Consider the following 72,089-nt stretch of genomic DNA (forward strand, 5'->3'; position numbering starts at 1 on the left):
TTTGTGTGCATTCAATTGTGAAACTTCCATTCACCATACTCATGCATGCCATACATACCGACCCATTTGGTCTCTATGCATGCATTTGTTTAGTAGGGTCCTATTTAGAGCTCCATGAGGGTAAGGAGGCAAGTGGACCTTGTAGTCAACCTTTGATCAAAGGATTCTTCCCGGTCATAGACTTATTTGGTTCCTTTTTCCCCTCCACATCTTCCCCCTAGATGAGGACTCTTGGATAAAGAATGCCACTTGGAATCCCAGTGAGTGAGATTCCGTATAACACCATAGGGTGATCCCCTTAGACAGGTACACAGAGATAGGTTAAGCACAGAAGGGTTTCCCAGCATAGCTGAACATGCCAAACGGCTGTGCAATATCTTTAAAAAAGCAGGAGGTGAAGAAAGCAACATGGGGGAGGGGGGAGTAGCAATAACGAGAGCGGTAGGAGGCGGCTAAAGGAAGAACAAAATGAGAGAGGTGTAGGGGAGAAAATAGAGAGTACCAGACAAGGGGAGTTGGATGGGGTGGGTTAATAAATAGTACCTCAATCAAAGGGAGAACAGCGAACAAACACTAATTGAGTTGAATCATTCTATGCTCCACAGAAAGGAACGGATGGGATGGTCGGCCTGCACCAGCCAATTAGGTGGCTACAAAGAATAGTGACGCTGAAGCCAACAAATGGTATGCAATGGGTGTGCTCCAAGCCCTTTCTTGTAAACAACAATGAATGGAAACAAGAGTATATGCAGTGTATGCACTGTCACAGAAGGCAACTAAAAATCACCCATCTTTGTGAGAAAGAGCATGGATAAACACTGATTATTTCATAATAAAGACTTGCCATCATTTTCAGTTCATAATTTGTAGAAATATGGTAATTCCAAGAGACATCAACATCCATTAAAACATGAGAATTAAATAAATTGACACTTATCAGTCTGAAACAATGAAAAGTATTCCAAGAATTATACCACACTATCCCCTGATGTAGATGGAAGAGATGGGGAAAGCACCACATTGTGGATCAAAAGGAAGGCTGATGAAAGATTCAGCAGGTATGGCAAACAAATCTAACAGACATGCAAGCCCATATTCCAGCACATGCAAGGTGGCCAATGAAAAGTGCAGCCACTATACAACATCTCAACCCAAATCAAGTTTGATCACTCCAAAGAAAACTGTTACAGTCGATGCATTAAAGAAGGCATTAACAGTAAACTTTATTTGAGATGGCAAAAAGTCATGTCTCAGCTACTTTAAAAAAATAAATTGAAGGATGAAATAATCCCCTCATTTAAGTTTGAAGAGATGCAACCTTGTCCTGAAGAAAAAGGGCAAGTATTAAGAGATAAGAGCCATCATTATAAACAAAGATTGCGAAGGATGTGAGACAAAATGAAATAATTTTAGAAAGTAGTGAATTTCATAAAAACAAAAACTATAAGAAAGAAAAAACAGGTTGATCAACATATGCCATCATGAAAAGGAATACAGAATTCTTGTATTGCTCTAAACTTTACCATGATGTGCATTAATGCACTTCTGATCACAGTGTTTGCATCCACACAATAGTGCTAGATACTTGATGACAAGAAGAGGTGAATGGGGGTTGACTCAGAATAGTGAGATGCTTCACTCACAGTTTTGAACTCTAAAGTGGCACAAAGCAATACTGATGCAAATGAAAGTAAATACATTTGGGTACGGGTCACATAACATTTTTTGAATGGGGCAGTTACATGTAAATGGCTATAAATAGTGCTGTGCTAGGAGCAAACAGCTTCTATCGCTCTGTCATTAAAGTGGATTTCTGGTGGTGGTGGTAATCTGTGACAAGGATGTTTGTACATATAAAAACAAGCAAGCTGACTGCAGTGGCAGCACACAGCCACCACAGTAAATGAATACTTTATTTCAATCCCAATAGCACAACAACAATGCAACCCAACAGTGCAAAAACAAGGTACAACACAGTAGCAACAAAATACACCAACAAAATGCAACAACAGAATAGCATAGTATCACCCCAAGAATACAACACACTTCAACACAATAATCCATCTAAAACAACAACAGGAAACACCATGACACAATCTAAGGAGCAGGGTATTCTATATCTTAATCTTCGGGAATAATCATTATATAACCCCCACCACTGGACATATGAACCTTGGAGAAGTGAAAAGGAGCAATCATCTACATCAAACACATAGCAATAAAATCAAACGACTTTTAGTGCAGTCAATAAAGAGAACTTGTGTGAGTTAAAGGATTTTATTTTCAATTCTTTAAGATTACTATTTATTCAATAATCATTAGTCTTTTAAGAATTCAGTGTTAGAAATAAATATAATCAAATAATCAATATTTTAATATAAGAAAGAATACAACATTTGTCAAAATAATAGATATCATTGAAATAATAAAGCAATCCTGTTCCATAAAGGACGTTTCCTAATATAAAATAAATTGCATTGAAAATAGAATAAGGTGTAATTTCAAAATCCCAGTAAAGAGTTCTGATGAGAGATATAAATGAGTAGGGATAAAGCCTTTGCATGCTAATTAAAAGAACATTTCAAGCTGGAAAGTATTCTCAGCTATAAATCAGCAGACATCAAAAAATGGGCTAAGCATCCGACCATGTAGAAAGGGATAGTATTAAAAAGCCTAGAGATGGATCTCCAGGAACATGCTCTGATATAAAGACACCATATTCTAGATGGTAACATGTTTCCTTTTATTCTTTCACAATGTCCAGTAGGATTTCAGTAAACCCTTGGGAATAGGTAAACTCTACAGAGATTGGTCCTTTAAAGGATTCATCATCCACTTCCTGTTGGCTCTTCTCCTCCAGGCGAGAACCTCAATACAAGTTGTCTAATACAAAACAAATTACTATTTACTAACTAACAGAAGGCTTCTGGAAAGTTATAGCATCTGCAGCAAAAGAGAAAAATCTTCTTGTGCAAAACAGTTCAACATGGAAAACAGGCATTTCAACGCTAATGTATTAGTTTATCATTAATATGGCATTGTCAGCTGAGCTAACTTAAATCAGCACATTATTATTTCTTTTGTATGCGTATAATGATTAAATATGACTGCCTGCTACAACATTTGCTTTGAAATATATGTTTTATTTTATTTTCTGGTTAAATTTGGTTCTTTTGTAAAAGATAAGTTGGCTGCAGCACAATAAAACAATTAAACATCACACTAGCACAACACCTTAACTATGCACAATTTATGTAATTGGTATGCTGAGTTGTATTTATTTGTTTTTTGTTATTTGATATTGTGTTCTTATTTGTGATGCATTCGTTGTGCTGTTTTGTTATATTATGCTCTGTTGTACTTATTTTGTTTTGCTTCATTATTGTGTTTTCTTGTGTGCTCCAAGTCTTTTTCAGAATTCAACAAATCTTTTTGATGGTTTTAGCCAAAATCAGCACATTTTATTCAACTTCATGTGAGAAAAAGTGGTAATATACCAAGGCTAAGCCCATCAACGTTAATGCAAGCCAATCAGTCCTAAGCCATCTGCAGATTTTACCTTAATTTAGCACTTCCCCTGCTTACTTTATGTGATCTGGCTTTTGATGTCAAAAGTAGCAAATTTAAGTAACTTCTTTTGGGATTTTGGACTTAATGCAATAAGATGGCTGCTCGTTAGTTTATTGTAATGGTGTAGGTGACTAACAATCGGGTCCCAAGAACTGCAGGAAAACCTGGCTGAAACCACTGTGTAGGTTCACACATTTATTTAGAAATACATTGTGGTAAATTGTCAGTAGCTAACTAGTGTATGCAAATTACGACTACCTTAATGATCTAATTGCTTCTCTGGCACTTGCTGAGCAAGTGTAGTCCAGGTAGACATGTGAGATAGACATCGGCTGTATTCCTAAAATATCACTGTTATTTTGTAGGATTGTGCTTTCCACATCATTTACCCATTAGGTATTGAAACAGGCTGCGGTATTTCCAAAATGCAGATAAATTGATAGATTTGCAAAAGAGCGTGTGCTCTTTGATCATGACATCTTGTTCCGTAGATGGCAATGTTCAATCAAGTGTTCATTACAACTAACAAACTGTGAAGTGATGGAAAGGATTATGGTTAAAAGAAAAACTACAGTCAAAACATGAGCTATTTAATTAGCAGGCAGCTCTCATTTGGTACATAGCACTCAGCCATTCTTTAAATTTTTTTTTATTGTTATTAATCAATCAATCAATCAGGGAATTGTAAGCGCGCTACTCACCCGTGAGGGTCTCAAGACGCGGAGGAAGGGGGAGCCGCAGATCTGTTTAGCCGAAGAGCCAGGTCTTGAGGGTCTTCCGAAAGGTGTTCAGGGAGGGGGCGCGTCTGATATCTGCCGGTAGCTCGTTCGAGGTCTTGGCTGGAATGTGAGAGAAGGATCTTCCGCCTGCTCTGGCTCTGTGGATGCCTGGGGTTTCTGCCAGTGCGAGGTTGGAAGATTGAAGGTTTCTTTTGGGTGCGTGGAAGTTTATTCTGTCATTGAGGTATTTGGGTCCGTTGTTGTGTAGGCATTTGTAGGCATGAGTGAGGATTTTGAAAGTGACTCTTTTCTCCACGGGGAGCCAGTGGAGATTTCGTAGTTGTTGACTGATGTGTCCGTGTTGGGGGATGCCGAGAATGAGTCTGGCGGCGGTGTTCTGTATTGTCTGTAGTTTACGGAGTAGAGACTTATTGATGCCAGCGTAGAGTGCATTTCCATAGTCCAGTCTGCTGGTGATGAGTGAATGTGTGACTGTCTTCCTTGACTCAGGGGGGATCCACTTGAAGGTCTTGCGGAAGATGCAGAGGGTTTTGAAGCAGCTGCAGGTGATGGCGTTGACCTGTTGGTTCATGGTGAGTGACGAGTCGAGTACGATGCCGAGGTTCTTGGCGTGGTCTGAGGGGGTAGGTTGCCTTCCGAGGGCGGTCGGCCACCAGGTGGTGTCCCATGCAGAAGGGGTGGTACAGAGGACGAGGACTTCTGTCTTCTAGGCGTTGAGCTTCAGGCAGTTGTTGGTCATCCAGACTGCGACGTATTGCATTCCTTTCTGGATGTTGAGTTTGGCAGTGGTGGTGTCTTTGGTGAGGGAGAGGATGAGCTGGGTGTCGTTGGCGTAGGATACGATGTAGAGGCCGTGTTGTCTGACAATGGCTGCAAGGGGGGCCATATAGATGTTGAAGAGGGTGGGGCTCAGGGATGAACCCTGTGGGACTCCGCAGGTGATTTTTGTGGGGTCGGAGAGGAAGGGTGGGAGTCTGATCCTTTGGCTTCTTCAGGTGAGATATGATCGGATCCAGTCCAGGGCTGTTCCTTGCATGCCTGCATTGTGTAGTCTGGCGACTAGTGTGCGGTGGGAGACGGTGTCGAAGGCCACTGATAGGTCGTGTAGGATGAGGGCTGCGGAGTGGCCTTGGTCCAGGAGGGTGCGGATGTCATCTGTGGAGGCGAGTAGGGCGGTCTCTGTGCTGTGGCTACTTTGGAATCCGGATTGGGACGGGTCGAGGACGGCGTTCTCTTCAATGAATCGTGTCAGTTTCCTGTTGACTGTTTTCTCTGCAACTTTGGCTGCGAAGGGGAGGAGCGAGATGGACCGATAGTTCTTGAGGTTGGTGGGGTCAGCTGTGGGCATCTTGAGCAGAGGTCTGACTTCTGCGCGCTTCCATTCGTCTGGGAAGGTGCCTGTTTTGAAGGTGGTGTTGATGGTGCGTTGTAGTTCGGATGCGATGGCAGCTGCGGCTCTGTGGTAGATGTGAGGGGGGCAGGGGTTGGTGGGGCCCCCGAGTGGATGCTTTTCATGGTCGAGGCGGTGTCTTCGGCCGTGATCGGTGTCCAGTTGGAGATGGTGGGCTGGTGTTTCTGGGGGACGGAGGGCCGTCTGTGGCGCCTGGTGGATAATCGATGAATAATAATAAATTAACGCTTGAAATAGCACATTACAGACAATATCATATACAATATTGCAGTCGGCAACTCTCCACTTCAAAGGCGTATCCCTTGCTGGGGGAGAAGAGAGCACAAGACGTCAGACAGGCAAGCACTACTCAGTGTCGGATAGTGGTAGGCATCTCGGCGGCTCACATATGTCCCCCTGTAAGTGTTCCACTTCTGCCATATTTGCGACCATTTGTTAGGGCAGCCTCGTGAGAGGTATACAGTCTTTTCCGTGAACATACAATGATCCATGTCATTCTCCCAAAGTCTCAGGGACGGTTTTTCACTTGCTCCCCACAACTTTGCAATATTGCGTTTGGCGACCATCATTCCCAATGACACCCATATCTTATCTTTGACATTTAGGTCTGTAGGCCCCAGATGTTTAAAAGACACAGCTTAATATTGCAGTCACTGGTTACTCCCATGACTTCTGTCATACAGCTCGTGACCCTTTCCCAGTATCTCTGATTTAATGGACACTCCCAAAGTGTATGTATGAATGTACCAACCAGCCCACATCCCCAAATACAATCTGCATTCTCCCTGAATCAAATCTTCATCAATGTTGACCCCGAATACTATACCCTATGTAGTATTTTAAGTTGAAAAAGCCTCAGACTGGATGAGAATGCCGTCTCTCTGGGGGATGCCAGCGCTTCTAGCCATTTCCCATTATCCAACCCCGCTACGTCGTGGTCCCAGCGAACACGGAGTTGGAGAAGGGTGTCGGGGGAATTGTTTATTAGTTTTTATATATCATGGAGATGCACTCAGCCATTCTTAATGTATTTCCTTATTTCGCTACAAAGGCAAACTCTTTTCTGAACATACATGGAATCTGTGCCTTCAGTGCAGTAGATAAATAATTCCATGCAGGCGTGTGGTTTTGGATCTGTAGAAATAACACAAGTGTGCCTGTTTTTCACAGTGAGTATACCATTTGGTAGGATACTGCATAAATTGCACATTTGTGCAGTGGTTAAAGTGTTACAGTACTCGTTCTGATGTTCATCTTCAAATCTATCTCAAATTGGTAATGGTTAACATTATGAACTTCACATTTCTTCACTGTCTGGTCTTGGATTTTCCACACAGTTATTACAGCATAATTTATATCAAATGTAACATAGTATCAGCTTCAAGTGGATGTCCTTTGCATCACAGAAACTGTAAAACTATATTATGCATGTAAGTTCAAATTGGTGCTGTCCATAGGAATTTAAAGGATCCTGCAAATGATACCAATAATAACTTTGTTCGCTTTAGAGGGAAGGGTATTTCTTTCACCTTAAACCTCTAGGCTACAGCAAAAGCAGATGGGCCCTGTTAGGACTCCATCCTCCCTCCAGCTGTGCTTCTCACCTAGGTGGACACCTCACCCCATGCCAACATTCAATTATATCACTCACTCTCAGAATTCAAGATGCCAGCTCAGAAATACAGGGAAAGGGTACCCACAGGATACTACAAACAACTGCAAAGAACCGTCATTCACAATCACCCAACATCCAGCAATTGCAGCTTATACATTCACTGAAAACAACTGTTAAATTCTTCAATACTCCTTCAGAGTCACCAAGACAAGAAAAACCCCACAACTTCTTAAACAAGAAAAGGAGGCAGCACCTAGGTTGTGAATAACATTGCACAATAGACCAAAATCTGCAACACTTGTGACCCTCTTCAGCATGAGGCCCTACCACCATGTCTGTTCACTCGCAATGATGGTATACAACATTTTAAATGCAGGGCCTGTAGTCACAGATGCCCAGTCAGACAAAAGCCAGGGCATGGAATCCATTGGCTTCTTTAAACAAAGTGTTCCCACATTGACCCTAAGCCTTCACATTCAATGCACAAACGAAACTAAAATAATCCTAGATCAACTCAAGTCGGTACTCCCTTGACTAGACTCCAGCACAAAATCTGTTAGCATAAGTGCACATGTACTGAAATTATGCAGGTTACAGACACCCCCAAATCTCTTACACCTTATTCATCTTCCACAAGCAACACACACATATCAACAGGAACACCTTACTCTACCACACACTCACATACAAAAGTGCAGCCCGCCACTTCAACACAGCCAACATCCAGATAGATTCAAAGGAATTTTGAGTTGAGGTTATATAGTGCTAAAACTTACATTTTAGTTTCGTTTGTGCCTTCAAGAAGCGCCTGTCTAAAGGAGCACTATTAAGGGACCTCTCGAGAACCCACCAAGGCACAACATCACCAGAGTCCCTTACGAGAAAGCCAGCTTGCACAAAACGAAACACTACATCTTCTTCCAGGAACAGTGCACCATTTCTTCTTACTCAGTGCTTAAAACAGCTGCATCGCAGCCTGGACATGATGATGATGTGCACAACAGTTGGGAAAAAGTGCACAGCTGTGCAAACTTTGATGATACTGTTTCAGTGCCTAGTCACCATGGTAATGTGTGGTGCATTCACACTGGGTGCATTCAACTAATCTGTTACTCGGTGGTAAGTGTGTTAAATATCAGTGCTCATCAGGTTGCGCATTTGATTCCCTGCTGACATCATTAAAAGTGGCCAAGCTCTCAACTGCATCTCTGCTGTATTTTTCACAAGGGTCATGTGCCCACTTGACTGCATTCACAAATCCAAATGCAGTATTGTAATGCACTAAAGCATCATGGGACATGACTGCACTGGCAGTTTTTTATTAAAAAATAATAATGGCCCCAAATTGAAACACTAAAAGTGTCCAAGTTAGCACGGGAAAAGGGTGGTGCAGTGCAAAATTGCCCACCCTTAATACATCACAAATACGTCACAGATATTTAACAGATACATGGCATGAACATGCACTTTGCATGTCTCTTGTGTGTTTTAACAAATTAATGTAAGTGTTGCACTTGACATCATTATTAAAGAATGTATTCACTGAAGGATTAGAGAATGTACTCACATCATGTGTTATAACTGAATATAATGAGTAATTAATAATCCATCATTACTTAGTAACTAATGTACTTACTATAAAGATGACATTCAACTTTCATAATGTGTGCTTTAATAATTGAATGACTTATTGATTAGCAAACTATATAGAAACCATCCTCACATATGTAGAGTGTGACTTTACTTAAATCGATAAAAGAGTTATTTAATGTGTGTATTAATTTTTCATATACATGATTTCAATGTAGTTCTTAGCCATACTTACACATGATTATTTTAAAGATTTGCTGAATGTAAATTGTCATGTGAATCTCATGCACTAGATATTTATATTTATTTGTGTTTAAATGTGCACACGCATATTAAATGTGTACCATTGATTTAATGCTGTTGGTTGTCTTTAGAAGGCCTGTATTTCACCATGCTGCATAAATATGGTTTTCCATTTTCTACTGACGTGACATTTCTAGCAGGTATTCACATGCATTGTTAGATGTAGAATAGATACATTACCGTACCAGTGATAGAGAGTCTGAAAAGAAGACCTTGATGAAAGAACATGGGGACCCAGAGCGTCAACTGAAAGGCCTATTCAGCAATGTTGAGAACTAGCTTGTGCCTGAGAAGGAGATATTGTTCCCATGTTCAGTGTAAGACATTTCCTCGATGTTGCCAACTGCAACATGAGAAATGGACGAGAACAATGGACCCCTGAGCATGCATATAAAGGGAGTGTTACCTTGAATAATTGTGTGTTATAATACAGTGCTCACATAGTTGGAGTTCAGAACTCTTCCCAACCCCTTTACATTAAGATGCTTTTCAAACACCTTTAGACCCTTTTGATTGTTTCCTGAGTGTGGCTTAGGCTAACACTTATTTCATGATCCATAGAAGACTCTTGACCAAGCTTCTCAAATGCTGGCACCTTCCCTGCCTAATTTTCCCTCACCTGATCTTAATTTCCAGCAGTTCATATAGCGCCGGTGCTATAACAAAATTATCCATGAATAAACACATAATTTAGAGTTAGGGGTCTATCTGGCCCATGGTTTGCTATTGATTGAATACCGGTAGTAGTTTCTTAGCTTCTATGGTGAACTTGAAATAATCTGTACATACTGGTTAGCTGCTGTACAATTACCCAGGATCCAAAACACCAAATCTTTCCTCCAGACAGCACAAGACTACATTCAACAGGGAGTACCTGATGGCTAAAGACAGCACAATACCCATTATTCGAAACCCCCTATGCTTTAATGAGTACATTACAGCGTAAAATCAAGTAGGAAGGTAGATACACTGTCCCCGTTTGACTCAGAAATAGTGTACACTTAGCTCACAAAAACACTCCTGGCCCTCCTTCATTCACCACTACTCCTTGGCTGTGTCAAGAGACAAGATGCAAAAGTGGAATGTTTCATGGCTAGGATAGTTATGATTAGTCCAAAACAATTCCTCTGTTCATGCGCCATCACCATACGAATGGGTAAGGAACTGGTTTACTATTCATTCTCTATGTTGAGATTGAAAGTCACAATTAAAGAGATAGGTTCATGCTATTATCCTTCTTATTGGGCAAAGGAACTTTGGGCCAGATATGCAAAGCATTTTTGCGAACTGGGCTGTTTGCAATCGCAAAAATCTATTTTCTTATGTACACATAACAAATTGCGACTCAGTAACAAATTACCAAATCGCAATTTGGGTTTGCGACCAAATACAGCTTTGGTATTTGGAAGGAGCATGTTTAGGTTGTCCCTTCCATATACCGAATCGGATTGGTATGTGTTAATGTTTTGCAACTGGTTTATGGTCATACCATGTCCTCAAAGGAGGTGGTAAGCCATTCACAAATGGGAAGGGGACCTCAAGGGACCTTTTTTACCATTGTGAATGTCTTCCTTCATTTAAAGTGAATCACAGATATATATGGTGGTCTACTGCCTAAGCAGCCCACCATCCCTGTGATGGCTGCCATTATAAAGGTTCGCATTTTGTGACCTACCTTGTTAACAAAATTCATGAGGTAGGTCGAATTGCGACCCACTAAGAATCGCTAATTTGTGAACCGCCATTTTTGTACATAGTTCAGTTTGCAAATTACTACACTGATCCAAAACTACTGGTTACAAATTGCAACAAGTATTTTGTGAAGAGTTCTTAGTACACCTGGCCCTTTAACCGTAACTTTTTTGCTAAAATATTTCATGGCAGCGAGTATAATTGAGTCCCCAAGAATTACCCACAGTAACAAATCACGCATAAAAAGCATTAGGGCCTGACGGTAAAATTCCCTCTCACCCGTATCATGTAGGTATTTAATTTGACTTCCAAGCCCTTAGAGTAATCATCTTACTGTTGCCATCCAAACTTCAAAGTTGCAGTTAACATGGAGCTCACAAAATGTAGAAGCTTAGTACCGTAAAATGTTGTTTCTTTTTCTGCAGCCCACAGACAGAAAATAAGTTTCCATGATACATGGGAGGGGAAGAGAAACCAAACCTCTTCAGAAAGTACTTTTGTTCTATAGTAGTATAAAAAACCCAGTGCTGGTTACAGAAGGATGACCAGTCGCATCTGGCATGACTAGAGTGCGGGGGGGGGGAGGGGACAGAGCATTGCGAGACGCAGAAACATAAAATGGTAGTTTTACCATTTTATGTTTCTGCGTCTCGCAATGCGAGAAAGCTTTAGGGCGACACTCCTCCGCCCTAATGGAGGCGCAGCCCCTGGTCTGGAGTTAATTCAAATTCCTCTTTAGGGAATAGCACAAGCTGGTACCAGGAAAGTTATCTGTGCATGAGTTGGTCAGGCATTAAACACACCATGAATGGTTTGTGATTGGAGGTGGTCTCAGGTTGCAAAAGTAGCAGACCCTCTGATTGGATCAGCCTATCAATCAGAGGTGATAGAAATCTGGCCTGAGTGGTCAGCTGTTGTTGAAGGCTGGTCTGTGACTGAAGAGGCAGCCACACAAGGTCCGTCCTAAGAAAGCCAGCTGCGACCCACGGTGTGAAGGCAAGATAAAGACACTTGCTCACTGCGTCTGGAACTTAGGGAGTTGATGCGGAAAGGAAGCTTACAGCACATCAAGGGAGCTGGCGTGGAAAGGAAGCTTGCAGCACATCAAGGAAGCTGGTGTGGGAAGGAAACTTGTAGCACATCAAGGGAGCCAGAGAATGGGAAGCTTGATTCTAGTCCTTGAAGGTGAGATCAAATCCCCTCTAAACTCCTCCCCTGTGCTGAGGGTCCCTGTACAAGCAATAGCTGGGGAATAGAGGCCACTGAAACAGGCCCCACCTTTCTTTTTGTGCTTCCTGGAGGTATCAGGTTGAACTGGCACTCTGTCCAGCCACTACCCTCCTACAGCTAGCCAGTGGCTACTGGACTAGTGGGACTCCAGTAAACTGTGCCACGACATCAGACACCTGTGATCAGATCCCTGACACCACTAGAGTAGTGTCCTCACTGAGGATGGGAGGGCACTTCCGTTGCTTTGGGTGGGGGTTATGGCGCTGATCAAGAACCTTTGACTTCACATCATATGCTGAAACTATATCCTTTCAATCCAAAGATTGGTATCAAGGCTCTAGCAAATGAAGCAACCCGGTGCAACATGGTCTGTAATATGCAGTGCTAATCGTGTGTTTTCATTTTAACTTACATGTTATAGTGCTTGGTGTCTAGGCACTATAATACTGTTTGGGGCCAGAACTCTGTCCCAGAGGGTTGTAGAGACATCTGTTTTTCACTGTTTATCCTAGTTTTATGTGTTGTATAATTCTCTTGTGTGTATTAAAGTAAGTTTCTTTTATCAAAAGTAAAGCACTGACTGGACATTGATTTTATCAGCTGGTAGTATGGTGTGCATTGTATTCTGAATGTCTAACCTCATCTCACCTCACCTCCTTGAGTAAGCCTTAGACTGCTCTGTCTCGCTACCCTGAGAGAGTCAAGCACTGGAGATGAGTACTTGGTTATCCAGTTTTGGATCCACTATTACTGAGGCCCCAGGACACCAGTGGGGGACACTCTAGTTGATGCGATTGGAGTGCAGTAACCCCTGAGTACCCTGGTGCCCAGGAAGCCGGGTCTAACTGCCCGTTTCATAAAGGCTTTTGATCATCTTTAACTCCAACTTACATGCACAAATGGCTCGATCTATGAGCAGAAGGTACTTACAAAAGATGACAATACACTTGTAAATACATGCGCTACTTTTTCAGTATTTCTCCACAATGGTGTCATTTGACTGTAAGTAAGTAAATCCCACACCAGTAATGCTTTTAAACATCTACCTAAGAGTTTATGGATATCTCATATCCATACCAAGCCTGGAAATGGAAAGTGATTTTTAGTCCTGCAAAGGGCAAGAGTAAATCACTTTGAGAGCGAACATGGTACGGTTTCACTCGCAAAATAGTGGAGAAATTGGTAAATAATTTCTTCACAATTAAAATATTTGTTTGTCTGATGAAATGTCAAATAGGTGCCATTAATGCACAACTTCTATGGCTATTAAATATGAGGTAATGCCTCCTTCTAGTCACAAGTGATAATTGAAGGGTTTTCCTTGATTATGGCTGGTTTCCTGTGGCTGTCATGCTTTTTATGTGTTCTTCTGCAAACATTTGTGAGCTCCCTACACTCACATGTGCCATTTTGAGTGCAGTTCTAAAATAATTAAGGTCACTGTATGAGAAAGTTCTGTGGGCTGAATAAAGTATCTTACAGTAAACACTTATCTTTGCAACCGAGCCCTCTCCAGATCACCCTGTAATCAGAGGTTAAGATGTTAATGTTTTTTTAGCTTGAATGCCTACAGACTGACATTTTGGAAGAGGAAAGTAGGAGATTTGTTTTAAATAATCAGGAGAATGTATTTCTATTGCGGCCTGAATCGGGTCTATTGGCATGTATGGGACTTGCAAGTGTGCTGCTGCAGGAGCGAATATCAGAAATGCAAATATTCATTTTGCAGACAGAGCGTGACAAAAATGTTGTGCGCAGACCTGCAGGAGCAGGTTACTGGCAGTGCAAAATCAGAGTCACACAAGGCCAGTCCCTGCAGTCTAAAGCCCACCGAGGAATAGAGTTTTTGCATGCAGGTATTGCTTATCTCCCGCCTGAATCAGGAGTGTTGGCATGTATGCTTGAGTAATAGCTTAGTGTGAAAGTACAGCTGCTGCTCAGGACTTGGTGTGCACTGTATTTCAAAGTGTTAAATCACTGTCAAGACCAATCAACTGAGAACACTTACAACAGTGAGAAAAGTAGTTCAATTGAATTTAAGAGTTGTAAATTCAACTACTAGCCTCTGTGCGAGCATCCTTATTTACCATTACAAATAAACAAAAATCACAATTTAGAACTACATTGGACTCAGCAAATCTAATTTGTCATCTAGCATTAGCCTAAAAGGTACATAATTTCATGCAAAATAAATAAATAAATTACTCAGTCTGAATTGAACAGATATCTAACCAAAGTTCCTTATACAATTTGCTCAATTTCCAAAGTCTGATCTGCAGTTTAGCACACTTATGCAATAGGCTAAGAAAACATGATTGGTCTTACTATTTCCAACTGTAGGTAGATGCTGGACTATCCAATGCTGAGCTATTGCCTTTTATTCTGGTCCAGATTTATTATCCAATTCATTTTAGGTATGTATTGCTCCTAAATTAGATCAGGTTGTCAAGAAGGGCTGTATTTTTTAAAATTTGCGGTCAAATAAACATGTTACTTTTTTTTTTTAGTAATTTGAGAAATTAGGGTCTGTGTCCATAATAATTTTCCCTTTTACCGTAGATATTTAAGGGCAATTACAAAATGGTCGTAAATCGAACCGATAGTTCCCACCCCTTAGTGATATTGGGTGTATCAGTGACACCAGAGGAGGAAGCATATCGCAAGATCACAAGTTTATCCATGGGGGTACACCAAGCATTGGGGAACTACTGGTGGAATCGCAAATAATCCTCATAGTTATTCACGATTTCTCCAGGATTTGCACCCAGACACTGTGGAAAAACGGTTATATAAACGGTTATATATCTTACTAGACCATTCATTTTGAGTGTCCATCACAGGAGTCACTTATAATTGTTTACAAATAATGTCTGTGTTAAATCTGACAACCTTAGGGTGGTCTTCCCCAACATTTTGCCTACCTCCTCTACTTTTCTGAACTCATTTTGCTGGCTTTAGGACTCTGTACACTAAAATGTTTGTGCTTTTTCCCCTAAACATGGTAATATTGGCACATCCACAATTGGCATATTTCATTTGGTTATAATTTCCTAATGAAGTGCAATAATGTGCCCAGGGCCTGTAAATTAAATGGTACTTGTGGGCCTGCAGCACTTATTGTGCCACCCACATAAGTAGCACTCTAACCATGGCTAAGGCCTGCCATTGCAAAGCCAGTGTGTGCAGTTTTACTCTGCTATTTTGACCTGGCAAGATAAACTTCTTGCAGGCCCAAACCTTCCCTTCTTGTACATAAAGGTCACACCTAAAGTAGGCCCTGGACAACCCACAGGACAGGGTGTAATGTATTTAAAAGGCAGGACATATACTTATAAGTCCTACATGTCCTGGTAGTGAAAAACTCTCAAATTACTTGTTCACTACTGCAAGGCCTATATCCCCATAGGGTAACATCGGTATTACTATATTATGCATGGAAGTGTAATTACCAATTGCGAAGAAATAGACTTTTCAAGTTTGGTGTCTCTGGAATCACAATCTAAAATCACAATTTATGGTAAAGTCTGATTTTAAACTGCAATTCTGAAATGCCACTTTTACAAAGTTAAAGACACACAAATGATGGAAGAAATGCAGAACAAATCAGTCATTCACCCGTAGTCAATAGATCTGAGTTACATCCATCGCTCGTTTGCTCACCATGTCCCCTAGGCTACTGAGGGTCGTTGGGGGCCATGAACCCTTATTCTTGCCACTCATCAGTCCCTCACCGTGGGATTGCTTAGACCTTGTCGGTTTCTGAACCTGGTTTTACCATGGATAGGTGTAGATAACTCTAAATTACCATGTTAGCAAGTCACACAAAGAATTAGGATTGCCGATACACTTGTGGATATGTCACTAAGGGCATGGCTACAATTTGTTTATCAATCAGGAAACATTCTCGTCCCAACAACTAGGAAAAGCCTTGTGATATTCTTTGGTTTTCTTATAGAACGCATTGTTTTTAAGCATCTACAGATGCAAATCATCATAGTCAGGGTGTAACAAGACACTTTGATTCTCTTTAGTGATATGTTAGATTGTGATGAAAAGAATTGTGGATTCAAAGAGATATTTCATTTCTTCCTCTTCAATTGTCCAGTGAAGAAACATCAGTCAATCATACGTAAAGATTTTTTTACACAGAGGTAATCATCTTCTATTATCTAGTTAAGCCAGCACAGGAAAGAATCATTTTTCTACTTGCTGTTTTCTTCATGTTGTTAAACTTTTCTGATACTGACGTCCATAGAGGGCATTGTTCAAGTAACACTTTTGAAGACAACGAACAATGTTATCGGCATACAACAAAACAAATAAAATGAACATTTAATCTCCTCTCATATCTCTTGGCATGGTATTGGGCTTTCACAGAATAAATGTTGCCATGTTCCTTTATATTTGCTTCCATTATTACACATAATAACTATTTTCAGATTTTTATATTAATACGTTGGTAATGTCAACAGACTTTACCTTCTCCTATTCGGATCAACAACAAGACTATTTTTCCACAGACTTGTGCTTTTCCATGAATACAGATGTAAAGCACAGCCCTGGAGCGATGCATAGCTGTATTTAATGCCTTTATTTGAGATAATGTTCTCCTATTGTTTTTAGATACATTGGAGGCAATTATTAAATCATTTTCCAATGCTATCATTAGTGTGCTATTATTGCTTGTCTTTCTAAACTCATGACATGGGAAAATCTGTCAAATAATGTATTTTTTCTCATCATCCTTTTTCTGCGTTAACTCTCTGGAAGACTCATGTCATCAGTTCTTCAAAAAATTATAATGGAAAGTACAGAGAGTGAGAGAGTTTTTTGGGCCAGTCTTCTTTAGCCATTGACCTTCTGTGGATGGCTATCCTTTGTGTGTTCCACATTTGGTGACAGTGCAACCAAGTAGTCCTTTTGCTTGCAGTGGCGGCTCCTCCACTAAGGTGGAGGAGCGTCGCACCACTACTCTTCAGCAGCTAAGAAAGGAAAAAAATAATAATAATAATAACAATGTTATTATCATGTTATTTTGTCCTCCTGCTACATGAGCTTTATGTGAGGGGGTGGGGCAGGGCTGCAGAGCAGTGTAGGAGTGGTTTGTCCAATCCTAAGTGTTCAGTGACTGTTTGCTCATTGCTCTCGGGCCGCCCAAAACAGGTAGGCGCACTTCCGCATTCTCCATGCAGGCTGCATTACAGCCTGCATGGGGAACAGGCCCACCCCTCCAGCCCTGCCTGAGCGCCGTGTCACGGCGCTCAGACCAATCACAATGTTGCATTGTTTGTTAGACTGCAGAATTGAAGTGACGTATCTTCTAATTAAGAGTAAATGGACATTCCATGATGTATCTTGTTTGCTGACAGGCGTACATTTTAATTGCTTGTTTATTACTTTTTATTTAGGAAGTACATGGTGCTTGGTTTTATAAAGACACCGAGCTATTCACTAATCTTTCTTACATATTTTTAATTTGTGGCCATAATAACATTTTGGATTCACAGTTTTTATTCTTCACGAAGCAAAGGCTAGTACGCAGTTAGGTTTTCTTAAAGACTCAATTAAAATATTGTCCATTTGTACTGCTTCACATTAGTGTATGTTTTGGATTATTCAAATCATGTTTTTTTGTCCATCAAACTTTAATCCCCACCGGAGATCAAGTTGCCTTGAACCTTCATTTCTTATCTATATTGTTGTTTGGAAGGTCTGCTACAGGTAACACCTGGCACATTAAGTCTGGTGCTTATGGTAATGCTGTGGCCCAGTTATCAAAGGTGAACCAAGGAACCCTAAGGAACCTCTTTTACCCTGTTTAATCTGTCAGTCACAGCAAGGAGGGGCATTAGGAAGATAAAATGACCTCCATATCAGCTTGAGGCACAAGCTGTGCTTGATAAGTACCATTTCAAGACCATGAAACATTCTCCATAACCAGCAAAGCGGCCCAGTTAAGAGTATCAGGATGAGTCAGCGGACCCCGAGAATGAAGCAGTCAAAGCAATCGTTCCTCCACTAAAGTCTCCAGAAACAAACACAAAACCACTGTCCAAATTCTGAAGACCACGAAGTGCCAGAATTAAGGCCACATAAATCAAAAACATATGAACCACAGGTTATCCAACACAAGTATTCAAACACTGGCATACATTCGGTTTCCTGGGAAAATGTATCTTTAAATATTACAGATCTGGCCCAAAATTGCAAAGAACAATTTTGCTACTCGTCATTCAATTTACTTGAAAGCCATACTCATTGCCAGACCATCTGAGGTCTTTCTATGGATCTTAAGACAAGAGGCCTCGGATTTTAACTATTGTTGGAAATGGAAAGGTACAAACTTCATCATTTAAAATATGTTTTGAAGTATAGGACAAGTACATTAGAAATTGTCTGCAAATTTGTCCTCTACCTAAGAGTTGAAAATGAGTTATTCTGAAAGCGAAATTGACCTCAGGTAAGAGATAATGCTGCGCCTGTGGTTGGGCTTGTGAACCGGTTTTTACCTCCATCCCATACAGAGGAGACAGGTGCTCACTCTTATATAATATCACATTTTGGATTGACGCATCACCTGTGGTCCAGTCAATGGAGGAGCATCTTATAAAAGAAAGTAAGAATTAAGTTTTTGTACTTTATAATAGTGATTTTTGTTTCATCTTTGGATAAATGCAGAACATCCCAGCTCTTATTTACAAAGATTTTCCCTCGAATATTCCTTTAAGTTTTTTGACTACCTTTGAGTGCACAGTTATGTCTAAACTCAGTAGGAGCAAATGCCACTGCTAAGTCAACATGTTAAATCATAGAAGCAGCACTAGGTTTACTCAGTGGCACATTCTTTTGAATGATGCCAAAGATGTTCGGTATTACTTATAAAGGATATGTATCTTAAGGGCCAGAGTTGCGGCTTTGGAACTGGGCACCAAAGTTTGACTCAACTCAATAAATATACTGTGATTCAGGGCAAACAATGTACTCTCCATACCAAAAAAATGTGTGATGCAATCTGGAGCTCCTGTAAAGCACTCTAATGACATTGGGTCAAGCTCACATTAAATAAAATTGGAATAAAAATATACAGTGAAGTCTGAATAAGCAAATCTTTGCCAGTTTGTCACATATTTTGAAAATCCATTCAGACAGATGCTTTAGTGTGGTACACGTGCATTCGCTTGTCACTCGTCTTTTAAACTGGCTTTCCAATTCCTGATACGATGCTGTCCACAGTCAGCCATGCAACACTGGGTGCAAAGCAGAATATCGGTAACTCTGGTTGTTACGCCATGAAGAGCTAAGATCCAAGACTCTAAAGGGGACCCAGCATTCATGCTTTCCAGATACATTATTATAAATCAAATCTTATTTTTCAAAAATGTCATTTATCGACAGAAATACAATTATGGTTCTTCCCTTTGTCTGAAAGCGAATCATCCGGGACTCAATTTTAAAAACGGACGTTTTAAAGGATGCATTCTCTCTCACCCCAAGGCCGCATTCCCATACAAACACAGGAGCTCGTGAGTGCACATTACGACGTCAATGGAACAGAATGCATGTTGCCATGGCAACTATGACGCCCCACGTCACTTAAGTGAGAAAATGCATGCTACTAATTATCACCAAGCATATGGTACGGTTGCCTTTCACAAGCCGTACCTTTTCAGTGATAAACTAGAGAGAGGACGGGTGTTTGTCTTTACAAGACAGACAAAGACCAACATCGAGCCGCATGCCTAGGGACGGAAGAGAATCCTATTGTGAACTGTTGTTAAACGAGTCTATTCATTCTGAATTGAAAGCTCATCGGTACAAGGTCACACGGAGGTACACGACGCAACAACGCGCAGCAAGGTGCGGCATTCAACCAAGCTTTGTTTCTTTTAATCCGTGACGATCGTAATAAAGGTTAACTGCAGTTAGGCCTGGCCCAGCTGGATTTACACAAAATAGTTCGTCATAAATCAAATGAGGCATAAATAATTGGAAATGTGGAGAACAGATAAAGGGAGATGCAGGAATAATCAGGGGTTTCCTACTTAAAAAATACAAACTTGTACGTTTGGGATAGTGGAAGAGCAGCTGTGCTGAATGAAAGCAGCGTGGGTTGTGACTGAGTACGTATTTGCGTGCTGTAAATAGCTCCGCTCTGTAGCTACTTTGAAAATGAACTTGAAACATGTGTTTATGTCAATGGCCCATAAGGCCTTCTGCTGTGCCCAGAGCACTCCTGCTTCCAGTATCAGCGCATCGAGTTCATTTTTCCCTTGGTGGCCTGAAGCTTGTAGTCCATCATAACATCAGGACTACAAGTGCCAGAATGCAACAAGAAACCTGGCCTGCAAGAGGTTCTTACGTGGACCTGGGAACCGTGGAGACCTGAGCGCCCTCCAGCCACTTTCTGTGCAAGAGATTCAGAACATTGTTAGATATTACACCAGGCAGAAAGAAGGCTTTAAAATGTTCTGAGTCACCAATGATCAGATACAAAATCCTGATTAAAAGGAATGACCTAACATGGGACACCACGTGACAAAGCTCCAATGAAGTCCTGCTTGAAATGCAAGTGACTACATCACAAGCCATGAACAGATTTTCATATGGTTTAAATGCATTTTAAAAACTACACTTTACCATATATTTTATCCAAAGCAATGCATGTAATAATGCATGCAGAAAGCGTAAAGCATTGCGTGTACCATTTGCATTCCTTCCCTTGGTACTGAAGCAACGCTGTCCTAAAGCATCACCGATCCCCGCTGCCACAGTACACCAATCCTCGAAGCCTCAGGCCACTGCCACCTTTGACAACTCTTACCACTGCCATGCAACGTCCAGAATAGCTTCCCTTCCACGAACCTTCTTAATACAAGACAGGCCTTTGAGTGGAACCACATATAACGTACTATACTTCTGTTTTTAGTGTCCTGCATTATCTGACCCTAAAACAAAAACAATTGAAAGACTCCCCCAGTACACAGCTAGCTAGGCTCACGCAAAAGACTGCAACAAGAGACAGGCCTTCCAGTAAACAACTAATTAGGGGAGAAAATAATGTAAAGAGACAGGCTTAACAATACCAGACTAGCTTATAAGCAATACTACAAAGCGCAGGTTAGCCAGAACCAAACTAGCTCGTAGAGGAAATAACAAGAAGAATGTTAATCAGTATACAATTAGCCACCAGAGAAGAAAACAAGAGACAGACTTCCAAATGACAACTACCTTATGAAGAGGTGAACAAAGGACAGGCGTACCAGCAAACAACTAGCTACCAAAGAAAATGTTAGCAATAGTTAAGAGGGCCAGGCTTTACATATGCACATTTAGCCAAGAAGATTAAAATCATAGCTGAGGTCTGAAATGGAGTCACAAAAAAGGAAAACAAATACTTGAGGTTCAGGGGGTGGATCTCCTAGAAGTCGAGTCAAAAGATGTTATGGTCCCTTTATTAGGCTGACCCAACTGCTGGCAGCACACATAACAAATAAATAAAGACAGGTGGAAGACACCTACCATCTAATCTGTCAAACTAAAAGCCAGCCCTTAAAATAACACTAGATAAAAGACAACAGAGCAAGAAACTACATGGCAGAGGCAAACACTTCTTGCTAGTTTACCCTTGCTACCTCTCGTTTCCCTTGGCACCCATTTATTCCAGTGCTTAATTTGAAAATATGTAAGCGCCCATTCTCGGGTGGTCACTACAACCAGCACCTCCCCTTGCCCTGCCACAACTGCCAATAACCGTTCCAGCACAACCAATAATCATTGCACTCTATTCCAGGCCTCCCAAAGCTACAAGAATTGCGTGGAAAAGTCACTTTAGTGTATATTGAATTATTAACCAATGTTGTTTTTCTCATTTCAAAATATGACAGACATCGCCACGCTGTAGTGGGCTGGCATTAGCGCCCGTGATGAGAGTCAAGTGCAAGTGCCAGCACCGGAAATCACCGGCTCAAATTAAGCACTGATCTATTCCCGACGGTCTCGTTTTGAAACAGATTTGACAGATTACAATTAAAGGCCTGCATGCTTGATATAGTTTGAAATGATTATTTTTCTTCAAAAGAAATGGTGGCCTGCTTTTGTCACAAATGTAAGAGGGCAATTGTTGGAAAATCATAAACAAGTTTGGAACAAAAGTTTTAAAGTTGTTTTGCAATTGTTTTCGATTCAGCGCCTCTGACGTGTCCAACAATTATGGTGAGTGCCTGGTATTATTAATATCCTCGCCCACGCGCCTGCAGATGCAGGCTTGCGTTCATTTTCACAGCTACTCTACAATCCATCAGAGGGGGATGCTAAAAGATGAATTAATAGGGCTCTTAGCGTGAAACATATATCAGCGAGAGGTACCTTCTGGGTAATTATAGTGAGCTGCATACAAGGCTGATTGCTACTCGGCGATCCTCTGCCACTTCATTCCTTATCCATAAACAACGGCAGTATTATTTTCCTCCAAGGGCATGGTCTGCTGGGGACAAACTATACACTGTGTTTGAAGAACTAATATTGTAGACATAATGCAAGTACTATGTCTGGTCACATGCAATGATGTTACCCATTGTCACGCCACACAATGGAGAATTAATGGCCTGTGGCACAAGCGAGAATTTTTTTTAGGAATCGAAAACATTATCCACTTTAGCACAGTCCTTCTCGTTGCTTGCATTGTACTCAAATGGCTTTCCTTCCTCTTTTAGTGATTTCCCTTCCCTAGAGCATTAGTTCTTTACCGTCCTTTTGAATGGGCGACTTTTATTTTTCCGTTACTTACATTTAATGTACTCTTATTTTTCTCTTCAGCACTTCACGCCTTTTCCTGCTCTCTCCCCGTGCGCTGCTTCCCTTCACATCCTTCCCCCGCACTCTGTTTTGCTCTTCTCCCTCTTCCAGCTTGTCTGTTGCTTCCCCTTCTCTCCCTATCCTGTTCATCTCTTGTAGTGCTTTTATATTTCCACACTCTCCTTCGTTCCTCTCGGAGCCCCCGAACCATTTTGAAATATTTGTATTTATTTTTGGGGCGTGGGCAGCAGCCTGTGTGCTTTGCAGTGTTCACATCTGTAGCACACAGTCAGCGGGCTGACGTCAAACCCAGTTGATACTATGATTGGAACACACGGAATATATAATGTAAACCTGCCTGCCCAAGGCACAGTTGAGGGTTTAATAACTGATACACCATCTCACGGTCTTCAGAGAGAAAACAGCACATCTTGAACCACGAAGGGAGTACATTCTGTGGATCAGTTCAATTGCAAATAAAGCCTGAAGTGTAGAAGGTGGGCTGATATCAGTGGTTAACTTGAGCTGGCGGTTGCAGGTGGGGCCCACCAGCACTCACTTTTGAGAACCAGCACTTAGTGGCAACATAGGCCCCTGCAGTCCCTGCACTGTGGGGACCCCTAAGCTTCAGGGGGCCCGTTCAGCACAGTAACCTGGCATGGGAGCTCCTGACTGACTCCAGAGGGGGACTCCTCCATGTACTTTGCAGCCCCTCCCCCTCAAGCTTCGTTACGCCACTGCCAGCACTTATTTTTCTTCAACAGACTTTGATCTAGAGCAAAAGAGAGAAGAACAGAAAAGAATGAAAGGAGAAGGAAGATGGAATAACAGTGACAAAGGGAGAAAGCGTGGATAAAGAAGTATCTGCTAGAGTGAGATAAAGAAGCAGTGAGTGTCTGGTGGTGGACTAAAGAGGCAAGAGGTGCACTCAAGACTATGAAGCCTTGGCACATGGCACTCTTACCGTCAATAGTGCGGACCGTGGGATTCTGGACAAGACTTGGACTCCGGCACTTACCCTTCTACAAACCAAGCACTCTCTGATAGTAATTTTTTATGTATTAAGTCCAGTTTTTAAAGGGGGGCATGTAAAGGTAAAACTTTGACATGCAATGCTGAGTGAATTTGGCAACATCACCTGAGAAATCAGTAAATAAGCACAATTTCTGATTTTTCGTAAACTTTTAAAAACATGGCTATTTAATCAATAATTTTAATCTGTATTTCTTTTTGTTTTTAAAAACATATTTTATTTTATTCTGTCAATTTGACCATCAGAACGCAGGGCTCTGTACTCCAGAGACGTCTGCCATATCACTTATACATTTACATACAGGCAAATGACCAAATTATATGCGAGAACACTTAGTTTCCCCTCCCTTAACTCCCCCCTCCCACCCCCAACTCCCTGTTATCGCACTACCTCCGCCTAATCCTGCTCTCCCACTTCCACCAATCAACTTTCCCACTTGCATTGCTCGCACCCCCACGTATCCCCCCCATGGCCACTGGCTCCTACTAACAGCTATCCCAATGTACTGGTCGCCTCCTCCACCGGTGTCTCTAGCCATATTCCCCGATAGTCCGCCCATCGTTTCCAGATCTTGTAATGTTTGCATGGGCACCCCCTGGCCACAAAGACGGGCTGCTCTAATCCCATACAAAAATCTAATCCGGTCTTCCATACCGTCAGGGAAGGTGCTCGTGACGCCTTCCACTCCCTTGCGATATCCCGCTTGGCCAGTGTAAACCCTAACAACATAAGATGTCGTTTGTAGATGTTGCCCCCTATGTCTTCCATGACGTGAAGTATAGCCAGCCGCGGCGATCGGGGGAGCTCCCACCCCAGTACCTCCGAGAGGCACGCCAACACTCCCTTCCAAAATGTATCTAAAGATGTGCATTGCCATATAGTATGTAGGAATGTGCCTTCCTCCCTACCACAACGCAAACACTCCGGGGATGCAATCAATCCCGCCCGCCACAGTCGTGTTCTTGTAAAATACACCCTGTAGAGGTACTTAAACTGAACCAGGCGGAGCCTCACGGCAATGGCTGCGCCTCACGGCGCCGCCAGGGCCTTCCTCCAGTCCTCCTCCTCTTGGGGCGCCCACATCTGCCACCCAATCCCCCCGAAGTTTGCTCAGTGTGGAGGAACTGTGTATGACCAGGGATTGATAGATCTGTATTTCTGATTTCATTTTATTGCTTTTGGTCCCTTGTCAGGTTTAGCGCTGGGAAACCCTTGTTGGGTAGCTGTGCGCTGTATAAAATTAATCTAACATAACATAACATTTGACAAAAAATTATGTAACTGTGAAACAAAGAAAGCTTTATGAGATGTGTAAAATGTACAATGATTTATGAAAACCTTCGGTACATGTTACAAAGATATTGAAGTTCAATACAGTGACATAGGGGCTATGTGGCAATGTGTTTTTTCCCGCCAAGCCATGATTTTAGTGAGTTGGAAACATTTTTGTTGACTTTCTACCTGCAACAGACACTTTTTCTCCATGCCAAAGGCTCTCCTTTTTTTCTCACTGTTGCTGCCCAATCGGTTGGTGCACTGAACTAATTAATGACTGTGACACCTTAACACGTCGATACATATAATGCATTACAAAGCAAAGTACTTACAAATTCCTCCAATACATTGCTGGATTATGATGATACAAGATAACTGGCAAAAACTAGCATGAGTACATCTGAGACACTGACTTGCTGGTCGATGTTCACAGGCTTATAACATGCGAGCAGATGGAGCAGACATTGTCTAGCTGCAAGTGCCAGTTGTGCACATCAACGCTCTGGGCCAAGCCAAGATCATGCCCACTGGTGCACCCAAGTCCACGTACAACACTCACAATTGTAGAGACCATGGGGGAGTTGCAGTTTGATCGGTTGCGGAGTTAAAGTCTGCCAACATTTTGCTTATCATTAGGAACAAAAAAAGAAACTTTTAAGACAATTGCCTTGTGTTCTCACCCAACCAAAAAGACTCACAACTCATTATAACGGACGCTTTGCTTACTACACAGTAAACACACCCCTCCACAAAACAGAATCAGAATCAGACTGGTTTGTGACGGAAATGTCTGGACAGTCATGCCTTTGACTACGGAAAGATGTTGCAATGCTTTGCTAATGGCAGATTGTGTGCTCCACAAGTGCTAAAACAAAAACAATGGATGTCAGCAGTATATGTGTCTTAGATTCTGGGCTTCTAAATATGACCCCCTTCCATTGCTCGGTGGAAGAAAACAGTGGTTTGGGGACAACGTGGTTTTTCCAGGCCTGGATCGTGCACTGTGTCCCTATATAGACAATGGAACTTGCATAATTTGAGGATGGATATGACAGCCTAGAACTGACTACACCTAGACAGAGGTCAGCATTCTGAAGAAAGCAACTGAGCCACTCCTAGAATGATGACCTCAGTCCTATCCAAACCTCCCAATCTTGACTGAAAAGTACTGGGAACAATGAGTATGCACTGGTTGCCCCAAAACATACCCGAAAACAGGTCTGAAGTTCGAATCAGTAACCCAGATTGGCTCTCTGTCCGACACCATCAATAGACAAGGAGGTTCTGTTGGGTATGGCCGCGTTAATTCTTTTCATTTGATCATGAAAATCTTAAAAAGATAAAGAAAACTGTGAGGTTTTTGCAAATTAATGGCGAGAGGTTGATAGGCTAGAAATCGGAGTGTGAACACTATATTCAGTATGGGTTCTTAATAGGTGTGCGGTACATAGATCATTTTTAGTTATATGTTAATGAATTTGCTGCTGATATTCCTGATGTCCGTGACCAGAACCGTCCAGAACTAGAAGCCACATTAAATCCTACAATGCGACAGAATAATAATGCGTTTAAAGAGAGTTTGATATAATTTTATAAGCCGTTACACTTGATAGGGCAAGACTAGGTGGAGATCTTTCGCCAGCCTCCTCAGAAAACAATTATGGGTCCCTTTAGTCTGCCTATTTACCTGCCAATTGGAGCACCAGATTTTTTGATGGGTTTACCCTGCGTTTTCCCTGTCACAACAGCCGCATGTTTGTCCCATTTTGTGTTGAAAGTTAAAAGAACACATTTGTCTGAAGAGATCAAATGAGAATTACGATAAACTAAATTACTAAATATGTCACATAATTAAAATCTTCAATTCTCATATTTTCTCACTATTATAATTTTTCTGGATTAATTTTTCCTCATTTTTTATGTCTAGATCTTAAATTGTATGTATGCCGTATTTGTAGCTCAACGGCTTCGCCGTACATATTGTTGTGTAGTGCCAAAGCTACAATAAATACGTGATTGGAGAAGTAATTGGGCTGTTACTTTGTCGGTACTTCTCTTATATACTGTTTATGTTTACAGGTTTTCTATTTATTGTCAAATATTCCTTCTTATCCTAAATTAAACGAAGTATGATTATGTATTGCATGAAAGGTAAAACATAGTCTTGTGATCATTTTTCCCTATTAATCTCTGAAAAAATAACTTCAAAATGCAAATAGTTGCTAAATATCCACATGTAATATTTCACTGCTGATAGCAAAGGCGATTAGAGACATTGAGAGTTATGTTAAGAACTTTACTTTACCCTATGGCTACACTATTTACAAAGCATGTTGTTCCACTCTAAAAGTCTTCTGCTGCCCATATCGTAACAGACAGAGCAAGGCAAATATTCAGGATACAAAAGAAGGTAAGTACACGGGAAAGGTCGATACAGATTTTTTGGAGTCACGTAGGTAGAAAAATTGTGTTTGGCATTGTTGAAAATTAAATAGTGCATGCCAAGCTGGTTTAAGTGCTGGACAAGTCGAATATTAAATGTGGATTCCTGCTGAAACTGCTGTCACTAAAGGAACACACACAGCTGCCGCCAGACTAGAGGATGACACTTGAACATTGTATTTGAGCCATTGCTGGAAACAGAAAATAGGTCATGTGACATGTTGCTAAACGATAGCACAAATATATGGTACGGTACAAATGTAGTCGAGATATGAAATGTACTTCAGGGACCAATCATATCTCCAGTATATTTATGTTGTCAATTACAAACCCGTTTATCAGATGTTTATGTTACATTAGTTTATGTTACATTACGGACAGTCCCCAGGAGGGCGGCTGGTATATTAGTGTCTGGTTCTTGCACTTCTCAGTAAGGTCCAAGTGCAGTGGTGGACAGTATCAACTCTTTTCAGCAGGCCATCGTTACATTGGGTGGAACTAGCATTTCTCAGCAGAATGGCTATACATTTAATGGGACTGTTAGACCTGGCATCATTGGCATGAGTCTCTCCTCCATTTTTTTCTGTTTGCCTCCTCTGTTTACGATGTTTTTGCTGGATTATTGCTTTGGGCACTGGGCCACTGCTGATCAGTGCCACAGTGCAAGTGCTCCCTATGTTAAATTGTTACATTGATTGGTGTTACCATGATTGGCTTGGTTGACTTACTGTTCAGACCCTAGTCTAGTGCACTGCGTGTGCCAAGGGCGTGTAAGTTAACTGCTGCTGGTGGGCTTGCAGCACTGGTTGTGCCACCCACAGAAGCAGCGTGTAAAATGTGTCTCAGGCCTGCCACCGCAGCGCCTGCGTGCAGTCCCTGACTGCCATGTCGACTTGGTAAGGAAACCTACTTACCAGTCTCTAAACCTTCACTTTGCCACATTTCAGACACCTCTGTGGTAGGCCCTAGGGCAGGGTGCATTGTTGGTAAAAGGTAGGGCATGCCCTGATGTGTGTGGCATGACCTAATAGTGAATTACAGCCATTTTCGTTTTTCACTATTGAAGGGCTACCTGCCTCCAATAGGCCAGACTGGGCAGACTGATTATTAACTCCATTATAATCTATCTGACTCAGGGAGCATGGTAGCAAGTCGAGTTTAGTATCCCTGAACTCAGAATTTAATAACACACCCTTTAGGATGGATGGTTTTTAAATTCTATGTTTGAAAATAGCACTTTTAGAAAGTGGCTATTTTCTTGTCCAACTATCTACCGGTCTCTGCTGGTTTGGTGTGTGTGTCAGGGGCTGGGTGGCTCCAGAGGTCTGAATGAGTCAGTGTGGGGTGAATGGGGCGTTTACACATAGAGTGAGGGAAGAGTAGCCTGCCCTGCCTGACACAATACTGGCTCCGCCTCCTGCTGGGCGGCTGAGGACTCTGCCCTGCTCAGTGAATAGGCCAGGTGCCTCTGCCTGGCAACACCCACAACAAACCTGAGATGGTGGGAATCTCCCTGCTTGGACAAAGGGAACAAAGGGAAAAAGGGGTATAAGAGAAGGACCCCTGAACCAAGAACTCAGATCACTTCTGACAAGGAAACCTGTACCAAGGACAAGAAGCCTGCTGATCTAAGGACTTGCCTCCCCTTTCTGCCAGAGTGCTGTTTTGCTGTGGAGGACCCTGAAAGCTGCTTCTTTATTTTTGCCAAGGAACAAGGAGAGAGGAACTTGGTGTGTACTCTCTGAACACTTGCTAGGAAATCTCCAAGGACTGGAAGAGTGCCAGTCTCCTGTTGAAGTCACAGGGCCAAAGGACTTCACCATCCACTGAATTGCTGAATTGCTGGGAAGTGTTGTTTCCAGTACACAAGGGAAAATCTGCAGTCTCGACGCCAGCAGCAACGCCAGTGAGCAGTGGGTATCGGCCCCGGCTCCAAGTGACTCCGTCTCGACGCCAGTATCAACGCCAGTGAGGAGTGAGTATCGGCTCCACCTCCAAGCGACCCCGTCCCGACACCGCTGCTGATCGCATCGACTCGACGCCCTTCTCGACGCCGTGAGCGCTGCTCCGGCCCGACATCCCTCGACACCGCTGCGGATTGACCCGACTCCGAGGCACGATCGACGCCGACCTCGACGCCGACATCTCGACGCCGTGGATCCTCGTTTTCTTCGTTTCTCAAGGTACTGTACTTGTGGGGTCTGTTGCGACTCCAGGCTCGACGTAGCGCTCCTCGCGGTCAACGCCGAACCTTGGGAATCTTGTAGACTCGACGTCGTGTGACTCCTGTGGGGGTTACATTGTTGCCAAAGAACTGTGCTCAGAAGAATACTTTGCTAAAGAACTATTTGCCAAGAAGAAACCTTATTTGAACTATTATTTTTCCTTCCAAAAAGTATTTATTAAGACTGTGGTATATTTTTGTCGTTGTTTGGTCTTGTGCTAAGCCTTATATAAAAATACTATTTTTTATAATAACTTCTGTGTCGTGTCCATCTGTAGTGTATTCACTTTATTACTGTATGTGGTCATAAATGCTTAACACACTGCCTCTGAGATAAGCCTGTCTGCTCTGCCAAGCTACCAAGGGGGTAGCAGGGGTTATCTGAGTGTGTAATCCCCTTTCCCTGACTAGAGTTGGTAGGTCCCTATTTGTCAGAAGTGTATACCTCTGCCAACTAGAGACCGCCGGTTCTAACAGGGACAATACCAGTAATTTTCATCACAGCTGCATAATTTCTTTTAGCTCTTCAAATAATCATGCGTAAATTGCATCTTTAAATATTAAATCTGATAATTTAAAATAGGAGTCAAGTAGACATGTTAGACCTGGCATCCTTAGTGTGGTCTTCCCCTGGGCATTTTGCCTTTTGCCTCCACATTGTGCTGATTCTTTTAGTTGGCCTTAGGCCTAGGAGGGCTTCACCACTGCTAATCAGTTCTAAAGTGCATGTAATTCTCCCCTATACATGCTGTTATTGGTGTATACCTAATTGGCATATTTGTTGTACTGGTATGTTCCTTGTAATGTGTTGTACCATATACCCAGGACATGTACTTCAAATGCTACTAGTGGGCTGTAGCACTAATTGCGGCACCCACAGAAGAAGCCTTTCAAACTTGTCTCAGGCCGTCCATTGCAGGGCCTGTGTGTGCAGTTTTCTGCCACTTCGATTTGCAATTTAAAACTACTTGCCGAGCCTTAAATTCCCCTTTTATTACATATAAGTCACCCCTAAGGTAGACCTTAAGAGCAGGGTGCTATGTAAGTAAACGGAAAGACATGTACCTTTATGTTTTGCATGTCGCTACCTCTCACATAGGCCAGCATTGGGAATTCCTTAATACACTTTTAAGCTGTAAGTCCTGATCAGAGAGAAGCAGCCTTTTCATGTTTCTTTTGTTTGGAATGGTAATGATAAATCCTCCTTACTGGTGAAGTTGGATTTAACATTACTGTTTTAGAAATGTCACTTTTAGAAAGTGGGCATTATTCCGTATTTACTGCTCGTGGTGCGTGAAAGGCTGTCTCTAATACATGTCGTGGTTGGGTGACAGCTACACCCTCTAGCCTTCCCTCTAGTCAGCCACAAAGGTAGGAAGGTGAGGCTCATCTGCATTCTGAGCACTCATCTGCATTCTTATGGGTCTTCCTGGGAAGGGAGGAATGGGAGGGACTGACACTAAGATTTTGATACCTAGTGTCCTGTCCACACCCACAGCACTGATTTACCCCCACATATAGCCTTGGAGACAGGGATATGTTGAAAGGGATCCTTGTGCACTTCAGAGAGATGCTTTGAAGACATCCCCTACATCAAAGCCAATTTTGGGTATAAGTATTGGGGGGACTCTGACCCCCTGAAATCAGACACTTAAGGATCTTGAACTGAACCTCTGCCTGAAGGACTGCTGTGCTGCTTAAAGAACTCAACTGGACTGCTTTTCTGGAAAGACTGCTTTTCTACATGTTTCCCTGCTGCCTGCTACTCCCTGACGTTGCTGAAGGAGAACTGGACTCTACTTTCCATTCAAGTGATCTCCAAGGGCTTGCTGGCTTTCCTCCTGTTTTCTGAAGTCTCAGGGATACAAAAGACTTCCTGCAATTCTGCTGGTGCTGCTGGACTCTGCCTTCCACGAGTCCCACCCTTGCTTGAGGTGCCTCCTCCAAGTTCTGGGCCTCAGAAGTGGGTTCTGCAGCACTTTTCTTGAAAACCGACGCATCGTCACCACTGTGCCAATTGGAACTGATGTATTGCTTTTCGACACAGATGCAGAGGTAATTCGATGACGGTGGTTCTACAGCCTGCATGGCCCGAGGACAATACACTGCCTTCACTTTAGCGAACCTCGGTGACGACCCGACTGGTGGAAAAGATAGACATATCAAGCTCTCAGCATTGATGCTTTGCTCCATTCAAGGTACTTTCTCTGCGGCCCTGCATGGGTCTTGTACCTGGCCTACCCTCCTTCGCGGTCAGCCTGAACTTTGGATTTGCACCAGTCCTTCGTGACCTCAAGTAACCTTTTGGCTGCTGTGGACTTTTAAGCACTATTTTTGCATTTAATCTTTTAATCTTTAAAAATTCTTATCTCAACTTCTACTATTTGGGTTTTTGTTGTTTTGGTCTTATTTTACTCAGATAAATATTCTATATTTTACTAAACCTGTGTGGAGTCTTTTTGTGGAGTATTCATTGTGTTACTGCGTGTGTGTATTTTGCACAAATACTTTACACATTGCCTCTTTAGATAAGCCTGCCTGCTCTGTGCCAAGCTACTAGAGGCTGAGCATGAGTTATCTCTTAGTGTGTATCTAGCTTACCCTGACTAGAGTGGTGGTTCGTGCCTGACCTTGGTGCACACCTCAGCCTACCAGGAATCACATTTCTCAAAACATGTATTATAAACCACCTACAATATGTACTTTGCTTCTTTGTTAATCCTTTAATGTACAGTGGGGTATCTCCTACCATCTATTGAAATATCTCTATGTCTTTTTGCTTTTCTAAATTCTAAGTGTTTGCAGCTGCTTTGTGTCACTCAGCGCCTCTGCACCACCGTAGAAGCTCCCATCTAGATGTGTCAGTAGAAACTCACCTCAGCAAATAGTGCTGCAATCCTCTTCTAGTGCTTCAGGTACACCTGGCAGCTAGACACGGAGGATACACAAATTCACCCAGACACGGCTGCTGAACTGAGCAGAGGATTATTGTCAGAAAGGTTATCTGTGGAGTTTCAGCCCAATGCCCGTCTTGACTGAAGCGTCCCTACAGGTGAGTGGTGTGGGAAAATAAGCAGTGGCCTAAACACTGAATCAAAATGCCCTGTCTCACACATACAGATCACCTGCATATGAGCTCGGATAGCACCAGTGACATGCTCATGTGATGGAGGTACTTCCATGTCATTTAGAAAGGACTGTAGTGTACACCGCCTACTGTCAGTCATCACAATAAACTGAGATTCTGTGTCTTTTTGCCAGATACCACCTTTTGCATTTGGTGTGTGCATTAGTGTTTTCAGATTTTTTCATGATGGCATTATCTGTGCACAATAATATAATAATTGTGAATTATTAAAAAGTCAGGCTTGTTTGATGGTGGATAAAGATTTACTTTTTTATAGTAAATCGCGTAACTCTTTTCACGTTACTCAATAACATTAACTTGTATCCACAACATGCTGATGCACCTATATGTACTGTAAATCTTAGTGCTACATTCAGTAGCATAGGGCATTTTTTATGATAGGAAACATTAAACACTAGCATTGTCAAAGAAATCTGTTGTACACCGTTAAGATGGTGGGATTTTAAAGCAAACATATGCCACAAAAATAACATGAAGAACAAAAGAAAGAGAGAAAACATGCCATCACATAAAAGTGGTGGCACTATGTATGGGACAAAAATTTTACATTTAAAAAAAACTCGATCATAAATAATTTTAATCAAACACAAGGAGTGCTTCCTACCAGGCATTTGTACTTACAGCAGGTATAGAATTTTTTTTATAGATATAATGCACATCACAAGAAAATCTGATTCTTATTGGTGCAAATTAAAGGAGCCATTAGCTTTGAATTACTATGATCTAAAGACAACCTTAAGACATAATTTAAGAACGCAAAAATGACAACAACAAAAAAAGATAAAGAATGGAAAGAAAAAAGACATTGGCGAAGTCAAGTTTTAGCCAACATCCCTGGACCTGAACTGCATTTCTCCACATGTGCACATGGCCAGGCAAAATGTTGTAAGAGGAAAGCCAATGGCTGGATTGGACTGACCTGTTGTCCTATGCTGTCAGCTGTGGTGGGTAGAAGCTGCTTAAAACACAAATTGAGAAAAAGGCTGACAAAGAACCCCTCGATGCATTTATATACTTATTTTAAGTTATGAGATTGATTACACGAGACTGTTGAAATAGTTTAAGATAATAAAGAATTGAATGAAAGAAACATTGACAAAAAATGACATTGATCCACCGGCCCTGGTACAGAAGTGTACTTCCTTTTAGGCTGCTGTGCAGTTAAGATAATATAAAATGCCATCGCTTACAGTGTAACAGAGTCAACGGATAAAGTGGGCAGAGCCAGTACCATATGCAGCATACCGTGGTGGTTGGACGCAGAATGTGATTGACAGCTGAACAAGACAATGGACGAAGAAGGCTGACCCAAAAACTCTATGTATGCATATAAGTATGTGTTTACTTGTTAATGTTGTTAATGTAAAGGACAAAATGGTCTGTCAGAACTAAGGGACACCGAGAAGTATCATATAGTTAAGCAAGAAGAATGACAGCTGGCCTCGGCTTTAGATTCCTTCTAATTGCATTCACAGCCCTGGCCTGAAGCTACATTTTTTTATCCTCACTTTGTTGACTTATCAGCATTGATTCTCTGTGAAGAACCCTTTGCTGAACATATGAATTCTCGTCTGACAATTTCACTGGGGCTTATAAGCAGGCAATATTTATTCCGTCCCACTCACAAGTGTCCACTCCATTCAGGCTCGTTTCCTCAGCCTGATGGATGGCTCGGTACATCACTGCTCATTGATAGAAAAGGTTATGCTTGTGTACTAACGGGCTCTAACATTCATTAAGTGGTGCCAGCTTCTGTGCTCGAGTAAACACCCGGAGGAATGCTAAGTAGCAGAGGGGCCATAATTTATATTGTGGTGTCTGGCTGCATAATGTACGGCTACTCAAATGCATTCTCAACCGTGCCAACTGAGCGACCTTGAAAGTGGCGGCTCAAGCCATGTGATTGACAGCAGCAGTGACCGCACCCTGGACGCACAGTTTTAGGCACTTAGACATGCGGTGTGAGAAATAATGAGCTACAATACTGATTCGAAGTTACAACATGGATGTATAGTTCAAGCACATAATTTATTCGTTTATCAAAGTAGAAGAACTGCAACAACACAACGTAACAATATTCAAAACTCTTCTTAGGTCGTTTGGATTGCAAGCACTTTACAAGCACTTCATCTTCACCCCAACCTAAGGTTAATGGAGCAGAAAATGTAAATGATTTGGAAGTAAAGCCATTTTAAAAAAGATGAGGTGATATTGGAAGAATGAATGGCACAATGTTTTTTAAGCAGCAATGACTTTTATATCGCATTCATTTTGAATTAAATGCATTAAGGTGTGCTCTCAAAGTTTGCCAGCGAAACATGTCATCAATAGAACCATCCTTGTTTAAGACTATGGACTAACTAGCAGCCCACGAGGACGTTGAGCTTCATCCACAAGGAATGTGTGTTGTCAACCTGAGAGTATGGATCTGTAAGGCGCTGCGGTTTTCATTGATAGCTAATAGAGCCATATTCTCACTATTACACAAAGAGCCAGTAGAAACTCAACCTCTCTTGGATGTGTCCGTGCGTATCATTCTTCATGCGGCTGTGCTTTAGGGAGGCTAGGTACACTCGGGCCTGGTTACAGAGCAGGAGGCTGAAACTACAGTCCCCCGCTCTTAAGACGAGCATTGCACCCCCAGGCTTGAAAGGGCAGCTATCCAGTGGCGGCTCCTCCGCTAAGGCGGAGAAGCGTTGCTCCACTACTCAAAAGGTAAAATAAAATGAAAATGAATGTATCTTTATTATCATTTTAGTTTTCCTATTGAAGTCAGTGGCTCTTGGGGCAGGGCGGGGCTGGCCAGAGCAGGGAGAGGAGTGGTTTGCACTCCTTAAGTGCGCAGGACTGCTTGGTCAGCCCTCTCGGCTAAACAGTCATGCGCACTTTGCATCTTCCCCACCAGGCTGCATTACACAGCTTGGTGAAGAACATGCAAAGGCTCCCAGTCTCTGTCTGAGCGCTGAACCACAGCGCTCAGACCAATCACAATGCTGCATTGCAGCGTGATGATTGGCTCTGGGGAGCCTGGGGGCCCAGGTGCTTCCTCCTGCTTCCGGACCGGAGACAGGAAGAAGAGGACGGAGGAAAGGTGGCAGCCGGATGTCACAGGTAAGTGGGGTTTCTCTTTCACTTTTTTCATTGTCCCCCGCTCCCTCCTGCCTACCACCCAGCTCCGGTAGTGGCCGCTACTGCAGCTATCCAACAGTATGCCCTGTGCTGCAAGTCACAGTGCAGCGGTATGTGTGTGTGTATGTGGTGTGTGAGAGACAGAGCCTGACTACCTGCATGCCCCACTTCAATAAGGAGGAGCAGAACGTAGGTTAGGTCGAGTCTGAGCGGACACAGGTATGTACAGCAATGAAATGATGGCTGTGCAAACTGGATGTATGCGTTTGCATGAGGACCGGAAAATGCTGTCGGTGTGCCTGGTATCTGTGGAGTCACTTGCAGTGTCCCTCCATGGTGTTCAGCAACTGAGCCCCTAACGATTGCGTCCCTCCACATACCTTGACATATCTAGCATGTAATGTCCACTGCCAGAATGATGGCACGACTTATTGACATAAGCTAGACATTCTTAGTCCCGGTCAATGAGTCTGGCCTTGCCATAATGGTGGCCATGTGTGTTGTATTGTGTGCATCCTAGGCATGCGGCTGACATTACAGCCCCTGATATACCGCTGTGTAGCATAAAACTGGTAAATCCATGCCATGGCAGTGTTATAAGTTACCTGGGAGTTGGCTTTCAATGATTTGCTTCTAAGTACCAGCAAAGGTATCATCAAAACCAAGTGGATTAGATCTTGTACAATGACAAGATACTGAGGGGGAGTTTTTGAGTGATGATTGTCAAATAAACACCAGATGCATTTGGTTGGCAAGATGGCTGTTTAGTAATCAGCAAACATAGCTTTCTAATGTCTACCATGCCTGTCACTAGACCCAATTTGTGGCCTCTTCAATGACTACAAAACACTATGAGGGGGGGACAGGGAGCGTTTAAGGAAAAAGGTAGGTCCAGTACCATTGCTCTCAAGAACTAACATGTACTCCCTGGTTGGTAACTGTTCCTATACTGCAAGAAATAACCTTTGGTTAAGAAGAGAAAATAAGATAGAATTAAGTCTTTATATGTGGTTCCAATCTGATGAAGATGGGGGAATTTCTCCTTTAGAAATTAGTGTCCTCACACACTCTTACGAGTGTCATGCTTCATCATCGGGCTTTGCTCCTCATGGGGGTGGCGCTGCTGTCCTCCAAGGGCCCCGTGAGAGGGCTCTTTATCGGAGATCTTTTAGGAGACGCTGTAGTTGTGCATGTGGGTGTGTGGGCCTAAAAGGGATAGGTGCAAGGGTGTTAAAATTACCCCACCGGCACCCTGAAGACACTTTTTATTCGTAGGTCCGAGAGGTAAATGTAAAAGAATTAGCCTGGGGAGATGAGGCACCTCTAATAACAAATATGGTAGAGGGCGAGGTATTACTCTGCTGCTCTCAATACCCGTGTGTGTAGGTGAATATGAAACCTGGTCGACATGTTTCGCGCTGGAAGGATGGTCCCTAATGGATCCTGGTGCACTTCATCAGGACCATGCAATGTGAAACTGAGTGAATAAAAAATAGGAGCAGGGAAAAGAACACCCTATATTCCTATGATACCTCTATTAAGGTGTTGGAAGCTTCATTGCGCTTATGGGAACATCTCATTTGTGTTCCTTTTAATACCCCTTCAAAAGAATGGAGTGCCTCCTCGACGATTACCTGCGGTCTCAAGGGGAGTACTGCATTAGCCCCTTCAATCTGGCCCTATACCTGCCCTGCCGCTGGATGGATTCAATGATTAACCAGCAAGAAAACAGATATCGGCCAGTTCAAAATGTGTTTCGAAATCATTTTGTCACCAGAGACCTCCCAAGCAGGATAGCAACAATTCTGTTACATCCAATATTCTCCTATGAGTTTTTAACTGCATTCATAAAAGGTGTAAAAGATGCTGTTTACGAAAGCCAGACCTAGGTTAGTAATTAGACCTTTTTGCCATCTTAGATGAGTTGTATTGGTCACCAACTTTGAGCAGTCGGTTTTCAGTGGCGTTTGTTGTGACTTGAAGGTACAGAGGCTATCGCTGTAAACTATGGAGTAGTCGCCTATTCCCATCCTGCGTTACTGGCAAGAGATCCCTGCAGAAGTAACAAAAAGAATGATACTACAGTTATCAGTGACCAGTTGAATCGATGTTGTTTCACAAATAATCCCATGAAACCGTCATTCTTTAGGGAAATCAACAAATAATATACGACAATTAAAAAACAGAAGGGGTAGAGAGGGCTGGGCTGCCTGCCTTGTTCCCAGTTTCAAACTATAGAGAAACCAGACGTAGTGCCATATTTTGTAATATTTACTCTGGGTTATGTCAGATGCTTTATAAAACACATTCCGAAAGCCACCAGAGATAGCGGCCTGATGTACTGATGTAAAGGGCGTCGATTGCTCCTTTAAATCCCCTTTCTACTGAATTAAGAACGTGCATCTGTTCAAACCTTAGTACAGGCAAGTCAGGTTTGTCAATAACATTTTTAATATCAGATGGTTCGGGATTACTATTAATAGTGTATAGCTCTACGAACTTGTTCTATAACAATGGTGGCAATATTTTATCATTAGTGGAAACGTGCCTATCTTTCGATCTGACACCACTGACAAAGGATCTGGATTTCCTTGCTTTTAAATAGTAGGTAAGGAACTACTTATTTCCACGGCAGGAGAATTTCACTTGTTGCAGGCCCACTCAGTTTCTAAGAGGTTACTTTGAGGTTATCTAAATGATGACAGTTTCCAAGTACCTTAATTTCTCAAAGGAGAAATGTGAGTGAAATTTCATACGGATATTACGAAAATTATTATGGTTGATCTTTGCTTGGAGTTTTACAACCATAATCTTTTGCCAGGTAAAGCACGAATCACACAGAGAAATGTCAGTATCTATAAGGATAAAGCTTTCTTTTTTAGTTTTATACCCACAGCTGTAGAAGGCGTGTACCTTTAAGATTGATGTTTTACCTGCATGCAATACATTTGATTTCAACAAATAAGGAAATGTTAATGATGCACCACCATTCTCCAAAGGTTTCTTGGCGAGAGTGATTGAGTACTCAACTGTGTTTATTTAGTTCGTGTTGGGTTTAAGAAAAGCAAATATATATATATATATATATATATATATATATATATTATGTGATCAAGGGCATCGGAGTGCCCGAAACGCGTCATACGGCTTTTTAAATAAACTGTTTCAGCCACCAAGTTTTGGGTCCGTGACTCTCTTTTTGATGAGGAAGAAAACATGAAGGAGTCGCTTTGCTGATATATATATATATGTATAGCAATTCATGATGCCTAGAAATGATTATATTTAAAAAAAATAATTGAATCACTCATTTGGTATATACCAATGAACATTACTATATTCCTATATTCCCATTGTTCCTCCTTTGTGATTTCCCAAATCCACTTTAATTTATTTCAGGACGTTTTATTAGTGCTGATAACTCCACAAGATGATCACTGCTTCTGCAGCACACCCAGAATAAATACCATGGACTGATTAATGGGACTGCACCAGTGATGGTGTAATTCTGCACCACCTTCTATGAATTTTATGCGGTTGCTTGAATGTCAGTACAATTTTACAACATTTGCACGGAAAGAGCACACTTGAAAATCTGTGAAAGAGCAGTGCATAAATGAGTTAATCATCACAAATGACATGCGTGCTACCCATGTATTACAGAAATGTTAGCGCAAAACTCTACCATCATTGAGTACAACCCAGCGTAAACTGGTCCTTTATGTCAGATACAATAATCTCATTTAGTCCTCTGATGTCTCCAATCAAACATTTGTCAGAAGGAGGGCATGGGAGGTGTGGGATGGGTGTACTTGGCTAGGCTGAGGTTTATTTTGTTTTGGTTGCAGAGCTCTTCCGATTTGTTAGTAAGGGCTGGCTTTTCTCTATTTTCATAAATTCCAAATAGTTCAAGAATCCCTCCTGTTATATTTAGGAGCTGAACACTTAACAGCACCACAGTCACAAGGAATAGTGGTATTTATATAAACAGAAGGGTTAATACTGACTTCTAAGCCCTTAAGGAACATGAAATAGAAATGTCCATTTGTAAGTGACATAGAAGACAACTATGAAAATATATAATTAAATACCGTTAACTGCGTTTCCACCCATAGTTTTCCTCTTAATAATCCTTAAAATTCTACAATTTAACATCTTGTTTGTGAAAAACATGCATACATTATTATCAGTGTTACTATACTGCTGGCAGGATAGCCACACAATCAAAGCTCACAAAGCTACCATCAGTTCAACCTTTAAACTGACTTGCATGTTCCTGTGTCTACGGCTGTTCACGGAGTGGGAGTGCGGAATGGATGATGCAGGGCTCCATCAGTGCTCTGCAATGTCCTGTCTCTGCACTGAAATTCTAGCTTGCTGGATATGCTGTTCAGATGCCACCTGATCTCTCACTTCAAGTCAATCTTTGACAATTGAGGTCCTTTTTGGAGTCAGGGCATCTCATTAATCCTTGATAAAAGAAGGCGTCGTTGGGCATGGGATCAAAATGTACTTGTGATTTTCATCCATGTTGTTCTTTGTCTTTAGTCTTCTTGGGTGGTGCTTATTTTGAAGGGATGTATCTGTGTTTGGAAGCTCTGATTATGGTCTCTGTGGGACTAAGTCTATACTGTCTGCACGCCCTGCTCTGCATCATTTGCTTTTGAGAGGATCACCTGAAACCATCAACATCAGTAGTGGGCACTGGGTAGAGTGCATTAGAGAGGTCCAAGAGCTGCAGCGCTCTGTGTTCTTCCTCTTACAGCCTTACTGAGGCAGCTACCCACAAATAAAGAGTGCACCCGGTTGTTGAAGCACGCGACCTGTGTGACTTTAAAGAGTTGAGTCTTCCCAAATGTTATTTGGTTGTCATGAATGAGCCCTTCATTCTATATGTTCATTGTAACATTGGCTAAGCAGCAGAGCAAGTTATGCAGGTTCATTAAATCTTATTGTTAAAGGAAAACTCAACAGAAAGAAATCATGCTCTCCTTGGGGGATATGCAAACGTGATTGACAGATGAATACATACATTTTGTGTGCAGCCTCAGTGTGTAGATGACAGGCACAACTCTATATTGCTTTTGTTTGTCAAACGCTCTCGGAGATAATTGTAGGTGTCTTCATTTTGCATTTGTGCCCCCTTCTTTTCTGAGGCTGAGTGGCGGTGGTTTAATGAGATATACGAATGACAAAGGACACTATCCCTGAATGTCTCTGTTATTTTCTGTAGCCAGGAAGTGCATCATTGCACTTGAGCATGACAGAAAATATATATCTTAGGGACTGATATTAGCCGTTCCTCTAACTTTAAAAGGGTGGGAAATGTTCAACGTTAATAGTGATTAAACTTTTGTAAGGGCAGAGTCACGTGGTCGGTGTACAATTACTGTCACGCCGTGGAAGCATCACTTTGAAAGGTAACGTGTTTTGGAGTTTTCTAGATAACTTGTCTTTTGCATATTGAGTACGTGTCATTACCATGCCTTATCAACTGGGGCCAGCGCAGACAGTCATCACACTTGAGGATGCCCTATAAGACTCAATGAAGGTGTTTCCTCTGCTCTTCCATCAACGTAGGACTAGAATTCAAAGAGTTGGTACAGAGATCTGTATTCGGCTCTCCTTGCCAAGCTTTTCAAATCGACAGGTGAGTGATTAGGAAAAAGAGCCGTCTTCGCAAAGGAAGATTTACATAAATATTGTGCTAGCACAAACGGTGCTACATTTGAGTGAGAGGGTTAAAGGGATGCATAGAGGCCATATGCTATTTTGAGTTCTGGAATGGCACGGGAGTGTGTTTATTGCCACATAAATAAACCAGACAGGGTGTGCCGAGCTTCGATCTCCAGACCTGGTCCTGGACCTGGTTAAGGGAAAGTGCAATAACAAAGCTGAGGAGAACACAAGAGTTGGTTCACTTCTATTAATTTCCACCCCTAAGTGGGTTATATAAATGATTTTGACACCACATCCCTTGACAGGCCATTTATGTTTCACACTTTGAAATGGCCTCACTTAAACACAGGGGTGGAAGGTGATTTTGCAATGTCCATGCTTGTCCCTCTACGTGGTTCGTAGCACAAAAGCACAGCAAAGAAGCTAATCTATATCTCCTTGTTGTCCATGGATGACTGTTTTTTATTGCACCTAGAGTGTCATGTAGGCATTTCCAGTACATGCAGGTACTGTTGGAGCTTCAGGAAATGTGTGCAGAAAGAGCAATGCAGGGGAAACAGCAAATACCACGACCACCACACAACGCGTTGCCTTTGCAAAGTGGGTGGAACAACAAATTCGTCTGAACCAAGCATTCCATTTCCAATGCAAATCGTTACAACAACATGCAAGAGGTAAAGCAGCGTTGGACTTTAGAGTCCATGCTTACACTACTGTTGCTGGGACTGGAGTTGGAATCGTAAATTATACTGTTTCAAAGTACAGCAATCCCTTAAGGCAAGTCGTTGTAACAACTTGTGTTGTAAATGGAATGCGTGGTTCAATAGCATTCGTTGTTCTGCCCGAGTTGAGAAACGCATGGGAATGGAAAGCGTGGTTGAGTCATACAACACCCCTTGCAGGATGTGCAGTTACTATCTCGCCACATGTCAATTGGCATGCCCTCCTGCCTACCATCTCCTTTCCATTGGGGAAAGACTACAAACCGACAAAGAACCGGCAACCGTCCTGCCCAACTTTTCGAAGACGGCTAGTATTCACATACTTGATGAGTAGCTCACACCCATTATCGACACTTCTGTGCAGCCCAAAATTACCCCTACAGGCTTTGGAACTCAACTCTGAACCTCAAGCACAACACCAAAATGATACCCCCATACTCAAGTAAATGCGAGTCCGACCGAACGATGTTGGGAAGCATCGTAATCGGTCATTTGGACTTGCAGGACCCGATTAGTTCGGAAACGATTCCAAGACCGATTCATTCGGAACAGTTTCCGAACGACATCGTAATCGGCCACTTGTGATTTACCTAATTTAGGCTAAGAGCCATCATTCTAATAATTCTAACCTTAACTCAAGGTGAGATCTTGTGCTTTTATTGGTTTGTAAAAGCTTAGATTTTACAGTTTTATCTGACTATTAAAATTCACTGTTATTAGGGAAAATGATTGCTGGGGGTTTTGCTCAAGGGTAGGGCTGATTTTATATATCATGTAGCTTTAGGATAGTGGACTCCAAACATTTTGCTACTGTGCCCACTTAAGTAAAAAAGAAATTGCTCCCTCCCAGAATGGCAATTATATTCTCTCATAACTATTATATAAACGTGGCAGTTGTAAACATATTTAACAATTCAAACATTACAGTTATGTTCAGTTATCCCATTAAAAAATATAACCAAATGCATGTCTACCAACATACTGGTCTCCCTAAAGTGTAAAACAATCCATATTGCTATCCTTTATCAGAAATGGAAGAGGGACTTTGAGAATTAATTCAAGCCCTCACCTCTCCTCTCCTTCGATACCTACTCCCAGCCAGGAAATGAGTGACATCAAAGTTAATTGATTGTCTTATATACATTTGACACACGGCCATTCTGTTTTTCACTAAAAACACGGCACTGTATTCAATATGATGTCCCCTTGGCCAGGTAAACCCCGAGAATAAATCAGGCCTCCCCATGGAGGCCTGCCCCATAGTTTGAAGATTTCTACTCTAGACACAGGCCTATGAGGCATCCATATTCAAGATAGTGATTGGAATGGGTTAGAAGGACTGGTATGGCGACTGCTGAATTGAAATTGGCATGCCCAGGAAAGGAAGAAAGAGTAGTCATGCACTGCGGCAGTAGCAGCTCATTACCTTTTAATGTGCTGGGGTGTTCATAGCTACCTAGAATCGGAGAGAGTGAGCAAGAAAAGTGAGAAAGTGAAATGAACAATCAAAACTTCTTCTGGAGCCTCTTGGGGTTCCACCCTATGAACAGCTTTGTAAAAATGGACCAAAAGGAAACTTACCAGCATAATTTTCACATACATTTGCTAAAAACATTGATTCTGAAAGACCATTCCTGAAATATTCCAATGCTTATAGTAGGGATTCATCCTCTCCTTAAAAACATTGCAATATCAGCACAGTTTTCCCCAAAATTATCAAGAAGCTCATAGGATTTAGAGGCATTTGCCCATAGCATATCATGTTTCAAAACCCGAGCTACCATCTTTCTTTAGTTCTACTCAACTCGTTTTCATGTTTCTGCACTGTAACGTCCATGTTTTGTCTCTCACAAAAGAAATACTGCTTTGGTTAGCGATAGCACATCATTTTAAAGGACACATATTACACTAATGGAAAGAAATAATAGATATAGAATCAAGTGCCTTTTATCACCAATAATCTGGCACACTCAACAAGTGTATCAAACTTGCATGAATTATCAAATATCAGCTTTAAATATATTTTGGCAATTTAACCATTTCGTCCTTGTTTGTCATTTGGTCTCCACGAAAAGATTTGCAATTATGTGAAAACAACACATTTTACCAAAAAGCTAAACTGTCATTTTTTTCACTTTGGCCCAAATTATGATTTTGCCATTTTAGTCAACTACTTATATGAATGTCTGTCACATATGCATAAAGTCAGACTTACATTTTTGTATACAACATCAAATGTCTGTGAACACTCATTTTGCCGAGATCCCGGAAGAGAGGAACCAACGTAGGCAGCCGATCTTGATGCAAGTGTGACAATAGGCACTGCCTCCCGCCGGGATCTATGTCATGAGAAGTGCTTGTGATTGAAGTACAGAAATTCTGACAGTGAAAACCATAAGTCATGCACCTTACAAACCCATGCATACCTTAGCGTGTGTGCATGGTTTACATGAGCTCAGGATTCACTCTGAGCCACGGGTCCTAAAGAAAACCATTCAATCTGACACTTTTGGCTGGAACATATAGACCACCTCACATAAATTTCTCACTCTTCACATATTTTTAGGAGATGTGCGAGTCCATTGTCTCACTCACGTCCAATTAATGACCTTTTAACCCTACCCCAGGGACCATATAATAAAGGATTGGGTACCCTGGAGGTAATTTTAACCTTCTACTCTCAAGAAAATCCACTATTCACAAAAAACGTCAAAAAACAGCTCCACTGTAATCAGGGGTCGAAGCACACCTAGGAGGCAGTCAGCTTCCTGGGTGGGAACCCGATAATGAAGCATGCCGCCAACTAGGTTGGTGGGTGAGGGTTCTTCTAAAGAAACAGCTGGGTTCTCTGTCAAGGAGGCCTCATTTCAATAACCCTGCTGATTGGGTTCCCTAGAGCGCAGCTTTTAGCTCGTTCTCTTTGTTTATATATATCTGTGACCAGGGGAGACGAACAAGCACCTGTGCTTCCTCCTCTTTGTAGCTATTTTGTTAGTTGACACTCATGTTCTAAAACATACACGGTCTCACACATGAACACACATAGCCCTTTCTCACCTGACTACTCTCCCTGCCCTACCTTTGTGGTGTTGCGATAGCCTGTCAGAGATACCCCTTCACTCACATAACATCTTGCTAAGCTTCCTTTGCAAATCCTGCAGCAATTCCTCACTCTGGCAGCAACAAAAGCCAAGTCTGCTCTTTACCTCAGCATCTTCTCTGAGCTCAGGTTTGTGGTGGTACCACATATACGCACATTGAGATTTCCATCATGGGTCTTGGGATAATCACCATGCCATTTATTACATTCTAAGGTTTGCATGCCCTGTGCTGTCATTCGCATGGAGCTCGCCACCCTGCTAATCACATGCTACTAATGGTCATGTTATTATGATGGCTAATATTTGGGGCAAGCACCAACACACTTGGTTAAATAGTTGGGGCTGCAGCCCCAAACTCTATTATTGGACAGAGGTATTAGTGATCTGACCCTAATAAATGACTTCTTTTAGCCCATCACACATGTATCATTTTTCAGTTTGCTCTGTGGTCTCTTAGAGGGGTGTGTGGCAAATGGCAACACATATTAAAGGAACTAAGATACAAATTCGAAGGATAGTATTCTAAAGTGAACTGTTCCTCATTTCTTGGGCTGACATGCAACGTTTCTGCAACTGTGCTGCACAAATGATGAGGAATGTACATGCATCCTAAGTGTATATGTATCCCACTTTTGTGGAAACACAAAATTGGGAGATTGTACATTGTTTCTGAAAGTGCAACTCACCATTCAGAACAATATTCAGAATTAGAAGACTATCTGGTTTTCCTACAGCAGAATCCTTGATCCTATAGGTATAAAATATTAAGGGGTGACTTCATACGGAGTTACTGGTATTGCAGCAGGAACATGTAGCCCAGAGTTTCACCTTTTTCCATCCAAAAGACTTCTAAGGTGTTACCTCCACTGCTGAACCATCATACTAGCCCCACATAAATTTAAGACTTACCCAGCATAAGAGGCATTTGAAGAGGAAAAGGCTAAGGCAATATAATATTCTGACTTGGTCTTCAGAGATGTGTTTGGAGACTCTGACAGACAGTGAGGCAGGTAATGGGATGCAGCAGGGAACTGACTATAATGTATGAGTATTAATTTATAAACTGACCAGTCCTATTGAATTATATTAATTATATTTTGACCATTGGTCAACACACAATTTCAAGCTTCAAAACACTTTGCTTTGAGTTGAGTGGAGATATCCCTAGGATGAAAGACATGTTGAGAATATTCTGTGGATGCATTCAGGCAGTGCATCAGCTGTTATGAACTTGAATTAGGACAGATCTGCTGGTTCTACGCCCAGCGGGTGCTTCAATCCACCTGCTCTGCCTCCTCACATGGCATTCCTTTACTGAAAGGGGAAAACAAAACTAAGGTCAGAAGAGTTCTTGCTTCTATCTTGGATTTCAGAGGATATAGCCTGTGACATTTGAGTGGACAAAAGTCTTCTAATACAGAGGTTTTGTGAAGTCATATTATAGTAAGGTTCCACATGGGGTAAAACTGTGGATCCTTAAATTAAATTGTTAGGGCTTAGGTTGACACATTGCTCCAACAGAAATCAATCTTGTTCCTGTAAAAGAGCCTGCCTAGAAGTCAATTGCCTTTCTAACTTTTCGGAGCCATGAAGAAACAAATCATGTTCTCCTTCCTGTCAGTACCCCTATTTAAATGAACGTGCTTGCCAGGGTTGGGATTCAACCTCCCAACATACCCCTAAGACCAGTGAGGTACTCCACCTACTGTTTTGCGCTCTGCTTTCAGGGGAACATTTGGTGTGGTGGTCTGGTAGGCTGAAGTCAAAAGAGAATGAAGGATGGCAGGGATTCCACCTCTTCATGTAAGCATGGGAGACTACTTGCTATCCTATGTGTTCCTGACTGTATAAAAATTAACCAGAAATGAAAGAACCTGAAGATTCCAGTATAATTTAGAGATTCAAAGTTTGCAATATTACTGCAATTGTGATTTATCAAAAGATTGACTTTTGTACTTATGAAAACAGAGAATTATTCTGACTTGCAGAATACTGAGGAAACATACTAGCATCGATTTTAGAAAACAAAAAATATTTGTCCACCCAAAGCACCTTTCCTCTAGACTTAGATTTGATCACAAAACTCTCCAGCACAAGCTTCTACAAGTTGCAGTTGAAGATAGACCTGTAGTTGAAAATGTACAACTGACACAGAAAAACGACCACAGACTTCCTCAGTTCAAGACTCGAAGAGCAAGATGCACTTTCTACTGCTCAGAGCATTTTCATGATTTTTTTTGTTTTGCTCTTTGATCCCCCAGTGAGCATACCCTTCTTTTTGTTTCAATTTTTTTTATTTGGTTTTCACATTTCCACACATTGAGTAAATCAACAATAGAAATCATTGCATCTTACAAGCACGTAGATCTTCGACTAATTTTCGGCGAGAAATCACAATTAAGAAGAAACAGAAAATCTCTGGCGCATGTTTTTACATTTCGGATATAACATAATAGATGCCGCAGGAGCTATATCATAACCGACCTCAGGTAAGGTGAAAAAAACATGTATATGTCCTCGGCTGCATACATTAGAGATCGGGTCCGAGACTTGCCTGTGTCCCAAGTTTGTTCCCTCGTGGTGCGCTCTCGCTGGGTGTTTTAGTATTCGTGTTTCCGACAAGATGTCATCGAATTCTAGATCTTCGTTGTGGTGGGGAAACCTTTAACCGTGGGGGAAAACTGGGGGTGAACTGGGGGTTTCCAGTGCGGAGCTACTGGTGGGTGGTAGTTGATTGTGAGTATAACACGCGGTACTGTATCGGCTCCTTGGGTGGGGACCGTGGAAATCATGCTGCATGCATTCTATCGGAGCACGTGCCTATCCCGCTATGTTGCCCGTCGTATGTGTCCCTATCTGGGCCTATGTTCTCGCCTGTCTGCCTTTGAGGGGATACCTGTGTAGACTGCGAGGGGGATGGTGTTGTTGAGGGTGTTTGTGTGGTGTCGTGAGTAAAGCGGTGCATTAGTTGCGCCCATTCTAGGTAGACGAGCATTTGAAAACATCCTGCTGGTGAATATTTTTTTTTCAGAAAAGAGACCATGTCAGAATGTAACTTTGTTCATTGGGCCAAGCTCTAATTAAACCAATCCCACTTGTTCTTGCTTGTTTGCCTCAAGTGTTATGAAAAATGTTCATCCATCACTCTTGCTCTGTGATGCTGTAAATATATTTCCTTTATTTTCACTCTTAATATTCATAAACTTTCGTCTCAACAACCTTCCTTACAACTTCATCATAGCCATTGTATGAAGTGCATATTCAAGCCAAATCATATCTGTAAACATCTTTCATGCTAAATTGCTAAATATTAGATATTGGTAAGGCATTCCGAATTGTGGCATTTCAGCATAGATAATTTCCCCACAAAGATGTGTTAACACCAGTCTGTTAAGCTAAAGTCTGTTCACGTATTGTTTCGGCTATTCATTCTATATAGAGCATTCATCAGTATAACGCGTCTTTCTTCCCAAATCAAAAACACATCGGCATGCATACACCTAAATATGTAGATAACATGTAACATTCTATATATCTCACACATTTACATTATTCTACAATACATTAAGGAAAGAACATCAAAGAGTTACAAACTTGTTTTGTGACACTTGTTCTAAGATCATAAAACGTAACTGAGTTATGCCCCCTAATATAGAGGAGCTAGAGAAACTCACTGTCCCTCATATTTAGCAGGAATCAAACAGCAGGCAACATATCAAGACCTCTCTTTACAAATAGGTGTAAAATATATGTAAACAATTATCTAGGGTATCAAATCATCAATGCCAGGAAACATGGTCATACCAATGAGAATAAATAATATGTGTCATTTCAACCTGCTTATGTTAAAAAAGTTAAAATAGCCTCTAGAGCAGAGCTAACCTGAGGGCCCACTTAGAGGACCCTGCCAGAATGACCATAGATAATATTATATCCAGTCTACCTCTAGTACCGGAACTAACTCTAGAGCAAGACTCACTCACTCATAACCGACCACACGCACTGGAGAATTAGGTCCCTGCTGGCTACGGTTCTACTGAAAAGTTTCTAAGGCCTAAAGAGTTATATAGTAATGTTTTACTATCTTGACATTTTTTTCCTCTGATTTTTCTTGCTCCTTGTTTTCAGGGTCTTGATTATGCATACCCGGTCTATAGTTACCTGGTTAATGCCATTACAATTAACAGTACCCATACTCATTTGAGGTTCGAGTGGTCCACTGTGGAGCAGGGTAAGGCCATAGAGAGTGATTCATTGGCCAGCAACCGGTTAAAAACATTTTTGCAGACATTTGCATGTCTTTGTTTTTTGTACCTTCAACCATTCTGGAAATGTGATTGTTGAAAAGTGACATTTCATGAATTCTGCACCTATGACAACATAAACAGGCATTTAATTCCAATTAATTGTTTGGTATTGCCTCTGCCCCCTCTGTCCCTGAGATCATCTTCTTACACCTCATTTATTTCCTCTACATTTTTATAGCCTTTCTAACCACTAGATGACTTCCCTAGCTTTGTTTACTCTTGTATGCTTCTCGCTCTCTTGAAGTAATTTGAGAGAGGACCATGACTTCATCTGCAGTAGAATATGGTCAAGGGTTCTTCAAGGGTTCCCTAAGGCAAGACCCAGATAGTATTTTCTAATTCATCTGGGTATGTAGGTAGCATACTTAATACACCAGCCTACCTGATCAAAGCTTTGCCATTAATATGGAAAATCTCTAAGAAAATGTATGTCAGCCTGGACAGATCTAGAAGGGTATGAGTTTCTGCTTTAAATTCTGTAAGGGAAAATCAAACTTCTAGAGACGTATTAGTGATGGAGTTATGATTTTAACTCAAAATGCTCTGTGGGTTTGCGCCCTGCTGTTAGCTCCAGATATCTCCTCAGACATAGTCCTTTACAATAAACATGGCAACATTTAATGTAAAACAGCCGCAAACTGGAAAGATTACATTTTGTGCCATCAGACATTCCCTTTCACTAATTAATACTTCATCATCAACTTTATACGCATCACCTATCCATCATTTATGTAGAATATTTTATCTTTAGCATTACATTACCAACCCTGTCATGGCTCTGTTAGCGTTGTTACACTTCAGTTACTCTTCACATTTGATGTAATTTCCTCTTGAAAGTTCTTTCCTTAATCTACATATGCTGGCCATCATCTTCCCCCCATTTTTTTGTAATGATTATTGCAATAAGCTTTTGCATTGATTTATTTCTACCCAATGACCTCATAATCAATGGTGGCTTTATCAATTTCATTATGACTATTTGATGTGACTGTTCGACAAGGATTTTTCCCTATAAACACTCCAGTAGCATTTGTCACAATATGTCCCAAGTAAATGCACAATGAATGTGACATCAACTTATGCCAATTAAATATCAAATCAGAACCGACCAAAATCAGCTCAGTCACCTGCTGCCATCATCATCCCTAGCCTGTTTTTCCCCCAAGAGTAACTCAATGATCATTGGCTGTCACTTCACTGCGCGTCTTTATTTTATTGGTACTACCAAAAGGCGGGGGAAGGATAAAAGAATAATTCAGGCAGTATCTGAGTAGGCAAGATAAAAGGGACACTTTGCAAGCCAACGTAGCAGAATATGATAGTAGACGAAAGCTTGCCTTGTACAGTCCTCTCATACTTGAATATTGCAAACCAACACATGGTAAATACATAGTAAATGCTTATAAGTAGGGTTGGTGGCAAGCCCGCGAGCACAATGAAGCTCCAGAAAATGATTGAGTCATGTGAAGGTGGCCCTTTGATTGCTTGCTTTGTCAGAAGGAAGGAGAGGAAAAACGGAAGTTGAGCTGAGGAGGAAATTGACACTTCAGCCAGGGCACCATGACATTTGCAATCAAAACTGACATTTTCGAACTGCCGTGGTAATAATATAACATTGTGGTTACTAACATAAATCCGTTTGGCTACACCTACCGAGCACCCTCCGGCCACAGCCTGCATATCAGCGACTGAGGGATAAGCTCAGCCTCCTCTTCACATGCTATCGTGAAACGAACCCGAACCCATCCTCAGCGAGTTTAATTATATAACACCATCAACATCATAAAAATGCAAATAGCCAGAAAAAGATATTTTAGGAAGCAATTACAGGAACAGAAATTAGACTCTGAAAGCAGCAAACCTTGAAATAACCTGAAACAGGTGGAATGAGAGCTATGAGAGGAAAGGCATTCCCATTTTAGAAGTGAATGAGCCGATTTCATCACTGTTAAATATTTAATTAACTGTGGTAAAACTATGCAGGCGACATATATTAGCTCAGATTAAAAAATGTCATTTACTTCTAGATGTAATAGTTGATTGGTGCAGGTCTCATTGCCTGAAGAGTTTGTTTTATGAAGCCCTATACTTGGCTGACCAAATTAAACAAAAACGCAAAAAAATATATATTAAGAAAAAAATGTATTTTGCAGCCTTTTATGCATGAAGTTGTTTAAATGTTCAAGTCCAAATATTTAAACAACACTGAACACTTTTTGAAACAGTGTTTTTGAGGGTTACAGTTTCTTCAAGAATATGAAATGTGGTCCATTTCAATGGTGATGCTGAAGAGACCTTTCTTATCCAATTGCACGCCTTATCTCCCATTTCTTCACTGCACTGGCTTGCTGTCACCAAGAAAAAGCTCTTTTACATTGTGCTTTCAACCAGATCTACTTTTCAGTGCCAATTAGTTCTAAACCACCATTTCTCTTTCAGAATGCCGCGATTGGATACACAAAAATGACTTTTGTAATGAGGTTGAATTATTTTTGGGAAATTCATTTGGAGTCACAGGCTAAAGAGTTTAGAAAAAGCTCTGCTATGGTTGTGTGACATAATATGGCTAAGTTATACTAATAGTCATAATGGGCCCGATTCACAAAAGTAATCTGAGACAAAATCCTAACTTTACGACTATCGGTATTCACAAAGGCATTTGGTAGTAGTAAAGTTAGGATTCCTAACTTTACTACTACTAAACTGAGACAAAATCCTAACTTTACGACTTTTGGTATTAAGACCATTAAATTATCATTTCTGAGTTGAAAGCATTGTTTTGCAATTGTTAAATCTATGTTCCCAATGTTTAGTAGAAAACTGAATTTTAGCCGACTTGGTCCGAATAACCAGCGGCGGCTCCTCCGCATTGGAGGACGGATGTCAACCCCCAGCCCGCCAGCAGCTTCAAAGTTACAAAAAAAACCAAGTTTATTATCGTTTTATTTGTCAACTTCTACATGCTGTGTCCTGGGGGCAGGGCCATCGCTGGGGCAGTAAGGCGAGGGAGTGGTGGGCAGCACTGCTTTCAGTGCACATGGAGGTTCGGCAGGCCGTCTCATAGCAGTCTCCACCCCAGCTACTGGGTTACCTTTGCCTGCAGTGGTGCCACTAGAGGAGCAGAAGATCAGCGATGTGGCGTGCAGCAGGCAGCAGGAACGTTCTCTTTTTTTCTTCTTTTTTTTCCACTCCCTGCCCCACCACTCTGCCCTCAAGCCGGCCACTACTGCAAATACATCTGACATTTTTATTCCATTCCTGATGGAAGGGAAACCTTTTTTGCAGGTTTTGAGAAACAACTATGTACCGTGCATAGAGGCTGTAAAAGGTGTAATATGGTGCACTATGTAAAAGGCTATTACCTGAACACATTAACTCCATTGCAGTGTGTGCAAACAAAACCAGCCATATTGCAGTGTGTGCAAACAACACCAGTTTCTCCCTTCTTTCAAGCTAAGCAACCTGAAATGAAAATCACACTCCAGCTGTAGCTATGACCATGAGTGCATGCATTTACATTTAGGGAGCTGCCATCCTGAGGTTAAGAGCCAGAGAGGGAATGATTCAGTCTAATAAAGTGGATATACTTATGCATGAATTCTCACTCGCGATCCCGTTGATCTGCTCATGCACTATCTTCTGATGCCTTTTAGTGTGGTATGCTAACGGTACCAATTTATAAATAAAATGCATTGAAAAGGCATTTTGCCACTTTTATGAACGTTCTTTCAATAATATGGCCCTGCGTTTTCAAATAAAACCAACCTTCTTGCAAATATGAATGGTTATTATAGTCCCTTTTCCATAGAATTCAATTTCTCAACACACACTCCAGCTGTATGCATTGTAATGTCCCTTTGTGGGAAGTATAACCCCCACTGTGCCTCCTTTGCTATTGACACTACTGCCTTTGCATTCAAAAGATGTACCCTGATACTGCTCCCAATTACTTATTTAAATGTATAATAAAGTTCTCACCTCGAAAACTACCGTAATCAACGCTGCTTCAGAAATTGAAGCCCTAAAAACAAGCACTGGTAAACCCAATGGTTCTGTGTTGGCTGACAGTCGTTTGGCTTTGTCAATGCTGTTTTTTTTTCCTTCAAGATTTTTGCAAAACCTTCTACTTAGGGAATCTGCTGCGCCAATTGACAATATTAAGACATGCTTAAAAACAAATATATTTTTGGTCTGAAAAAGCCCACATTTGAGTAGAGTATGACACAGAAGGAAAGGCATTTGTGAGTGAGTGTCTTCCTTGTGCAAGGGCAAAATGCGGACACTCACAGGGGCTGGGTGAAAGCCTCTATAGGTAAGTATTTTACACATATCATGTTAGTAAAATGAAAAGGTCTTCGCTAACGCCAGACCTAAATTTTGCAAAGTGACAGCACAAATATTTGTCTTATTGTATGGACATTAATGCAAGTATTAGTTGTGTCCTTAAATCAGCTTTGTTCTGCTAAGTGGGTTTAACATTCTACAGGTATATTAGTGCAGTTTGGGGCTACTAATTTACATTGGCCAGAGGCGCTTTTCCTTTTATGTCCCCGCGCGGGCCTTGCGCTCGTTGTCCCTATGCCTAGCCTCGGTTCCGCGCTTTAAACTCCAGAGGGCCGGGGGCTGTTCTCTGGTGGTTAAAGCCAACAAGGCCTGGAATGCACTTCCCCTAGATCTTCGCCTCACTCACGAGATTGCAGCATTCAAAAGGAAGCTCAAAACACATCTTTTCGCGTGATTGGCTCTCCTCTCCCCTTGGGTTTTGCGCCGGGACACTTACGAGTAGCCGAGCACGTTACAAGTGGAAATAACATAACATAACATAACATAACATTGGACTGATTCATTCTAGAAGCACTCCCGTTATAGGAGATCATATGTTGAACACCTTAAAGATATAAATATATACATAACCTACCAAACATTTGACGTATGTACGTATTTCAACCTGCATAACCCGAGGCAAAGGGGTTATTATGCCGCTATAACACTTCAAATGTTGCGAGTAGAATGGTCTACATTTAAAAGCGAGAGAGAGGGAAATATTTGGGAAGTTGATTTAGAAGTTCTGTACCAGCAATTATTGGTCGTAAGGTGAATTGCTCCATATTGCAGTGTTCTAATATGTTACTTAATGGTTTTGGTATGCATTCTATATATTAAGGTTTGTTTAAATTCACACCTTTTTTTTAATTGGTCTCAATGTGCCCATAAAACTGTGTCGTATACATTCCATCAATATTGCAGCTCAATAAAAATGAGCTTTGCAGTACAATATAATTTTCAAATCTCTGACCCTGCTTTACTTTTACTTATAAACAAAAAGACAAACAAACAAACATTAGTCACTCAAATATAGCCCACGGTACAGGTGTGATTTGTCCTTGGCGGTGGAGTATTGATGCGCATCCACGAAGGTCATTGGTTCAGTGTTAGGTGTTGCACAAGTAGGCAGCACATGATGTACATTAAACCTGCACATGTTCGATCGTAGGGCTGTGTGCTCGAATCGGAACTGGGGGGCGGGGGAACAGTGGAGAGAAGGTTGTTTGCAAGCCTGTGCTTCACATGGAATTCCAGTGAATGGCAGCATTTCCCCTTACTCTGATAATGAAGTGCTCGCTGTAATTAAATATTTCCTGCGCGAAGCGTTGCTATCTGTAATATATGCAGTGTAATCACCTTCGTATTTCAGGCCTTTTAGAATACTTTGTAAGAGCGGCTTTTATTCCATAATGATTTTGCATGGCAATTAGGAAACCGATTGTAAACTCTGCTTATCAACAGAACTGTTTGTGGCAGTACATATCTGGGCTGCGATAGCTCAGTCCTTATTGACGCCTTACTGCTGCTGCACACAGAATCATTCTAGCTTATCGGTTCCTAGAAGATCATAGATACATGACCAGTGGTAAACCTAATGAGAGCCTTTGACTTTTATGCAGTTGCAGTAACATAATCTGTAGCATCCTGCACAACTGGAGCCTGGGACAGGAAATTAGCCCTGGGTCAAAGGAGAAGGTCAAACTAAAGGACAGTAATCATATCAGATTTACTGTCTTAGTGTGTGCACACTATTGTGTTCTGTGTCCTAAATGAAAACTGAACTAAACAAGCATTTGCAATGCAATAGGTCTCGCATTTACGCAAGTTTAGGCTATTGACATTTTAAATGACAATGCATTTCAATTATCTTTTAAAAACAAAAATAAAAGGCACTGACATTTACAATGTCAATAGCTCAAACTCGCGTAAATGCGAGACCGATTGCATTGCAAATGCTTGTTCTATTTGTTGCTCTGTGTCAGATTCTGACGATGAAAAATAAATCCCTAATATGTTTGCACGCGTCCATAACCTGAGTGGGAATGACTAATACAAATTAAGCACTTGATCCAGTAAAAAATGTGAACGGAGTTTGTGACTTTTCAGTGATCTCATATCATATCTTGGAGTAGTGAGGATTACATCTAAGCAAAAAGCACATTTTATGCTGCGTATTTGGTTTGTTTGATCATACTTTGCTGAGTCACTTCGCTTTTCTTTCTTACCCTATGAACACATACAGACCATTCTCCCGGTGGTGGCTTCTTGTTAAGTTTATCATTTGTTACTTCTTTTCAGCTGCATGTAAACTCAAAGCAGCGTGACCGCGTGGTGCCAAATTTGCACGTGCACCCGTGAGCCCGGGAAGGTGCACGAGATTTTATTCCAGAAAGCGCTGCAGCCACATTACTGGTCCTGGGGATGGGATATGCGCAGCAGCATCACTTTCTGCAGTTATTTCTCAATATCTCATATTTCCTGCCAGCTTAAGTCCAGATATCCATGGGGGAGGGGTATGAGAGGGGACAGCAGGCAGAAGAGTTGAAAAAGGGCATCCAGCAGCAGTTAGCAACAATAATGTTAATCAGAGGAACACGCCTTGAAATTTTAGAACATGCATCAGGGAAATATTCGCAAAGGGGAAAGAAAGGGGGAGGGACAGCAGAGAGTGTAGAGTGGAGGGGCGAGGGAGAAGACACAAGAGGGAAAGCAAATCCAGCACAGCTCTCATGAAAGGGCACTGCGCAGATACAAACAGCCTGCCTTCCAGAAGATCGATGTAATACAAACAAGTTAAACAAGCGCGGCGGCCGCTGCTAATTAAAACAAGTGCGAGCAGACGAAAACTGTAGTTAGGCGCCGCTGCTTCCGAACTACACGGAAGTTAGGTATCGGATCAACAGCCAACAGAAAGCAAGATAAGAACAGCAATGCCACAGTTAAACGAATCGCAAGTGGTATGACAAATTACAGAGAGTTTCAGCCAACATCCAGATTACTTTATGTCTCGCTGAGACAGCGCATGCAGCGCATGCGCTGCCAAGGCGAGACCTAAAAAAATAGCATTACTTTCAGTAGTATTGTAGAAGAACTAACTTCCTTCTCATGAGTGGAGGCTATGGGTTCTTTTATAACCCCCTTCTTCAGGCGAAGAATTGTGTGTCAAAATGTAGCCCTAATTTTGGAACGATATTCTAATGGGTGGGCTGAATACTTCTTTGAATATTTGTGAATATTTAGTTACAAGCTAGCATATTATACTGCTCTTAGATTTTGAAAGAGACACCGAACAATGTTGTAAATTTGTATCATTTGAGTTGAAATGTTACTTTGCCCCAGCTTATTGCTTATACATACCACAGGTAAAGATTATATATATCTTTCAAACAAAAGACATCCTTAAAGCTTTTAATAATATTATAGTATAGATGGTCTCACCAATACAAGTGATTGAATCAGTTAATGGAGCTTTTACAATTGAATTGCCTCCCAACGTGGCCTATTTTTCAGGACAGTGCACTTTTCATTTTCACCATCGGTTTTGTGAGGAGTTTGTGTTTTTAAAGTGAACGCATAGACTCTGTTATGGTTAAAACATGGTTTGTGCTTTTTCAAGAACATACCAGCAATTTTTTTTTGAGAATGCTGCTTAACAATTATTAATTTGGTGCCTGTCTAATAGGAACATGTTGGTGCGAATAATTTAAATTTAGAATTTTCTAGACCATCAGTTCCTTACATCACCCAGAAGAAGCTCTACATAGTACCTGTTTCACGTCAATTTGGGAGGGTGCAGAAAGAGGCATGACACAGAAATCAACACGTGAGTGCCTAGGTTGTGAGCACTCGCTTCTGTCAAGAAGGTGGACTGCTAGAGTGGAACTCTACCAAATGAAAAATTAGACCTCCACTAGAAATTTAAATGGAGGGCTTCAAAATATTTAAATGTAACAAACTTTGGAATCTCGCATTAACCTTATCCAAGAGAAGTGTTAATGTCAAGATCTGCAAATTAAGACCGGTCAGGAATCACTTGCATTTCAAATGTGCATCGCCATAGATTGAAGGCCACTTAACTGAGCGCCTATATAGTTTGCCAAAATGGTGTAGTCATGTTACTTGTGCATAGGTTGCCTCTTTTTCATTGCGGTTATTTACATGATCATATTGCCTAGCACTGAGTAGCCCATAAAACATCAGTTGACTAATATTTATGCTTTAAAATGGACTACTTTAAGTATAAGTATCACAATTATAAATATTTCTAGAGGAGTGCTTTTGATGTTTTTGCTTCTGCCCCACATAAGATATGTGCCAATGCTGTAGTAATTTACATTTCTAGAGTATAATTCCTAAGAATTTATTGAATCCCTAATGGTACAATCAAGTGAGATTGAGTTTTTTGCTTTGCTTTGTTCTGGGTTGTGTCGACCTGGATATACTTATACAATTGTCCTGGTATTACAGCTGGCATTACATTTAAGTGGTGTGGTGCACAAAGTGGTGTCTTGCACAGTGATACGCTGAGCACCTGTAAGCAATAATTCCCCAGAGTGGGCTAAGGCTGGAAGATGAGAGACCAGTCAGAATTGTGTTTCATGTGCCAAGCCAAGAGGTAACCAGAACCTGACTGGCTCACTTGAAACTTATGAATAAAATGTGTTATTCTACTAAGTTGGGTAATGTGTTGATCATGCATCGAAAAATGTTGAGTAGAAACTAGGAACATTGGCTATGTTGTGTAGTTTTTTGCTATTGAACTTATATCCTCCAGCACACGCTAACATCAGTATGCAACCAGTTCATAAGTCTTTGTTGAGATTTTCACTGTTTTCTTTACGCTTTCAATGTTTTTGTTCAGTTGTTTAGTCACAAAGTCCAGTTCTTTTTTGGTCCTTAGCCACACCTGCAATGCTCTCTGTGTGCACTGTGGTAAGTCCCTCAACAGCTGAATTATAAAGTCAGCATGAGGGAGCCATTCCGTGATGCAGCCCTGGATCCAGCAGCTGTTGTTAACAGTGCTCATATGGAGGAGCGGAACTCCACTGAATTCCACAGAGTTTTTATGCAACTCCGCTGAATTCCACGTAGTTCATTTCCGCATGCTCCACCCACCCCTAGTCAGGTATCCTTTATTTGAAGAAATACATTTTTTCAACTATATCTTCCACCGGTGGCAGCCAGTAGGTAGTTATAGTAATGACCATGTTTCCATATGAAAAGTGTTTTATAACTTGCCTATATCTTTTGCTTTGTTAGACAAATCTTCACAACATTTTCCAAAATAAGTGTGCCAGTGATTCTTGTTGTGCATGTTAAGTTTTGTGGTGATCCATCAAGCAGGGGTTGAGAAAAAATGGGCGGGGTAAAAAAAAGTGAGTTTGCATGATAATTCCCAACAACTCTTTAGACATGCCTGCTGGAAGGAATTACATGAAATTTCTAAGAAAGCTAGCTTTTGGTTAAGAGATCACGGTTGCATTTATATGGTGTAAATCTGTTCAGTAGTTTGTGAGATACTAAAAGAATTCCAAATTTGTTTATCTGCAAACAAGAAGTCTTCGCAAATAATGATAAGCTCGTGCAGAGAACTGCAGAGCCCTGATTGGCTGCCAACACTTCAACCAGGAAGTTGTGGCAGGCATCTATGAGTCCCAAAAAACAAAACGTAAACAAAAAATTAAAGGGGGCAGGGTAGGAATTGGGGTCCAAGAAAACAATCGTAGGCTCTCGCATTTGTTTTTAATTAGGCCCCCTTGGTGGGCCAGGTCCCCGAGGCATGCCTCCTTTAGTAAATTAAGAAGAGGAGCACCCGAGGCCTCCCTCCATGGGCATTTTTATGCCTCGGGGACCACCACCTCCCGTGGCTCTTGTTAATGTAAAAGGTGGTGCGCGCAGCCCCTGCGGGGCCCCGAGGTACACCACAACCCCGGGGGGCTTTAAATAAAATGAAGAGGGGGGGCTACATGGACCCCGAGCCCAAGGGCTGGTATTAAATTTAATGCGGGGGGACCACCAACTCCCTGGGGTTACAATTAACATTGAAAAAGGGGTCCGTACGGACCCCTTGTCCTGGGTACCACCACCTCCCTGGGGCCAAGTTAAAGAAAGGAAGGGGCCGTGCAGCCCCCACCTGGAGGCAAATATGACCCTAGGGACTGCCACCCCCCAGGGCCGGCACCTGCTATGTCTCGTGATGCCCACCCCGGAACATAGCTGTTTGCTTTTGCTTGGCGGGAGGTAACAGCTCCCGCCAAGCAAAAGGAAATATTCCATTTCCGTTTACACTTGTGTGTGACATTTCTATGGTTTCAGCGTGTGAATGAGTAACATTATAATGCTGAATGTGTGATACCTCAAACAACACTTACTCATGAGTAAATCAAATCAATGACTAGTATTTGTGTGCCATGAGTATTCTTTTCCTATAGCCAGACATATACCACAATACTCATACCCATAAAACAAGCTACACCTGTTGGTGGTACCAATGTCTGTTAACAGTAGCAAAAAAATTAGTCATTATAATCGAATTTGCTGTAAATAAGAAATACAATTTCTTCAATTCTGAAAACATTAGGCTTTTATTTAAACATTACTACGGTCTGTGGAAAGGAAGTCATCTTCAGAGTGCTTCAATTGTTCACGTTTTCCCATTCATAGTCCTTTGTAGTTTCTCTCTCTTTTAGCCACTCACATTATTTTACTCCCCACATCTTTCTGAAATTGTGCATATGTACATCTCACACGTAATCCCCTTCATCACTGTCTTTATACTTTGTCATTCTGAATGTTCCTGCCAACTTAGTTCACAGAATGCGGTGTCTGTTGTTGTAAAAAAAAAACTACACATACACAATATTTGGTAAAAGCAAATAGTGTTCGGGATGCAAGATGTAGATAAACATGTGAAATGTGAACAGGGGCTGCATCGCTGAAACGGATTACCCTAAGGGTGTTACAACCATTCCTGTGCAAAAGTTCAGCACTCGTTGGGAGCTTCAACTTCTTTCCTGTCACGGTGACTGACTTGGTGGTTTGGCAGAAGAGTAGACTGGGCTCAGTGTATTATGACCTGGTCTCTGGGTCCTCCTTCCCACTCAAAGGCTGTTGCTGCTAATTCTATAGCCGGCCCGGCCACCCGCCGGAGGCCAAAATGGGATGGAACCCTCATGGTGAGATACAAAGTCTGTAAACTCACGTATCCACATTCTGGATCTGTAAAAGCCAATGGACACGATTGAGGCAGGAGATTGCCTATTTTTGAAGCCAAAAATGGCTTTATTTTGGCTGTCTCCCGCATGAAATTGCCCCGCCTTCAATTGAAGTCAATGGGAGCAATCCATTCTCCTGATTATTTTTTAAGAATCTCCCATTTTCCTCTTCTAAAATGTTGGCATGTATGTGGATTGGATGCAGGAGCATGGGGGGGGGGACACTTTACCTCTCTCTGTGACCCATCCTGCAAGGAAGAAAATGTACATTCCGCCCCAGAAGGGCATCTGAAATTATGCTTGGGGCTTGGGCTCGGCCAGCTAACGAGGGCCGGCAGGACTCGCAACATATGTGAAACCTAAACCTGTCAGCACAAGCTCTTCACAGCACACAAACCTGTGATGGTCGTGCATGAGTCGGTGAGTGGGTGCTACAACTTAGGCAAAACAAAACCTGTTAGCCCAGCCAGCGTTCATCTGCTGCTATCCAGTAACCACTGTCTCATGCGCCTTGCTGAAAATAAACAATGCAACATCAAGCAAGGTACCAACGGATCCACATGAGGACTGCACAGACAGGGCTCCGATTCAAGTGCTGTAGTAATTTGCCTGACAATGCCTCTTGGCCATGTGGTCCAGCCAGACAGCCGGTAAGGTGGCCGGGCAGTGGGCTTGATTGATCAAAATTTGAGCCTGCTTTGAGTTGATGACATAAAAAAGAAAAAGAAAATGAACATCAGCACTTGCCCCTCCCAGCCAGCTCAGCTGAAATAAGTGAGCAAATTTGTCAGATGGCTCTGCAGCAGCATCACAGAGCAAAGCAGGCACTACTGCCACAACAAGCAAAAGGTGTCCTAGTTGCTTCTGTGAAATTAAGCCAGTCTTGTTTAGCACCTCATACCCAAAGGTCCCAGAGGTGCTATTATAGATTACTAATGCATTTTATTGTGGTGATGCAGACACCAGAACTAAAATGCATTGTTCTATACCTGATGCGTGGTACTTGGCAGGGCTGATTGCATTAAGGCTGGGCCCCAGGGATGGGATCCCCATGAAAGAAAGCAGCTCAGGGAGGGGTCCACACTGTTACCTATCCCCCCTTTAATTAAGGCCATGCCCTGGGGATGGGGTGCCCGGGGCCAAAATCGCCCCACGGATGGGGGCTGCGTGGCCCACCCATCAGGTTCAGCAGTAGAACTGGTGGTACCCGGTGGGACAATTCCCCCCATCCCCCCTTCTAAACAGTAACCCACTGAGCTAGTCACGTAAAAACAGTTCTGTGATTTGCATGGCAAATGTTCTTTGAAGGACACATACCAAACCTCAGGAGCTACTTTATCCTTACATTAATGGAAACTGTCACCAGAAAAAACTCTTAGGTCAGCAGGAACATTAATCACTAGCCTTATCTTGGCATTTTTATTGTTGCTTGAAACCTGGTGGACACACAAGGGAACTCTGCAGCAGGTACTTTTAAACCAATAATTATCTCCTAATACCACTGAACCCAGCGCCGGGAGGAGCTGTAACATTAACACCACCCTAAAGCTGGCCCTGTCCCCCCATTTAATTTCAGCTGGGACCTGGGAAATTAGGGTCCACGGAACCAAAATCGGCCCGGGGAGGGGGGCCGCTCGGCAGAAAAGGCAAAACAGAAGGCAAAGAAACAAGCAGAAAAGGCAAAACAGAGCAGAAGAGGGCAAAGCAGAGAGCACTCAGACACTCACAGACTGACTCAGACTCATGCACCCACTTACAGACCCAATGACACACCCACTCAGAGACTCATTTAGACACTCACACACCCACTCGCGGACCCACTCAGACTCATGAACCCACTCCCAGACTCACTCATGAACTCACACACCCACTCACAGACATACTCAGACACTCACACCCACTGACAGACCAACTAAGACACTCATGCACTCACTCACACACTCATTGTCAAAGGATAGTGGTTATGGTCAGGAAATACAATTAAAAAGCTTTAGAATTTCACTCAAAAAAGCAAAGGTTACAGGGATGTTATAGTTAGGAAATAAAATTTTAAATTTATAGTCAGGCTCAAATTACACTCATAAAAAAACAGTGAAATTCAGCAGTTATAGTTACCTGAGCTAACTATAACTTATGCCCCCGCAATGCACTGCTTATGACCTCACATATTGTATCACTCATGACATGGTCAGTGACATCATTGATGACATCTCATTACTATATATATTATATATATTATATATATAGTAATATTTAGAATTCTAGAGTTGGTTTCCACCATGGAGTTTAAGCAACAATATAAACAGTGAGTGTGAGGGTTAAAGGTACATGATGTTACTTAGAACCATTTCAGGGAAAACTACCTCCCTACTGATAGCTAACAAGCTGTAGTTGTATGAAGAGTATGCTCACTGCTATGGGCACACCACTTGTACATTCAATCCATGGCTCAGATCAGCAGGGAGAGAGATGTCCTTTTACAACACTGTCCTTCTTACCCTGCAAATGTTCCCCCACTTTACATGTCATGCTTTAAAGAATAGAAACCCAATTTGCTTTCATAGTTGCTTTTTATATTACCTCCCTCTTTCCTAAAATGAATTTTAAAAGAAGGGTGTGCCATGTTTCCTGCCATGCTCCCCCAACACCCTCAATTGACTGACACACCCAAAAAAACAGGATAAATAAGCTTGACATACTGCTTTCTTCTCCATCTCCCATGTTCCTACCTTCCTTGTAACTCTGATACTCACCGCTTACCTTCCTTTACTAGTAACGTCCTTTTCTGAAAAGAGAGGCATAACGGAGACCTGCCACCCACTTCAACATACATTTGAGCAGAACCCACAACCTCATACCCTTAAAATGACAGCAAAGGCCAGCCCTGTGCTGGAAAGGACTCTTCAGATCTATTGTCTTCATAATTATAAATACACTTCCTTCCTCACATTTGCACAGGACTCACACAGGAAACATGGTGGTTGGTGGCATCGGAGCATCACCCACCCCTTCCTCCCACAGAATCTGTGGAAAGAGAAATTACATGAGTGTAGGCTGGAGATAGCAGAGGAGACATCTGACCCCTAACTGACTGCTTTAGATCTATGGCAACCCATAGAAGACTGATATCCATTTGTCCTAGCACTGGCTTCAGAAACTAGGTTGTAACTATGTTAGCATGAGGCCAACTGATTGTCGATGACATTACAGCAGTGAATGACTCGGTTTTCTGCACAGATACTTCCAATGACATCCTAACACAACAAAACACAGATCAGAATTGTGAGAAAGTGGAGTATTAGTTGGTGTGGATGGTAGTCCATCTCAAGTAATAACGTCACTATGCTTGTTTGGTCAAGAAAAGATTTCAGTAATGTGAACCAAAGCTCAACCCACGGTAGCCATAGCACAGAGCAGACAGGCATAACTTAAGGAAATGTGTAAAGCCTTTAGAGGCACCAAAACAGAGAAAACACAATACAAATCCCACTCCAATTCACAAAAATAGGGAACAATTTAACAAATAAAACAACACAAACGCAATAAAAGGAACCAAAGATATGACCTGTAAAAGTTTTAAAAGAAAATAGCACCAAAAAGTGTTAAGTGCATCCTTGGTTATCTGGTTGTACCTAGGCGGAATTTGAGGCTAAACACTATTCTAGTCTTATGGAGCCCTATCACATCCTATAGATCAACATATGGGTGGAGCCAAAGCCCCTCTCTGAGTAGTGCTTCTTTTGATCACATAAGGATAAGCAACAGCTGTGTGGTGAAGCCAGACAAAAAAAGAAAATGATGTTAGTAATTCAATTCAATACTTTACTACTCTTTTTATGGTGTAAAGGCAAAAACTACTGTTCCAACACACACTAAATTCGAAGATTAATTCAAAACAGAACATCCATATCTTGAATGCGTCTAGAATATTAAACCTAACATGTAATGATATCAGTCTGCCCCAAGAGAGCATTGAAATTTCCGCTGCATTACTTTGACCACGTCTTACACATTTTACGAAGCATCCTCGTTTAAAAAATCATCTACACAGACATGTCTAATCCAAAATGGCTGGTGATACTCAGTGTTGTGCCTATGCCTTGATAGACTATGTTAATTATTCAGATCTCGTACACCAGGGAAAAATATTTCCACAAAATAAATTCAACTCTCTAAGTCTCACTGGTATCTCTATACATCCCTAATATTAAATGTATTTAGTTTCAGACCAGCAGAATGCTTCCAAAATATGACTACGTGTTTTCTTTAATAGTGAAATCCACTATCCACAAAGCAGACTTTCGATTCATTCGTTTTGAGGCGTCCTTTTATGGTAAAGTGGAATCAAATGACTAAACCTCACTGCATATTAGCATCATAGGTTTTCTACCAATAATGTATTTATGATTTACACTAAAAATAATCATGAAAATGCAATCAATTTAAAACAATGCTTATCTGCATACAGAGTAAAGGCAGCTATGTAAATGTGGACATTCCTTAATACTAATGTCTTACACACACCCTTTAGTTGTGTCATGAGTTGGTGTCAAAAATCGGAAAAATAGTCATCGAAGTAACTCTATGTTCTTGGTCTTAGGGCCAATTCTTTATTTCACACGAGCGTGAATGTGCAGTGTTTCAAAAAAAAGGCTTTTACCCAACATTTCTTTAATTTTTTCTTCAGGTTCAAGGCTTGGCTTTAGAACGTCACACTGGCCGTTGATCGGTTTTGGTTTAATTGGATGTGACTAGCCGTCATCCTCCCTGATGCCCCAGTTCTGCGGGCAAAAGCTCATCAAGATTTTAACTGCTGATACTCATGAGTACAAGAATCTGCAAATTATTTTCAGTTGTTACAAACCCTTGAAATTTGGTAGTGACTCAAACCCATCTAGACTGCTCAGCAGTCTGGATACACCAGGAGAGGCATGACAGCGGGCTGGTTTCACCTGGTGGGCGAGCCTCACAAGGCAAAATCAGCTTCAAACCATTATATGCCAGAATGTTTTTTAGGTCTCGCCTAGCGACGCAACGCATACGCCGCTCGCCTTGGCGAGACCTATTGTCGTCGGTTTGGTGGGCGAAGGGGGACAGGAGATGTGCACGCTCACGGCGTCCCTATCAGCTTGCCCCCGGACAGAACATTGGCGCATGCACGGCATCTCTTCACTTTCGAGCGCTCCCACCGCGGACAGCACATTGGCACGCGCGCAGCGTCTCTTCACTTTTGAGCGCTCCCACCACGCGCTTTCACTTTTGTGCGCTCGATCTCAGCCTGCCTTTTCTGCCACGGCGTCACAGCGTTATTTTTATATAGCGCACCTATGTTATATGGCACTTATATAAAATAGCGCCTCAGTAAAAATCAGTACCACCCAGGCAGTGAATGTAATTCGGGCCCAGAAAATCAAAGAAAGCATTTATGCACTGAGACAAAAAAGTCTACGTTTGAGTTCTGTTTGTTTCAGAAGGTATGCGCAAAATGGGAAAGCGCTATAAATATAGTACAAAAGGTGTACTTGAGGGCTAGAGCGCAGTGAGAGAACTGGAATCGGAAAAAAGTAGTACAGGATTGTTCTTGCTGGATAGGACTTGACTTTCACAGAACATAAACATTCCCCACCATCAGAGGAAATGGTGTTTCGTATTGGGAGCTAACTTGTTAATTCTCTGCAGTTACCGGATCTCCCAATGTTTGTAAAATGGCAGAGTTTCTTTAAATGGTAGATGCGGGCTACTGTCTTAAATCCGAGCTGGGAACCTGGAGATCTTGGGTACAATCATGGCTTTGCCACTTAGCCAGGAACATCATGAGATTCTGTGCAGATTACTTCATATCGATGTGCTTGAAACAGTAAAAATTGTGTAAAACAGCAGTGCAATTTGGTATAGTGCAAAGTGCCAAGGTCATGCCCCCCCCCCATCACATCCTAGTTTTAGTAATACGGATTAACCTGGTCCTGCATATAATTTCTCTTCTACATCCTGCACCTTGTGCTCTTTAAGACGCACCTGCTACAAAACTATACATAAAACACACACGCACGTAAGCACACACATAGATATTTAATACTCATTAAAAGGGCACATGCCATTTCTCAGGACAGTGTTTCAACTCAATGTTTACGTTTATTTATTGCTTCCAGAGTGAACATCTCAAAAGACATACCCTGCCTTTCTCTCCTAAACTCTTTTTCAATAAGTAATCAGAGGTTCAAATAAATCCACTAAAAGATGGGCAATAATAAGCTGCGCATTTTCTATTCAGTGCTGGCTACTAGGAATTGGTTCTGTGTAAATCGCTGCTTTCTGACTGTAGGGCCCTGCTATAGAAAACATACCGCCCCCACCTCCTGGAAGGCAGAAATGGGTCTAGTGAACCCCCTTAATGTGACAAAGAGAGGATGTGGCCTAATGGTCACAGCTACCGACTTTGTAGCTGGGGAACCAGGTTAGAGCTTGGCGTTGGCTCAACATCCTGAGATGCAGGGCAAATCACTTAATCTCCCTGTGCCTACCAAAAAAATAACAAGCACTTGCAATGCAATTGGTCTCACATTTACGCGAATTTGAGCTATTGACATTGCAAATAACAATGCCTTTTATTTTTGTTTTTGTGTTTAAACCATAAATAAAAGGCATTGTCATTTACAATGCCAATAGCTGAAACTCGCGTAAATGCTTGTTTTCTAATGATTCCAGTGTAAGGTGGGACAAGGTACCAATGTGCCTGAAGAGCTGTAGGTTTGGATTACATCAGATGGCCTAATGACTCACGGTCTGTGGAGCAGCGTACTTTTGGTTCCAACCTTGGAAGTCACAAATATGCAATATATACGTGCACTTAGCACTACATTCTTTGTGTCTTAACGTTATAAATTTAAAGTGTTGAACGTAAACTCAATACTAAAGTGCACTCTTGGTAGAACTAGAAATTCAAATACACTGTTTGCCTTGACCTTATTAAAATGAAATGTAGTCTTTAGAGGCTGGATAAAACCATCCTCACGCAATTAAAATGTATTTACTTCCGAAACGAGAAAGATGTATGTAAACGTGTACACTAATGTTTTCATATTTCAATTTAGAATGTAGTTCACCCTTATGTTTATACTCATGAATGAAAAGTTACATTACATTTACTTAAACTGCATTATGAGTCAAGTATTGTATTTATGTGCTGACATTTTCATTTATTTGTAGTTTTATGCTCATAAATGACATGTATTAATGTGCACCATTGAACCATGCGTTTAAGCTTGACATGAGTACGCCATCTTTCTTTCTGCATAAAATACTACTTTTCCATTTCTGTTCGTGGTCCTTTTTCCTTGCGGGTATGTTCACATGGTTTGTTAGTTTGAGAATAGATGTAACACTGTACTTGTGATAGACTGAGAAGAATATCCTGACAAAGAATGTGGGGAGCCAGAGCGTTGACTAACAGTCCCTATTCAAAAATGTATCAAGGAGTTGCAGGTATCCGAGGTCGATATCGTTTGCATGACTTGTCTGGGAGAACTTGCACATGTTGCAGCTCACAAAGTGAGAATGTAATGGACAACTGAGTCTGTGATGGCATGAACAAGGGGTGTTACCCAGAAGATTCATGTAGTATTAACTGGTGTTCTCACAGATGGATGTTGGCCACTATCTCTTTGGACTTTGAAAGGTACAGACCTCTACGCTCTCTCCTTTGGATGAGTTTAGCTTAGGCTAACACTTATTTCCCTATCCCTAGAAGACTCTTGACTGAGCTTTTGCAAATGCTGACACATTCCCGCATATATTCTTCTCTTTATCTGCAATTTCCCAACTTTTTGAAACCCTTTTAAACGTAATCATCCCATCCTTCGATAGTTCAGACCATAATTTAGATAAGTTTAGACATTACTCATGTTTAGGAGCGAGAATCAGAGACTCTTCTTTGAGCATCTGATTCTATTATTAATTCACTGTATTGCGGTGACTGAACTTCTTGTTTGTCTCATGCTGAAGTGCCTGAACTTCTTTAGGAGGTTTGGCTATCCTGTTGTTATCTTGTATCTTTACAGCATGGGATTATGATTCATTTACATTAACCTGACTGTTAACTTGCATAAAACTTCTTAACTTTATTCTCTGATTCCGAGTCCTCATTGTGAAGCCAAATGGATTACACTGTTAATTTGATGTGGTTGACTAATGCTAACCCCATTCCACCTCTCAGTCGACAAAGAAAAGACCCATTGTTTAACAATGGTAAAAACATTGGACCAGCGCTGGATCATCTGCCACCCTGGAACACTGATTATTGGCCCGAAAACATGATTGATACATTCATGGCAAGCTTTGGCCGCCAAATTTTGCAAATGAACTGGCCTGCCTTCACGTTGTTGTGTAGTATTCTAACTCCCAAGCTGTATGCTTTCTAATAGCTTGACAACGTTCGAAATCCTTTCTTTCTATAAATTGAATAAACACATAACATATAAATGCATTAGCAGATTTTTCAACAGAGGTCCACAATTCTATCCAAGTGAAGTGTTCTGTCTGGAGCTAAGAAGTGTTTCTTTGGTTCTGAGAAACTGTAAGGGCACTGGATAATCCATCAGGGCCAACACAAAAAATGTCTTCCTTCTTTAAATATCTAGCAAACACACATTGACTATGACTCTCTCCTAGCAGGCCAGTTTATCTACTACACGAGCAAGCACTGGCAATGCCAATAGGAATTGCTTTAAAGGAATGTTGTGTGGGAACGTGAATTATTGGGAATGTATGGAAGTATGGGAATGAATATGTATTTGTGTAGAATCAAAGAACTTTAGCATAATACGGGTGTGAGTTAAAAGGTCAGGTAACGGTTGCACTGTCAAACCATACCTTCCCATCCATGTAGGTTAATGGATGCCTTCCTTCCATTTGTGCTGCTGCCAAAGAAAACACCATAAATGATCTAGTTATCTAAGACACTTTAATAGCATTACAATATCATGTATGTGCTCCTGAACATTCAAGCTCAGGCAAAAAGATAAATAAAGGAAATGATCACAGCTGTGGGGCGGGCACTCACTTTTTTGTGGAAGCACACAACTTCTGCCCAATCAATTCAAAACACGAACTCCTGTGTTCCAACATGTGGGCGGAGCCAAAGCCCCTCTCTAGTGATGCTCACATAATTGTCTAGCAACTGCTGTGCTATCAAGCCAGACCATCAAACGGGCTATGTACTACAAAGTGTGTTTTCTTAGGATCCAAATATGCTCAATGCTCATAGGAAAATGGTAACTTCATCAGAAATTTGTATAAGCGCGTTTCTTTTGTGACATGGTTCTGGTGTAAAACATGTGAAGCTTTTATTGGAGTTTCCATGCTGCAGATCCCAAGACATGCAAGTATAGTTGATGGAAGAAATCTTTGAGTACAGTGTCGCGGTAGAGATTACTGGAAAGTTATCTCTAAAGGATTCCCACAATAGGCCAATACTGGACGAGAGGAAGATGGCAAAGTGGAGACAGTGGAAACACTGTTTTTATGATTAGTGATCCTTTCCCAGTTTCCACTCCCTCATAAGGATTTTTAGAATATCTGCATTATTATGGAATGGAGACCTTCTCTCTTCCCCTATTCTGTGTTTTGTCAGTTTCAGATTTTTCACTCTGTATTATTTCTCTTTTATCAAAATTGAACTATTGAATTTAACGTGTTGTTCTTTCTTTGTATCTTGATTAAAAAAGTAACGATTCTTTTTCGGGTAAACACACTTTTCAATGAAGTGTTCTTCACAGCGACAGACTTCCGACCAGAACCTCACCCCAGGGCTACAAATACTGTAGCGAAAAAGGTGCACGGTTTAGGGCAAAATGAAAACAGACAAGCATTGGCATAGCCAATAGGTCTCGCCTTTGGGACCTTATAAGTGTTTAGCCATGCAACAGTTGCATAACTAAATACTTATAAGGTCCCAAAAGCGAGACCTATTGGCTATGCAAAGCGAAAGTGAAAGTAATCGCGGTAAGGAGCGGCGCGCGCGTCCGGGCACATGCACTGTAGCTCTAGGCTGGCCTAGTAGCACTTTTTGGAGCCCTCTCAAAAAGTCTTGCCAGGCCAGCGCATGCGCTGGGTCAGGCGAGACCTAAAAAAGCAGAAAGGTCAACATCATGGCAGTGGGACACAAACCCAAACAAACACTGTTGTTTCTGGGTCAATATCCATGTAGATAATTTCACAGCCCACCCCTCTCTGATGTGCTGTAAACACCCTGCAGCTGAAAGGGATAGACAATGATAGACCAGTATGTGCTTGGACTGAGTAGCCATATCTGCAACTACATGACAATTAATCACATTCAAGAAACTGCATTCCTTGCAATGCAGAGGCAGGAATACGCTGCTCTATCTCAACACAACATAGGTGTTCCCATAAAAGAAAATATGTGAATTTTAAACAAGGTACACACAGGGGCAGTAAAGTAAAGAAAATGACATTGCTTAGCTCGGTTGCCAATAAAGGCTGTGCATAGGGAAAACACTACAAGAATCTCACCACCAGCATAGTAC

The sequence above is a fragment of the Triturus cristatus genome, chromosome 4_1, assembly GCF_964204655.1.
Source record: "Triturus cristatus chromosome 4_1, aTriCri1.1, whole genome shotgun sequence".
Classification (NCBI taxonomy): domain Eukaryota; kingdom Metazoa; phylum Chordata; class Amphibia; order Caudata; family Salamandridae; genus Triturus; species Triturus cristatus.